A 72,089-nucleotide genomic window follows, 5' to 3' on the forward strand; every position below is an offset into this window, starting at 1 on the left:
AAATGCAGATAGTGTTGATAGTGTTTATGTTTTCTGCGTGTTGTACCTTTGCTGTGGTGCTCGAAACTCTATATTATTCCCAGTTGAGGCAGCAATATCTATGTATGATACTACTGGCCTTGCAAGTTACACATTTGATATGATATTGCAGTGCCTGTGTTATTCTGATTATGATGCAAAGTTCCTTTGGATATACATACATCTGCAAAGGAACAAGCACTGTGGCGACCACAGGAAATACGAAACATGTCAAATGAATTCACAATTGTGAGTAAGGACTGCCATCAGCTATAGATGGAAATGATGTCAATGAAAATTTGTGGCAGACCGGGACACGAACTCGGGTTTCCCACTAATCGCAAGCGGCTGCCGTATCATTTGGCTGTCTGTGCACGGCTGACACCCAGACCCAAACTTTCATATGTCGTCAACCATGCGTCTACGACCTGAACTCGTACATCCATTATGTATATTCCCGTACAGGTCAGACTTTGTACTTGAAGTCGGTTGCCCGGTATCAGCAGATAAATACGAAATTGCAACGATGAGAATGATGCAGTGACGGAGTAGAAATGAAACAATATACATTTAAATCAATTAATTCAATAAAACTAATAATTTTATCTCAATTAAGATTTAAAAATATAAATTTCTAATTGTTTCGTGAGCTTAGAACCCAAGACTTACAGCGATTGTTCCAGTGCTGTTATTAAAGCGCTGCACTAGTATACAACTACTTTGGACAACAGTATCAACATTACAGTACGGATGCGAAATGTAATTAAGTGTTACGTTGCCAGTGATTCCGCTATTGATAGGAACAGAAACGTTTGTGTCCAGAATTTTCTGACACCACAAAGCGAGAATCGAAAGCCGAGAACCGACATCGGATCTCGAGAACAGCAAGAACTCGTTAGAATCGATAACTTGCAGTTCTCATGTTGTGGTTTGTCCCTCAATAAACACAACAGTCAGCACATTTACAGTGGTCTATTGCATGTATAGAGATTTGGGTGTATATCTGTATAGGCAGGTTGCTTTCGTGTAGATGGGCGTTAAGTGCTGTTAACTAATTAAAAGCAATTTGTTGATATCGAAATGAACGTTTCGAGGGTACCCGAGCAAAGATCTGCAAAGCAAAGATCAGTAGTTAGTTGAAGCTTGTGTGGCATTTTCTAGGTCGCCATTTTGTTTTTAGCGGAGGTGCAGCATATGTATATATTTTAAAGGAAAATCGTGTTATAGTGATTCATCCCTAACTCTGGGTGTCAACAATAGAAAAAAAATGAGCTCTAATGGGACTAGTGAGACCCAAATAGTTCTGTATGGTTCGAGCGGTAGAAGTTCTTCCCATTCTAACCATTCACCCACTGGGAAGGACTCGAAAAAACGGGAGACTGAAGGTTAGTTTAATTAATGAAAATTTGGATTGTGAAGTCGAAGTATTGTTAGTTTTTTACTGCCGGTTTGGTGTAATATATGCTTGTAATGAGGTTTTGATGAATTTTATTGGCATCTGTGACGTTGGAAGATATCGACTCGTAAGTTGGTTTGAGAGAGAAATAGTCAGTCCTTCAAATTAGGTTATGTTTACAGTTTTAAACATTTCATTGCACGACTCGCACGTCTTCATGTCACGTAAAGGAACCCTTCAGGATTAAAGATGCATCTTAGATGAGGTAGTAAAGTAGAATGTGTACTCATTGACAGATTGCGTAAAGTCTTAGCTGTGATGCGTTGATCTACACTGAATTATTTTATTCATTACATTTATCTGTCAGTCTTGTACACAGTAAAGGTTTTCTAAACGTTCCGTAAACAGTGGTAACATTACGTTTTGCCCCTCTGGTTAGGGTATTTCCTGTTGTCAACGTTTTTTGTTGCATGTAAATATTCAGGTGTGCCTCTCTACTTTTAAGTACTTCACTAGTTATGTAGGTCTACAGATGAAATTGTTTCATAATTTTGTGGTACTAATGTTGATATATTATCGCATGGCGTATTTTCGCAAAGTAATGATGATGACCCACAGAATTCAAACAAAACACTGATACCCACACTTTCTTTTAAAATAAAAAAATAGAACACTCCTAACATTATAGTGAAGTATTATGTTCGTCATACCGAAGATGAAAGCCATAATCTTAATGTCTTTCCGCCCAAACCACCCAGCAAATGTGTTACATTTTCTTCTGTGCAGTGAATGTGGACACTCCATGTGTAACATCTGGCTGTAGTCAGCTATCAAGCTGCAAAATTATTGGTCCTGATAGTCTGTACCTATCCTCATTCCATTTGTTTAATTTTTCATGGAATCTTTCTCCCAGTTCCTCCCTCACAGACCTAGATTTTCTAGGGAGTCCAGAAAGTACAGCTTCATGCTCATTGAGACATTCGATACTTTGAAATTATCCAGCATGTTTCTTACTAATCATTGTGAGTTGCCGAGAAACTTCACAACTTGTTTAAAGGCTATCAAAGGTCTTTAAATTTGTTTCAGTCTGTCTTAATATATTTCACCTTTTGTTAGTTTTTAAATTTCGGAGCTGAACTTTCGCCTTGTGTAACAATGTAAGATTTTATGTGAAGTGGAGGCAGAGGTTGTTTGCGTCCACCTTTGGCTCGAATGGTATGATCTTCCAACAACTTTTGGTGCTCTAATTGGCTATATAGTTTTGATACCAGCACGTCTTTCGCATGACTGGCCTATATGCGTAGGTTGTAGGGGACCTTCCTTACATGTTTGATGTAAGACTCATGATGTGTCCTGATCCCCGACCTTGATGTGAAAGTACCCAAAATATACTTCTTTGACAAAGCTTTGCTGCCTTTTCAATATGTTGGCACAAATGTATCTGAATTGGTCAGGAGCATTAATATAACTTCCGGAAGGTAAGAAATTCACAAAAGTTGGCAGCAGTCAGTTTGGTACTTGTTTCTGAAGTTGTGTGAAAAACAATATTTAAAACATGTAGATCCAAATATTACGGTATCATCAGTGTATTGTGGGCTATATAGTTAAACATCTATTTGTTGCAGGTTGCATTGCAAACCTTCACAGACCAATGCTGGCATTATTATAAAGATTAAAAAGCTATAATTTGCATAGCTCACAGTCATTCTAAATTTGTCAGAATATGCACGTTCTAATTACTCTACACGAAATTAGCATCCAAAAATACTTTAGGAAACCCCTTTACCCTTAAGAAATCGATCTCACTTTTAGCCTATGTTATCTGATACACCAATCTAATTCTCAGCATTCTGCTCTCTCTTCTGTACTACACCCACGTTTCACTTCCATACAAGGCTGCTCTCCTGAAAAATACTTTCAGAATAGACATCTTAACATTTTTTAAATTTATATTTGATGCTAACAAAATTTCTCTTTCAGAAACACTTTTTCCTGCTAGTGCCAGTTTTGTGCATCTTATATAATGTCTGCTTTCACCATTGTCTATTGTTCTACCCGCCAAGTAGTCTTATTTAATGAGGCTACCATACTTCCATTGCACTTTTCATTTTTTGACAATCATCAAATAACTTTTGAAGACACTATATGTCCCATTCAACTGATATTTCATGTTCTGTCTCTGGCGTAAATACAGTATCTGCAAACATCAGAATTTATCTCCTTGAACTTTAGTTCCATTTCAAAATTGCTGGTTGGGATCCTTTTCTGCTTTCAGGTAGATAACATTGAGGATGTGCTACAGGCTTGTCTCAATTACTTCTCAACTTCTGCTTTCCTTTCAGATCATTTTGCTCTTATAACTGCCGTCTAGTTTGTGTGTAAATTATGGCTAAGAGTAACCCGTTGCTCTGTCTTTTAGCCTTTAGCTTCAAAGAGAGTATTCCAGTCAACATAGCAAAAAGCTTTCTATAAATATGCAAGTGCTATAAATGTAGATTTTTTCCTATCCTCATATCTCATCTAAGATGCATCATTAGACAATATTGCTGTGAGTGTTGCTAAATTTTATTGGGTTCCTAATACATCTTTTTCAGGATCACCTTCTATCAGTTTTTTTTCCATTATTGTGTAAATATTTCATGTCGTTATGACTTATGAAACTGATGGGTCTGTCACATTCATATCACCACACCTTGACTTCTTTTGAATTGGAATTGTTGCATTCTCCTTGAAGTGTAATAGCACTTAAAATTTTTCATATATGTTGCATAGCAGTTGTAGTAGTTTTGCCATGGAATAGTCTAGCAGAATCTCAATAATTCAAATGGAATTTAATCTGCTCCGTATGGCTTCTTCCCACTTTGGTCACAGGTGATTTGTACGTTTCATCAGTTTATGGTTCACACTTATGAAAATCATAATCTCCAGAATGCTCATGCTTTTTATCTGCTTGCTGCCATGCCTTATGCTTATACTGGATGGTAACCATCTTGCAGTTTCTGAAATGCATATCCCCCACTCTCTCACCTTCTCTGGATCACTGAAAGTAGTGTCAAGGCACCTGAAAGGCTTTTTTTTCCATTTGAAGTTACCTTGCAGCTGTTCATTTTCTGCTTGGTGAAACTTCTTTTTCAGCTTCTAGAGTGTTTCTTTCATGTTGTGAGGTCTGGCACTCCCATTGTGCTTCTTCATTCCTAGTCTCTGCTGTATCTCCAACAGTTTCATGTCCTTTCTTCACTGTCTGAGAGCTCTGAAAGCTCACTGTCATTGAGTTCTTATAGAATCTTCTCGGTTTCCTTGATGGAAAGTTTCACCATATTAGTCTGAAAAACAGAAGTATTTATTGAAATGAGCTATGTGATGCATGAAAATAATTGGAATATCCATCAAATAAATTAAGAATGATAAGATTCCAAAATAAATTCAACTGAACACAAAAAATGGTATCTACAAAAATGAGAATGTCCATGCAGCATGAACGCGCAACGCCACAGTGGTGTCAAGTGACAACCAGATTTGTAAAAATGTCACTAACAATGTAACAAAAAAGTTCACCAAAATAATACACACACAGTAACCATACCTTTAACAAACTTGTAACAACTTTGTCTTCTATAAATTTTTGACAGGCTCGAAACAGAAAGGAAATGGTGTCAAGTACATTCCACACACCACAGCACATGTAACAGCACAACAAACGTTCGACTGTTGACTTCCCTATTCAAAGCAGACGAAAGTGCTCCATGTGGCACACGCTTTACTAGATTGTTGTCATCCACCACCAGCATGACAAAATGCACACATTCTGTTTTTCCACTCTGGAAACATGATGGTGTCAATCGACAACATGATGCACGAAACAATTAGCAAGTAGCATACTGCCCCAACACAGTATATTAAAAAAATCTGCATTGTTTTGAGGTATAAATGTCAAAGGTTAAGGTCAATGACCTGAATGTAAAATTCTTAGAAACCTGCCATGTTGCATATCAGTGTAAAGCTTTACTTGTTAACTTTTCAGTGTCAAAATTTCCATTGCTATATTCAGATTAGAACCAAAATTATAGCCATTTATGTTGAGACACGCATGTAAATTTCACACAATTCCCAAACTTCGTAGACCTGTAACTTTCTTCACAGTTGTCATATACCTCTCCTCCAGATTGGTAGTTTTGTGTCTTATTTGGATCATTGGATACTCCAAATTTTAGAGAGATCAGAGTGGGTTGAGTGTTGCATCGAACTGACGTGGAGTTACCACCATATATGTGAGCAGTTTTGTTCAGGCTCTGTGCTAACCCCAGGTCTGCACGGATTTGTGGTCTACCGACAAAGATTTGTTTGCTCATATGCGATTTGTGCAAACAAATCTTAGTGTGTTGATTGATCTTACTGTTAACCTTAGTTTTGCTATATACTTTTTTTTTTTTTCTTCTTCATGTGTAGTTGCTTTTTACTGCAGATTTTATATTTATGTTAAAAAAATGTGTATAATCTGTTAGGCATTAGGCATTTTGAAATTGATGTTATCCATTTCACTCGTAATCATGAAGTGAAGTGATCTGCTGATAAAACATCAGATATACTTGGTGGTTAACACCAGCAACTAGTATTGGACATCTTTAACAAATGAGAAGAGAGAGATGCTTGGTTTCTAACATAAGTATTTAGTGAAAATAATGTATGAATAATAATTTCATATATTCTTAACAAGAGGAACATCAGTATAAAGAGTGAGTAATTGTGATTCCTTAAACATGGTGTATGTGATACGTGCACTTTGAGTACCTTTTGTTTTTTGCAAAAAGGATTTGTTCCAATTATGCATTTTGTAATTAGTTGATACCATTCAGCAAGTTTTGTAGCATGTGAAGTTTCAGAAGCTGATAGTGAAAACCATTACAAAACAGATATTTCTTTGTAGCTGAAAAGGAAGAGCGGCGAAAGAGGCGCAGGTCCAGATGGGGAGGTGATGAGAAAGAGAAGACGTTTATTCCGGGAATGCCAACTGTTCTTCCCACAAACCTGAGTAAGCAGCAGGAACAGGCATATTTAGGTGAGTTTTGTATAAAACATTATGGGTTAATTAATTGTTGTTCTGATACAGGTTTATATATTAACAATTTTGGCTACGTGTGATACCAGTGAAAAAATATGATAGGTGATTTGATTATGTATTTTTCTGTGTTACTGAATATTCATATATTCTTACAGGTAAATGGGTTCATACTATGGGTGATTGATCTTTGTAATTTTTTTTTCTTGATTCCATAGGTAACTAGAAAGGGATCAGGATTTGATGTCATAATTTTCTCCAATATCTTTGACCAAGTGAGGTTGGACGTATAATACTTTGCAGTGTTCATTGTAATACCAAATTCAGTATGTTCTAACAATAATGACAATTATTTTTTGCAGTTTTATTGAGCCTGTTCATAAACCAAATTGCTCACTGGTGAAGATTAAATTGCTGTATGACAATAAATTATTGCAAGCATCATCACTCTTATTTTCACACTGCACAGTTTATGTATATGTAGGGTCACATACCGACCCTGTAATTGGGAGGGGGGATGATTTTCTTGGAGTAATCACATTTTTAATTGGGTAGTGGCCCATTATTTATTCCTGTTGTTTCATCGATGAAAATATTTCATTTTTTGTATCTGAGAAACATCACTTTATATACTTCAAATGTAAAAATTGTTAATTATTTCTAGTTTAAGATAAAAGTTTATATGTTTTCTATTTGTTATGACTAATTTCTTTTATGCATTCCGTATGAAAGCTGTCTGTAGTTGACTTATCAGACTAGTCTTAGAAGGTGATATATACCAAATTTTTTCATTCTTATCAAGTATTTACTGTAACTTTCTAATTTTTGGGCTTTGTGCCCTTTTCTAACCCATTAAATTTCAGTTCAGCTCCAGATTGAAGAAATCAGCAGGAAACTGCGCACTGGCGATTTAGGGATACCAGTTAACCCAGAAGAAAGGTGTGCTTCATGAAAAATAACCACTTCTATTCAGCTTAGCATCATCTTGAAGAAGTCTTATCTGCCATCCTATCATTACTTCTATCATGGGCTTTGTATTGGTTTGGAAACTTAAATATTTTTTTTACAAGGATGGACATTTCAGGTTGGATGACTACGGTTTGAAACAGCTGATAACTAGCTTAAATTTTATTGAGAGTTTAATCAGTTATCAGGTCTTAGTTTGAATTGCAGGATACTAAGAAGTAAAAAAATTGAATGTAGATCATTGTTCTGAAATATTTATATTCATATTAATTTTGTTGTGTCCAGTTGAGGCATAAGTCACATCTGAAATTGTGACTTGAAAGTAGTCATATTAAACAAATTTCATGCAGACTTTGCAGTGGCTTCTGTTTATTTCTGAGTTTGCTATTTTTTACAACCAATGAATGCCAATAAGTGGAACACTTCATCAGCTTCCACTGCACTACACCTACAACGTGTTTGTAACTTGAACTTTTTTTGTTTTGGGATATGACATTCATTCCAAGTATTTGCTGTAAACACTACCATAGCAAGAAATGTAGGCATAGCACTTTACTCTTACTGATGTAACCTGTAATTTGCATGCTTTGGATGTTTGACTTACTATAGACAAATGATCCAATTGTTCAAATTTTCCTTTTTTTTTATTATTTCACTGTCATTTGATAGTCCATACAAGTCTCGTTTAAGTAACCTACCATTAGCCACTGCATTTCCTGCAGAAATTTTTAATACTTTTGTCCTGGGTGTGAACAGTGATGTGATAATTTGATAAAGTTATCCTTAAACACAACTTTCATTATAACAAGAATTAATCTGTCAGCCTACAAGCAGGGTTTACTGGAGGTAAATGCAAAAAATCATTTTAGGTATTTAGGCTTAACGTAAGTTTATTGAGAAACTTCCACAGCAGTATGTGTTTTCGCGCACAACCTCCCTTTGTCTAAGGTATCCAGTTCTTGCAAGAAGATTGTGTTGATACGGAGAATATTTTGATACTGTCTCCTTGCACTGGTATGTGCTCAATAGAACTTGAAATAAGACTTATCTGCAGTCACTGGAGATTTATGAAAAAACATTTTAGCTGAATGACATTAAGAGACATAATGTAAGTTTTGGTCCTGGAATCTCTTACAATTGTCAGGCAAATATATTCTCAATTTATAAATACAGGGTGATTCAAAAAGACTACCACAACTTTAAAAATGTGTATTTAATGAAAGAAACATAATGTAACCTTCTGTTATACATCATTACAAAGAGTATTTAAAAAGTTTTTTTTCACTCAAAAACAAGTTCAGAGATGTTCAATACACACGAGCAATATCAACCCGATACTCCAACTCATTCCACACTCTCTGTAGTATATCAGGCGTAACAGTTTGGATAGCTGCTGTTATTTCTCGTTTCAAATCATCAATGGTGGCTGGGAGAGGTGGCCGAAACACCATATCCTTAACATACCCCCATAAGAAAAAATCACAGGGGGTAAGATCAGGGCTTCTTGGAGGCCAGTGATGAAGTGCTCTGTCACGGGCTGCCTGGCGGCCGATCCATCGCCTCGGGTAGTTGACGTTCAGGTAGTTACGGACAGATAAGTGCCAATGTGGTGGCGCTCCATCCTGTTGAAATATGAATTGTTGTGCTGCTTGTTCGAGCTGAGGGAACAGCCAATTCTCTAACATCTCCAGATACTGTAGTCCAGTTACAGTAGCACCTTCGAAGAAAAAGGGACCAAAAACATTATTGGCTGAAATGGCACAGAAAACGTTCACCTTAGGCGAGTCACGTTCATACTGAGTTGTTTCCCGCGGATTCTCAGTGCCCCATATACAGACATTGTGACGGTTGACTTTCCCGTTAGTGTGGAAAGTTGCTTCATCACTAAACACAATCTTTGAAACGAAAGATTCATCTGTTTCCATTTGAGCAAGGATAAAATCACAGAAATCGATTCTTTTAATCTTATCAGCTGCAGACAGTGCTTGAACCAATTTCAGACGATAAGGTTTCACAACTAACCTTTTTCGTAGGACTCTCCATACAGTTGATTGTGGAATTTGCAGCTGTCTGCTAGCTCTGCGAGTCGATTTTCCTGGGCTGCGAACAAATGCTTGCTGGATGCTTGCTACATTTTCATCACTCGTTCTCGGCCGTCCAGAACTTTTCCCTTTGCACAAACACCCATTCTCTGTAAACTGTTTATACCAACGTTTAATACACCACCTATCAGGAGGTTTAACACCATACTTCGTTCGAAATGCACGCTGAACAACTGTCGTCGATTCACTTCTGCCGTACTCAATAACACAAAAAGCTTTCTGTTGAGCGGTCGCCATCTTAGCATCAACTGACGCTGACGCCTAGTCAACAGCGCCTCAAGCAAACAAATGTAAAACTAAATGAAACTTTATAGCTCCCTTAATTCGTCGACAGATAGTGCTTAGCTCTGCCTTTTGTCGTTGCAGAGTTTTAAATTTCTAAAGTTGTGGTATTCTTTTTGAATCACCCTGTATAATGCAAATGTGGCATCAACAAGAATGAAAATATTAAAGTTCTACCCCGAAGTAGTTACTGTTGATAATTTCTGCATTCTGGAATGAATCAACAGATGGTGAAGTTTAAATCAAAGTAGCTGCTCTATGGGCACCCATTGTTCATAATTTCCAGAGACACTGGCTACAGCCTTGAAAACTAGTACACCAGTGGAACAATAATAAACATAGTTAATTTAAATTTGGGTAGTGCAGTAGTGAACATAATTTTCAGTATTGCTTGGTTATAGTTCATTACAAAGAGTTCATCATTATATTAATCCTGCAATTCAGACACCAATGTTTTTGCTGTGTTGCATAAATGCAGTTACATGTATGTCATGCAGTTCTTTTAATTCTATTGTAGTTCAGTAATATGTTGCAATTTCTTAACTTTCAACAGCATAATTTTAAAGTTAACTGATTTGTACTGTCAAAGTATCTTGGAAGATTTCTCTGTTGCATCGCCTTGGTTGGTGTTCTGTTGATAAATGGTATACACAAGGGAAAGGAAAGGAATCTGATTGATTTAATAGACATTTCTTTACTAAATTTCGTATTTTGAAGTTGGATACGTTTGTAAAATTAATTCCTTGCTTAGTGCTTTTGAAGAACAACTACTGACAGTAGCTGCTACACGAAAATCCTGATTCATGTTTGTTTTTTTTTATTTGGTGAAAGGCATACATTTGGTTTTGAAGCAACTCTTTGTAGGTTGGAAAATAAAGAGAAAATTGAGTGACAACATTGCCCAACTTGGTTGCCATGCACTTTTTGTTCTAATAACTAAGTAGCAAGTTCTAGTATTTACATAATGCCATGCAAGAGAGATTGTTGCAGTTTTTAGGGCATAATGATAATACCCAAAATATTTGTTAAACTACTTTGTCCTAGTTTCTTTACACATATAGTGTGTGACATGTAGTATCAGACTTTTTGCCAGAATTTTTGTCTTTCACTGAAATGTAGCAAAACACATATGAAAGCATCTTCCTGTGAGAATTTTTCTTATTTGAATTTGTTGAAATTGTCACAAGGCATTTGAGAATGCTGAATGGATTTTAATTCAGCAGATTGAGGAATACTTGGCTGTTGCTTGCGTTACTCCTGTTTGATGTGGTTTTATATGCAGATTGCTCCAAGAACATTTTCAAAGAGACTTGACTAGTTACATTGCACTTAGGATTCTCTGAAATATTCTTTGTCACTACATTTGTCAGTTTGTATAGTTTTCTAATAAGAAATGTACTGGGGAAGAGTGGCATCCAAGATGTATGTCTCTTTTAAAGACACACACATGATAGGCCACCCACATGAAAAGATGATGATAAAGTGTGGAGTAGAACACAATCAGTGTGTTAGGGCTACCATTGTTGTTTTCTCCTCACAGTCAGGAAAGTATGGGTTACATAGTTTATTAATTTTGCCCTTGTAATTTGTGTGGGGCATCAGATTTGGAAAAATGTCTTACCATAGTAGTGTAGATATCTGAATACTGTTTTTATTTTTAGTGTATTCATGTTTTTTATTTTAAAAAACTTAAGAGCACAAACTGATAACTTTCTCTACATTCTTACAGATGATGGTTGCACAGGCCATTTTTGGCAAGGGCATTCTAGGCTTAATAACCACTATCTTAAAGTAAGATGGATGGGAGCTTCACATTTCATAACTGCTGACCTAAAGAATAGAAGGTTGCTTTAATCAGTTTTCATTTCAGACTGCAGAACCTGTGGTGCCAAAATTAGTCTTCAAACACATTAAAATACCTCACTTACTGATTTTCTGATATCAGTAGGCTCCATAGCATCCATTTGTATGGTTCATCTTTGTATGGTCCGGACATTGTAATTAACTAATAATGTGGTCACAAATTGTGCTTTATCAATGAAATTGAAAATGATTTTTACTTCTGCGATGCAGTAAGAAAGTATGACCGTTCTTACTGCATTTGCATTTGTGATTAAATTGGTGACTGAATAGCAAATCAGTAACTTCAGGCAAAAGTGAATTAATGAGGGAAAGTAAATTCTTCATAATATTTCCACTTTTCTTTTGCAGCTTTTTATTTAAGCAATAATATTTTAGTAAATCGATGATACTTTCTTTCAGGAAGTCACTCCCTTTTTATCAAGAGTGGTTTTGTTTTTAGATTTACGTTTCCATCTAGCTTTCAGATACCATGTGTTACAATTTTTTTTTTTTTTTTTTCATTTCTTTACAACCAGCTTGTTAATTTAGGCAGTAATTTTCCTGATTTGACAGGTTAAGGATGCTGGAAATGTCCTCAATAAACCAAAACTTCATTATTATCAGTAGGGGTTTTAAATGGATAGGGTGACTGGAAACCCAACTCAAATTTCATTTTCAAATTTGGTTTTCATACCATCACTCATATAAATAGTCAGGTATTCTCTTATTTTGTGTAAAATAATTTCTTGCTCCTTTTGTATCTTACAAAGTTATTTGATTAGCCATTTCCATATGTGGTTTTTGTAATTTATTTTTGCTTTTGCATCTTTCTTTAAATGTTCTTTTAAGTAATTTTGTCACATCTACCTGCTTTCTAGCATTTGCTTTCTGCCTGAAGAACAAATTCTGTGCATGATGACCCTGAATGGAGTTCATAGATGTGAAAATATAATTTTATTACTTTCTCCCTGTGAGTGTTCCTAGCTCAGAGCCAGAGAGGGGTGATGTTGGGAGGTGGACTGAAGTGCTTCACTAGCACTCATTTCACAGGGCCCTGCACTACAGTTTTCCAGTATTTGGTAAACTGGTAATGTGACTGTGCACATTGTACTGTCTGCAAGTATTGAGATGCAGTAAGCCAGAACTTTGGCTGAGCTGAAGCTACTACAGAATCATAAAATGTAAAGACATTAAAGCTATTTTCATTAATTTGAGTTCCATAGTAAGGGGGAAAGCATTAAATACAAGCACAAACTGGATTTTAATATGCAGTGTAGGATTGTGACGTGAAAGCACAAAGAATGAAATATAATGAAAGCAAAACATTTTTTCATTGTATATGATAAAATGCATATTCATTAATTTCAGTATTCAAGTCTCCCATTAGTGTGCTATTGAGTTCAGTGCCGTGAGTTTTCTTCCTAAATCTGTTTAATCATATTTGACATTTCAGCAACTATGAACAAGTGTTATTGCTGCTTCACTTGAGTTATTTTTTGTGATTTATTCCACTGCAGCCTGTTAAATACATTTAGGTTCTCTCTTTACTGCAAAGGATGCTTAAGGAGAATAGAGGATTAATTGAACCAACCAGAGTAAATCTCATTGTCCATTCCACAAATTCACACCATGCTACTACAATTAATTATAAGGTACCTTTCTTGACATTTCACTTTCTGGGGAACCATTATGAATGGGCTTCTTGCCAATGCACACTGCAGTGAGTGTAGTGAATCAATCTGCTACCCCTCTTGATTAAATGTTACAAATGACTCGAAGTGTGTCTAATTTCTAAATCATATCAACTATAGGACTATGCCACCTCATAATCAACGAGCAACTGGTTGTGTTGACCCTAGGCTCTGAAATTCAAAAGCATTTGGGAGTCTGGTCAGAGATTGCTGTGAGGATAACCATGCCAAGGCCGGAGACTGTTAATGTGCTCTCCCAGAATTGTCTGTATCTGAAAGTCTGGTTTAATGTACAGAGGGTAGAGAGGCACAACTGATGCTTGTGAGTTTGTGAGGCTTTCTTATTCTGACCTGCATGAAAGAATATTGGGAGTAAGGAACTCTAGTAATGACTTCAGACCATATGGTACACCCACCTCTCCCTGTACCTTGCTGCACAAGGTTTTACAAAATAGATGACATCAACCACAGAATTATAAATGCTTCTACTACTATACAAGGTACGTTCAAAAAGTGAGGTGGTTTTATGTTTTCATGAAAAAATATTTATTGATTATTCTTGTTGTCTCCTTCAAAGTAATTCCCCTCAGATACAATACATTTGTGCCAACACTTCTTCCAATCCTCGAAGCACTTCTCGTAAGCACTTCTTGGTACATCCTTCAGTACATCCAGTGATGCAGTTTTTATTTCCTCAGTCATTGAAAATCTCTGTCCTTTCATAGGTGTCTTCAGTTTTCGGAACAGGAAAAAGTAGCAGGGGGCCAAATCCTGTGAATATGGTGGCTGTGGAATGATTGTCATGTTGTTTTTTGGCCAAAAATCTCTCACAAGCAATGATGAATGAGCTGGTGCATTGTCATGATGTAAAAGCCGTGAATTATTTTTCCATGATTTCGGACTTTTTTTGCGTATTGCTTATTGCAAACGGTTCATAATGTCAAGGTAATACTCCTTATTGACCGTACAACATCAAGGCAAAAATTCATGATGTTCTACACCATCGTAATTGGAAAAAAAAACAGTGACCAAAACTTTGACATTTGATCGAACTTGGTATGCTTTCTTGAGTCTTGGCTCCCTAGCATGCTTCCATTGGGACAATTGGGCTTTGGTTTCGACGTCATAACCGTCAACCCATGTTTCGTAACCAGTTATGATCCTTTTGAGCAAATCAGGTTCATCATTGAGTCTTTCAAGAAGTCCTGAGCGACACTCACGTGACTGCTCTCCTGATCAAAATTGCAAAGTTTTGGAACCAACTTTTCCAAAATAATTTTCTTAACAGCAGCTTAGATGTTATCATCTGTTGTTGATGTGCTGGGGCACCCAGAGTGAGGTTCGTCATTGTCATCTTCTCGGCCACCTTGGAAGAGTTTGTACGACTTGTAAACATATTTTTTTTTTACTGAGAGCAGACTCACTGTATGCCACTGTCAACATTTCAAGTGTTTTAGACCACGTGATTCCATTTCTCACACACAATTTGAAAAAAATTCGTTGTTTTACTTTTTATAATAATCGAAAATTGCCGAGCACGCTAAAACATTCCGGAGGTGTTCTATAGGATTCAGGTCAGGACTCTGTGCAGGCCAGTCCATTACAGTGATGTTATTGTCCTGCATCCACTCCGCCGCAGGCCGTGCATTATGAACAGGTGCTTGATCATGTTGATGCAATCACCATACTCGAATTGCTCTTCTACAGTGGAAAACAAGAAGGCACTGTGTTTAATTCATTTTGGAAATCTAGAAATGAGGAATCTGTCTGTCTGCTAGCTCCTCGTCCCATCCCCCCCCCACCCCGGCTCGCCCATGTCTCGTCCCATCCCCCCCCCCCCCCACCTCGGCTCGCCCACGCCTCGTCCCATCCCCCCCACCTCGGCTCGCTCCCGCCCGCCCCATCCCCCCCCACCCCGGCTCGCTCCCGCCTCGCCCCATCCCCCCCCACCCCGGCTCGCTCCCGCCTCGCCCCATCCCCCCCCACCCCGGCTCGCTCCCGCCTCGCCCCATCCCCCCCCACCCCGGCTCGCTCCCGCCTCGGCCCATCCCCCCCTCCGCCCCATCCCCCCCCACCCCGGCTCTCCCACACCTCGCCCCCCCCACCCCACCCCGGCTCTCCCACACCTCGCCCCCCCCACCCCACCCCGGCTCTCCCACACCTCGCCCCCCCCACCCCACCCCGGCTCGCCCACACCTCGCCCCCCCCCCCCCCCCCCAACCCCGGCTCGCTCCCGCCTCGCCCCATCCCCCCCACCCCGGCTCGCTCCCGCCTCGCCGCTGTTGAGTCAGTGGTTAAAATACTTGCATGAATTCTGAGTAGAAGACATTTCCAGTCAGGCGCCATATGAAACAATCAGTGCACAAAACACAGTATTTGATAAATATTTTATTGGCATGACCAAACGATTCTTAAAACTTGACAACCAATACTTGCTAAATGATTTTGATGGCCAGTAAGACATTTTTGCGCAGTTCATCTTGGGGTATGTTTTTGTTAACTGATGTTTGATGTATTGTAATGGTGGTAGTATTGCTGCATACCTTACATAGTTGATGGCAGCATATAAACAGTAAAAACTTACCAAGGAATAGTGGTATGTTTTTAGAAAAAAATACTGTTGTGAAAGGATTATCATTCTTCAGTTTTGTAGTGTACGAAGTGACTCTCAAATATAAATCTAATCCATTTGATTAATAATGGTTTCTTTCTATGACCAAAAAAAATTTACACATTCACACACTTTTAGTTAATGTAGCTTCATAGAATACCCAAAATTGCTAGTATCTATCTACATTATGCTACAACCAATGGAATGTTTGTTCAACAATAGTCCATGGGCCATGAGGCCATTTGGGATCAGTGTGTAAAAGTTGTTCAGAATCCTACCACTTGATGGAATTAAGACCCAAAGCAAAGATTGGAATATAGCATCTCTATGCTTAGTAAAGTGGCCCAAATTAATTTTACAATTGAAGTGGGAAGGCCTTTATGCGCATTACATTATTTAAATTTTGTGAGTTCAAAATTGACACATGGAAACTTTTTTTACGGTTGACACTAATGTGTCCAAACATGACAACTTCTGTCAACTGCTCAGTCATGTTGCCTAAATGTGCTTTCTTGATAATACTCTCATGATAGTGCTTCCAGAGCAGTTTTCTTTCTAGTATACAAAATTATATTTGCTGTTCTGTCAGCACTGAACTGGATGGTCCAGGGCGGTCTTGTTCTTTTAAGTTTATCTTCCCAAACTTAAGAATAGGATCTGTGAGTAAATACTTCAGTGTGATGTGCCTAAAAATTCTAACATCATAATCCATTATCATGTTCTCTTTCAGAGGCAGAAGAAACTTATTGCTGGGTACCAGGACATGTGGAAATCTAAGGAAAAGAACTTGTTAATGTTACCTCCACTGTCTCTGACCTACTCCGTTTAGCCAGCTGGTACATGACATGGTGGGCCATTTGTTGGTGAGGGGCTCATTGGCAGGACATGAGGGGCAATAAGCCACAGATAGTGAAATCTACAGTGCGACCATGGCTTACCTCATGTTGCTCACAACAGTTTAGCCATTATATAAACGATTCAGGCATTTTAGCATGAACATATATTTCTCTTACAATGAGAGGATCCACACAGGTGTCGATGCCTCAAATTTTGAGTAAAATTTTTTTTGCTGACGTGAGGGGTGATCTCTCCCATACGACCCACCCAACCCCTGCTGTAAATAATAATGTGTAAAATGTAGTATAAGTTTTAAGGTTCTGCACATTTGGCCTTCATGACACTAAGCTTGTAACAGCATGGCTGGGTTATCCATTATTATTAGTCCACCAGCTATCATAACAGTGCAGACTGGGTAGCTAGGGTATCGTTCAACTGGTAGATGCTGGGTTTTTTTTCCCCAGTTTTTCTGGAGTTCATGTTGCAGGTTCTGCTGCACAGAACTTAAGTCAATTAATTGCATTGCATTTGAAAGAGCGGTCTTTTTCTACAAAGTACCCCAAAGAAACATGGCTTTTTAACATTGAAACAAATATGTTCTGTTTTCACAACAAGAAGAAATATTTTTTGCCTTTAATTTCCTAAATGGAGGTAGAATTAGAAGATATTGGTACTAAAAATAAAATTGTTTGAAATGTGGTTACTTACTGAAAATTAATTTCTTACATTTGCCTTCATATGAAACATTTTGAAGCAGGGGTACACATTGCTGGGTATCTTTTCTTGCCACTTTCCCAGACCTTGACTTGCTTCATCATGCACAAACCTTGCATTTTCTCCAATGCGATTTTGACACTTCTGGAGATGGAATCGATTTAGGGAAGTGTTCTTCACTGAGCCATTTTGAGTTGGTTGATACAACCAGGCTTTCTTATGTGGGCAGCAGATGAATTTAGTGTATAAAACTTTGCTGTTTACAGGAGTGTGAAAAGAATTCTTGCGGTCAGCCAGTAAGCGATGGAGAACATACTGACCATAATTGCCAGTCTGCAAGGCCATATTACACATTGGATTCACTGAGAGAAAATGTTCCTACTCGCTATTTTACTCGGCGGAATCAGGAACTAAAACTATAAATAGGTTTCGAACTGTAACTCATTAAACTGATTAATATATTTAGTAAAAATTCACACACACAAACATATCATTATTCATGATGATGTCCCTATCGGAAACAGCACTATTAGCAGTTCAGAGATGACCTCTAGAGTAAGTTCCACGTAAAATTTTCTGTTACCCCGACTTCTCATCGTCAATGTCAATTGCTCGCCTTAAAGGCGAAAAATGATCTCACCACTTGCCATGTGGTTTTGTTAATATTGTGGGGCAGTACACTCAGTTACTTCCATGAAAACTGGGCAGTCCAGGATGGTGTACGGTCTTCATTAGTTGACTTCCTATGTTTACCGAAAATGCTTTTGGTAGCTATCTAGCTGTCATGTCATCAGAGACACAGCATATGCAGGCATTTGACTGATGCTGACAGGTTCATATTTTGGTGTGAAGTCTCTCTTCTTACTGCCTCTGGCTGTATTTATATATGGGCACAGTGCACCACCAAACGAAACATATGCTACCAACAGCTCTAGGTACATGTAGCAGCAAATAAATGTTCCCTTTTTTTATATACATTAATATCTCTGGCATTTAATAGTTCAGTTTTCTTAATTTTTATATGAATGGAGTTAAACTTGGTTTAGTAAATTTTAGCTCGGCTGCATTTAGAACGGAACCAACAGTGGAAAGTGATGTGAACTGCCTCTTTTAGATTGCTTGTAATGACTTGCACTAAAATCTTGAAACTTGGTACAGCTTTATTATTTCATCAGTTTAATCAAGTGCTGTAATTAGAACTTTCTATAACAAGTACAAATGATACATAATATTTTATGAATAAGGTAGTCTTTGTGACTCTTCAAGCTTTCCTGGTGGATGTGTTGCAAATAGTCTTCACAGGTTTGCCGCCGGATCACATTGTGCAAATTCTGCAATATTTCCTCGGAGCAACTGTCAGACATCTTCAGTTGGTTCAAATTTGCTGATGGTTAGGTACAACTGACGGTATCCGCATGTCGATGCCCTGTTTCTAGAATACACGCGCAAAGAATGCACAGGCACGGAAATTGCGTATGCGCAGTGATTTGCAGATAGATAGTGCCGAAAATCGCAGAGCAGCTCTCCTGCGCATGTGCTGTATGCTGCGTTTGCCAACAGTGCAGCTAGACGTTACTCATCAATGGCTGTACTAGACCAATGTTATGAAGGGTGTGTTATTGAAGAATCTGGATTTTCGCATTTAATAGCAGCCAGTGCAGGGTTCCAGGCTGTGCTCAGGTGGAATCCCACATCCTTGTTGATGAGATTATTGACTGTGCGAATATGTATTGCTTGCTTAATGACACAATCCCAGAAAGATGATGCTGGGGATAAAACTTCTGTCTTTTCATAAATCATCCAATGTCCTGTATTCAGACAGTGTTCCGCAATTGCAGACTTTTCCGGTTGACTAAGGTGTGTATGACGCTGATGTTCATCGCAGCGTTCTTGTACTGTGCGACATGTCTGGCCTATATACGCTGCCCCACATTGACAAGGAATCTTTTACACACCACCCTTCTTCAGGCCAAGTTCATTCTTAACCGAACCCAGCAGGTCTCTCTGTTTTGCAAATGGTTGAAAAAGACACTTAATTCCATATCTTCAGACGACTCTTCCTATTCTTGACGACATGGCACCAAAATACGGCAAAAAGGCTAAAGTGGTGGGTGTCTTTGTATCTTCATTCTGCTCCATAGATTGAACTTGCCTGGGCCTGAATGCATTACGTATCTGTCTTTCAGAATAACCGTTTTGTCAGAACACTGTTTTCAAATGTTTAGCTCACTCGACAGGCTTTAACGATCGGATAGCACATATGCTCTATGAACTAACATATGTAATGCAGTACCGCATTGTGTAGGGTGATGGCAGTTTGTGGCCTGTAGATATAGATCCGTATGCGTTGGCTTGCTGTAGATGCTGTTTCCCAAGGTGCCATCTGCTTTCCTTTGTACCAAAACATCAAGAAAAGGTAAAGTACCATCTTTTTCCGCTTCCATTTTGAAGTTTATATTTGGATGCAGTGAATTCAGGTGCTGAAGAAACGTAGGTAGTGTATAAAGCCCATGTGGCCACACCACAAATGTATCTTTGCGTCATTAAGGAAGCAATCCATATTCGTACAGCTGATAATCTCATCAACAAGGATGCGGGATTTCAGCTGAGGACAACTTGGAACCCTGCATTGGCTGCTATTAAATCACGATGCAAAAATCCAGATTCTGTGATAACAGGCCCCTCATAACATTGGTCTAGTATGGCCATTGGTGAGTAATGTCTAGCCGCACTGTTGGCAAATGCAGCATACAGTGCACGCACAGGAGAGCCGCTCTGCGATTTTTGGCAGAGGGAGTTTGAATACGGCACCATCTATCTGCAAATCATTGCGCATGAGCGATTTCCGCTCCTGCGCATTCTTCGTGCACGTGTTCTAGAAATGGGGTGTTGACATGCAGATACCGTCAGTCGTACCTAGCCACCAGCAAGGTTGAACCACCTGAAGATGTCGGACAGTTGCTCTGAGGAAATATTGTGGAATTTGCACAACGTGATGTGGCAGCAAACCTGTGAAGACTATTTATAAGGTACTCCATGTTTCAAATTTAGTTCTTAATAAATAACTTGAAAACTAATGAGGTAGCTGAGTGTCACATGTAAGGATTTTTGCTTGACTGGGGTTACATATGAATTTTCTTCTGAGTTAATATTCAAAGCCTTCAAATTTTCAAAAAAATGCCAGTTTTGCCCAAAACATTGCTTTAATCAAGTTGAGACTTACAACTTTTGATTACAATTTAGATTTGCACATTCTGAACAATTTTTATTTTTCTGGCTTCTTTATTTAGCACGACTTCTTTTTTCTTAAAATAATTCATTTACCAGAACGTACTCATCTGATCTTCTGAGATTTAACAGTTTTAACATTAATATACTGAAGCAAACACTGACAAAGTTTGGAAAAGTTACTTTAATTTTTAATTTCACTTTTAGATTATGGTGCAATACTTAGTATGCTATGCAGAGGCACTTTATGGTGATGTGGCACTAACAGTAGTGAACTGGTTTAAGTCCCAGCACACTCGCTCACCTCTGTACCTCGCACAGTGATACAGTGCTTGTTTCGCCACACTTTGTTCACCAATCTCTTCCAATTCAATAATGAATTAAACATAATGTTGGCCCATACCTTTTTGTATAAAATTATGAATTTACAGTCATCATGAAAATATAAAAAAAACTTTCTACCACCACTTCGCTTTCTCCAAAAACGGATATTGCCCAGTACTGGTTGCTGGTGTCCGTAATGGCCCTTTTTTATTAGAATTGAACATAATTATGTCTAATCTCTATCATTCCCTAGTTTGTTCTGACAATTACATTTGTACGATAGACAGTATGTACATTTACAGCAAAAAGTAATGAAACAAATAGCTTTTATCACTGCTTTCAAAATTAGAAATTTGTTTATCAAGCACTGAACCACTAGTCCTTAACAAAAACTGTCTGCTCAACACACAAGGCCATCTTGAAAATACGTTGCCTATAAAGCATGTAGCAGACAACAATAGAGATTGTTTGCACAGCATGTGATCTTACCTTTCTCACCAATATGAGCAACAGATGCTGCCATCTGTGGTATTTTGTGATAGGGCAAGCATCATAGAGTACCTTGATACAAACAATACATGTAAGACAAACATCAGAATAAATTTACAAAGCTGAGAAATGGCAGACATAGGTACTGTATTTTTCAATTCAATAAACTTACCAACAACCGTACACTTTAAGATATTTTATTTTGTTTTGAAGGCAACCAGTTTCAGCAGTTCATTTTGCCATCTTCAGGCCCCATATGCTTTTTTTCAAATCAACGAACTTATCATATAGTGCCATAAAACTGGATATCGTGAATTCCAACTTTAGTATGAATCAGCTGCACAACGATTGGAATTCAAGATATCCAGTTTTACGGCACTTTATGGTAAGTTTGTTGATTTGAATAAAAGGGTATGGGACCTGAAGATGGCAAAATAAATTGCCGAAACTGGTTGCTTTCAGAATAAAATAAAATATCTTATAAAGTGTACGGCTTTTGGTGAAGTTATTGAATTGAAAAGTACCACCAGCCAATGCCCTCTGGCCGTAATGGACCAACAGGGATTAGGTACCGTATTGTACGTTTTTTATTATATTCTGTGCAATGTAGGAAGTTAACTGTTTTTGTCCTGCTATTTTGTAATGGATGTTATTGACAGTTACACTGCGGCATTGATGACTCATTAGTTTATGGTTTGAAAACAGTGATCATAATAATCGTTACATCACGGTTGTCAGTATAGTATGGAGGTTTTTGCTAACCATTTTTTCTAATCCTGAATAAAAAGTTTTTCCTTATCTATCTTCGATGTGATGAAGGTTAGACTGAATTGTCACATGAATTGATATTTTTTCTTTCTATGGAAACTTTTCATTTACTTTCATGAAGCTTGTTCTGCAATGGTGTGGTAGTCATTAAAGGAGTTTCTTCTTCTTCTTCTTCTTCTTCTTCTTCTGATAACAACCAGACTGCTAGCTGAAAAGGAATGCAGTATTCCAGGAGTGGTGCTGTAAAATTCAAACATAAATTGTGAATCAGTAACCTACTAGTCATTGTACAGCTGCAGGGCAAGCCTTTGATGTGGTTGTAGCAAGTTGTTCTCTATTCAAAACGTGTCTTCTTAGGGTACTGACACTTTTTTTTTTTGCTATCATACCAATAAAATATCTTCTGTAATGGAGGATGACTGTCAAGTTTTGCAGTATTATACGGAGCTTTTTGTAACTTTCATCAAGATATTTTTTAAATATTTTTGTGGTCTCACTGAATGAAGTGCCTCTGTCCCTTCTTCACTTTAAAGATAAATAGTTGTCTTGTGCTAAGAATAGCACAGGAATTTCATTGTTTTCAATTAATTTTGTTTCTCTTTCACTTCCTCACATTGCAAAAAATCATTGTTGTACCATTTCAAAGACACCTTTCATAAAAAAGTGCAGCTCATCTACAAACATCGCAATATGACTGAGTCGTCGTGTTTCAACATCTATTGTCTTTAACAACATTACTTCAAAATTGTCAGTTTAGTCTTGTTACAATTGTGATTAAAACATTTTGCAAATGTTAGAAGTTATGTACTGTATAATGTTAGTTAGGAAGAGATGAGAAATATGAAATATTAGTTCATGAAAAATGAGATGTGTGAACCATGTCTACAAAATATGGACAACAAGACTCTTCCACCCCAAACAGAAAGTTTTAATCACAATACTAAGTTTGCTCGACTTTCATTTTCTTAAATGTGATCGATGTTTTTGGCCTTCTCAATTACACCTCTTGTCATATTGCTATTCCGTTGTTTACTAAGAGTGTGCTTTGCGTATAGAAATATGGTGCTTAATCTTTTATACTTGGTGAGAATATTCTGTATTCAGAATGTCTGGTTGTTAAGTTAATGCATGCTTATGTTGATATTCACAGTGTTTTTATATTACTGAAGATTAGAACTAATTACATCAACTTGTTTGCAGATCTCCATCTCCAGAACCCATTTACAGCAGTGATGGCAAGAGACTCAATACAAGGGAGTATAGGACGAGGAAAAAATTGGAAGAAGAAAGGCATCATCTCATACAAAAAATGCTGACACTCAATCCAGATTTCAAACCGCCTGCTGATTACAAGTATGTGTATTTCTCATAGTAGTTACTTATCTCTATAATTGAATGTTTGTGATTAACAATGAAAATTTATTTTTTGTAGACCACCAATTATCCGTGTAAGTGACAAAGTAATGATTCCTCAGGATGACCATCCTGACATCAATTTTGTGGGTTTATTAATTGGCCCACGAGGTAACACCCTAAAATGTAAGTTTGTTTCATTAGGTATATTATTCTCCATATATTGTAGCTTTTTGCAGCAAAATGATGGATTATATTTCTTATAGCCATGGAACGTGATACGGGGGCAAAAATAATTATTCGTGGCAAAGGTTCTGTAAAAGAGGGAAAAGTTGGCCGGAAGGATGGCCAACCTCTCCCGGGAGAAGATGAACCATTACATGCGTATGTCACAGCTAACAATCCAGAAGCTGTCAAAAAAGCAGTTGACAAGGTAATATCATTGTGGCTATTTTTACTTTTGAAGTAGGCAGGAAACATTGTGTAATAAAGATCTATAACTACAGAAAAGATAATTAGTTATAGTTCACTGTAGACTATGTCAAGGAATAAGAAATTGCCAGTATTGACATCTGTACATTGTTCTATTGTTTCTGTGTATTACCCATGTGAAAAAATTGGCACAGGTTTGGTTCTCATGTTTTTATCACCCTTATTACTGATGATGCTACTTGTAATCTAACTTGTGCTCTTGCTTGCAGATAAAAGAAATAATAAGACAGGGAGTAGAAGTTCCTGAAGGACAGAATGATTTAAGGAGAATGCAACTCCGTGAGCTAGCGTTACTGAATGGTACCCTGAGAGAGAATGAAGGGCCAAGGTGTACCAACTGTGGTGCTTCTGACCACAAATCATGGATGGTACGCACTTTGATTTGTAAATTCAGTTTCTGTGATCTCTGCTTGTGATGTAATTTCCCAAAATAACTGCTTTATTCTATACTGCACTTAAAACGCCACCACATCAGATGAAATAATGACACATGAAAATTAGTGGGACACTGATGCAGAAAAATTTCAAAAACTGGAAATGGGAGAACAATCACTGATAACACTGTTAGAGACACAGTGCCGAGTAATATTTGAATATTTTGCTTCTTGTCTCATTCCATAGTTTACAGTGGAGCATGTCTAGTTCTAAATAGTTGATGTTTAGCATGTATTTCTGTGCAATGCAAATTCATTGCTGCCAAACCTATTATGTAGCACTTGGTCATTTTGAACAATGGAAAGTCTAGGATGTAATAAAAATAACATCAAGAAAATAATAGATTGTAGTGTACTGCAGTGTGTGTGCGCGTGCGTGCGGGTGGGGGGGGGGGCCATGGTGCAGTTAGATAATGTTTTGAGGGGTGGGGAGTGAAAGGAGGGCAGAAGAGGAGATAAGTAGAGAAGGGCAAAAGAGTAGTAGCTGAATAGAAGGCTGTGTGGTGCTGGAGTGAGGGCAGGGAAGGGGATATGTACATCGTGTTGGTCAGCATATACAGCAACTGGGTGGGTCTGCTATCTCTCAGCCACAGTTTGCCAGTTTCCATTTGTGTGGACAGACAGCATGTTGGTGGTCATGCCCAAGTAGGAAGCAGCTCAGTGGTTGCAACTTACTTGGTAGATCACATGACTGCTTTCTCAGGTAGCCCTGTCTTTGATGGGATAAAAGATGCTTGTGACCAGGTTGGAATAGATAGTGTAAGAGGATGTATAGGACAGGTCTTGCATCTAGGTCTATTACAGTGATAAGAGCCATGTTGCAAGGAGTTTGGAGCAGGGATGGAGTACGGTTGGACAAGAATACTGTAAATTTTCAGCAGGCAGTAGAATGGCATTCTGGGACAGGTGGGAAAGATAGTGGGTAGAATATTCCTCACTGCAGGTCACGATAAGGAATTATTTGAAACCCAGACATTGAATGCAGTACATTTTCTCAAGCTCAGGGTGATACTGAGTCGTGGTGGGTATGTGGGAGATGGTTGGGGACTGGAGAGACATGCTGGAGAGATAACTGTTTCTAGACGGTGGCCGGAGACCGATCGTGTGTATGTGTGCACATGCATGCTCTTGGCCAAAAGCTTGGCTGTGTAGCAGTCTTTCCGTTTTGCCTGTCTGCGACTCAGTGTCTCTGCTTAGTGGTGAGGAGCAGTCTACCCTTTCCATAATATACTTGGTCGTTTTGTGTGTTTATTACTCTTTACAGCTATTTGTAGCTTTCATTTGAGACTTAAACTGTATAAGCAGTTTTTAATGATATTTCTAGCTTTATACACAAAGAATAGTAATTGGAAGCAATAATTTAAAAATAAGTTGTTACGCTGAAGATGTTCATCAAATAATTTCGTCCCAAATTTGATTTCTCTACTCATTAATTGGTGTTAAAAACAGTAGTGTGATGACTGGATTGTGTGGTTTGTGGTGTATTTAATTTTAACACTTGTTTCCTTTTTATTTGTTTGAATACGTGGGTAACTTCGAAATTTACTGGCTTGCTTTAAGTGTGTGACCCAATTACGACAAAATTTTTTGTAATGTTTCATATGTCCTTCCACCACTGACAAGCTTTTGCACGAATGAGAAATATTATCTAGTGCTATTTGTTCAGTTACAAAGTTAAAAACCAGAAAGTCATGTTAGATCAATTTGTCAGCTGCGTAAATAATAGAGTCTGTATAATTGCAGTATGACTGTATGATAGCTTTTTGAGTTTCCTTGCAGAGGACACAAATGTCTGGTTTGAAGAAAATTTGGTTTTGCAGAAATGTTCAGATGGTGGAAGGTGGAGAATGTTACAAAATACCAGTTTTAAAAGCAAAAAGCACAGTTCTTCTTCTTCTTCTTCTTCTTCTTCTTCTTCTTATTATTATTATTATTATTATTATTATTTGGTGTGATTCACTGGTCTAGTGCAAGTCTTTCAATTGGACACCACTTCCATGATTTGCATGTCCTTAACCTATCCCAGTTATCCAACCAGGGAAAGGGGACCATCAGCTTAGCATGGAGTCTGAACCACATGTCATTTCTGGCATCTCCATGCATCGTTGAAAGGTGAAGGCTAGGGTAAATTGCAGATTGAAAAATCCAGTGTCTGACTGGGATATGATCCTGTGCCATCTTGGTTTTCCATCAAGTGATTTACGTCTTGACTGCCAGGCCTGATCCTTGGACATAAAGATTGGATAAAGGGATCATAAGAAAACCTTCCTCTTATTAAATTCTACAGTAATATCAACGTGTAGTAACATAATATTGATTGATGTCTATAAATTTAGTTGAGGAACTTGTTTTCCAAGATGAGGAAATTGTCAAGCAGTTGTGACCATGCTGTTGAAATGATTATTACATCAGGAATTCATTGTAAGCTTGAGTGAAGTTGACTGGATTGTGGAGTAAAATATATTTCCCTTTTACAGTGCCCAGACAAACCCAATGTAACAAACAACATTGTGTGCACAAGCTGTGGCGGAGCAGGTCATATAGCAAGAGATTGCAGGCAGAAAAGACCTGGTGCAACTGGAGCCACCACTGGAGATAAAAATAAGATTGATGAAGAGGTAAAATTGTTTTTCATTATAAGCAGCAGTGATGATTTTTTAAAATTTATTTGAATGCACTGTGAAGTATGTGAGAAGTTTATAAAATACTATCCATCAGCTCTCGTATTAATCAACAATGTTCTGTAGTTAAAATGCTTTGTAAATTTTACATTTGATTACACCTACTATCATTACTTCTCCTCCCTCTCTCTTTTTGGCCCTTTCTTAATGGCATCTCCTTCTACTCAAAAGAAGAATTTTTGGATATAGTAAGTGGGTAGTTTCCCCAACACCCACCAAAAATAAAATAAAAATATTGTCATGTAATATTTTGTGTAATGTAATATCTTGTATAGACACCTTTTATTAACTTGACACGTTCCACATCATTACAAAGTGTGGTATTCATGATCTATGGAACAAGTACTAATCTAATCTCCCTCTCCCTCATTGGGGGTATTTATGGGCTTAAAAGAAACTAGGTAGGTTGGTTCTTTGATATTATTATTATTATTATTATTATTATTTAAAAAATGCATGATAGCCGTAAAACAAAGAGAAGACACATAGGTACTGGAGGAGGATTCTAGGTTATAAAAATTATATGGCAGAAAGAGTGAAGAACCTGGAGAAACACCTTCGGAATCCTTTTTACAGGTAACATGATGTAGGCAGCAGAAAAAGTAAAAGCAACACAAAGAAAATGGTGCTCCAGGGAGAAGATAGTAGGGAAAAATGGGTTTAAATTAAGCAAAAATAAGATACATTAACTATGTTGTCTTTCAGATTTGGGGTATCTAAAGTAAAAATTAATTACTCAGAGCTGGTTTTTGATGTTTTATAAGCACAAGTGTTCTTACTACAACAAACAACTGCTGCTGTGTGCATATACGTTGAAAGATTTTCATAATAGTAATATCACAAACATAAAAGGTGCGTAGTGGTCATCGTATGGAAGGCTGGTGAAACTTGGGATACCATAAAACAACTTTGAACACACAAAACAACTTTGAACAATGAAAAAGTTGAAACTTCGTGGCAAGTAAAACTGTATGTTGAAATGGTGCTTTTGCCTGGGAGAGTGGATATTGGAAGATGTATAGCTGTTAGGACACGTGTGTGAGTCATGTTTGAATAGCTGTGTCAGTAGAGCTCTTGCTTGTGAAAGGTAAAGTCCCCCGTTCAAGTCCCGGTTCAACAGATGAAAAAGAGAGGTCTGTGCACATAATAGTAATATCACAAACATAAAAGGTCCATTGTGGTTATTGACACATTTCTCATGCTCTTGGAGAGTTGCTTTCCATTAGAACATTCTAAATGGGGTACTAGCAGTAATGGTCAGCCCAGGTAGCTGACTAGTGGGATAAGCATATCATGTAGAACAAAGCGGGAGTTATATCGAAATGTTAGAAGTAGTCACAATCAAGCTACAGTAGCCCATTACATGCAGTACTGTAAGGTGCTTAAAAATATTATCAGGAAGGCAAAGAGTATGTGGTATGCAAATAGAATAGCTAATTCACAGGATAAAATTAAAACCATATGGTCAGTTGTGAAGGAAGTGTCTGGTCAGCAGCACAACGTTGATGATATAAAGTCAGTTCGCAGTAAAAGTATTTCTGTTACTGATAAATCAGGTACATGTACAGTATTTAACAATAATTTTCTGAGAATTGCTGGTGAATTAAATACAAATTTAGTTTTTACAGGAAATCGTATAACTTTCTTGGCAAATGCCTTTCAGAGATAGATGTCTGAAATACTTCTCTGTGATACAGACAAGAGGGAAATTGAGTCAATAATTAAATCACTGAACACCAAGGACACTCATGGTTATGATGGAGTGTGTAGAAGAATATTAAAGTATTGTGCTGCACATGTTAGCCCTGTATTTGGCCATATTTGTAATTTTTCCTTTAGACATGATCAGTTTCCTGAGTGATTAAAGCACTCAGTACTTAAGCCACTTTATAAAAAGGGAGAAAGGGTTATGCAGATTATTTTAGACCTATTTCTATGCCATCAGTGTTTGCAAAAGTTATTGAAAAGTCTATGTATGTAAGGATAATTGATCATATTATATTACATGAATTGCTATCAAATGTACAGTTAGGCTTTAGAAGTCGTTTAACAACTGAAAATGCTGTATTTTCTTTTCCCTCTGAGGTACTGGATGGGTTAAATAAAAGGTTTTGAACACTTGGCATATTTTTTGGTTTTACTAAGGCATTTGATTGTGTTGATCACAAAATACTGCTCCAAAAGTTGGACCATTGCGGAATACGGGGAGTAGCTCACAATTGGTTCACCTCTTACTTCAACAACAGGCAGCAAAAGGTCATTATTCACAATGTTGATAACAGTTGTGATGTGGGGTCTGAGTGGGGTACTGTCAAGGGGGGGGGGGGGCAGGGATCAGCATTGGGGCCACTCCTGTTCCTTATTTTATATAAATGATATGCCCTCTAGTATTACGGGTAACTAAAATATTTCTGTTTGCTGATGATGACACTAGCTTGGTAGTAAAGGATGTTGTGTGCAACATTGGCTCGGTTTCAAATAGTGCAGTATATGACCTCAGTTCATAGTTTGTAGAAAATAAAATGATGCTAAATCACAGTAAGACTCAGTTTTTACAGTTCCTAACACACAATTCAACAAAACCTGACATTTTAATTTCACAGAACTGGCATATGATTAGTGAAACTGAACAGTTGAAATAGATAGTAAGCTGTTGTGGAAAGCCCACATTCAGGATCTTGTTCAGACTTAATACTGCCATTTTTACTATTCGAACAGTATCAGAAGTGAGTGATTGTTTGACATGAAAATTAGTCTACTTTGCTTATTTTCATTCGCTATTGTTGTATGGTATTATATTTTAGGTTAACTCATCTCATTCTAAAAGGATATTTTTGGCTCAGAAATGGGCGGTTCGGTCAATAAGTGGTGGTAGTTGTTCACGAACCTCTTGCCGACCTCTGTTCACGAGTCTGGGTATTTTGACATTGGCCTCTCAATATGTATATTCCTTATTGTTGTTCCTTGTTACCAGTATTAGTTTATTCCCAAGAATAAGCAGCTTTCACTCGGTTAATACTCGGCAGAAATCAAACCTGCATTTGAATCAGACTTTCTTAACTCTTGTGCAAAAAGATGTGCAGTATACTGCTGCATCCATTTTCAATAAGCTCCCACTCAAATTCAAAAATCTTAGCAGTAATCAACGTGATTTCAAATAGAAACTGAGGAGTCTCCTCATGGGTCGCTCCTATTCTGTTGAGGAGTTCCTTGAAAAATTTAGCTGATTTTTATTGTATTGCTGATAGCATTTACTTAAACTTATGGACTGACTTTTTTAAGATTGATGAACATTTATTCTTGTCTGTTATTATGTTTATGTTGTAATTTCATGTACTGACATATTCCATGACCTTGGAGATTTCCTCCTCAATTTGGTCCTACACAACTTGATGAGCTAAATAAAAAATAAAATAAAGTAACAGAAATGCTATATGCACCATGTACTTTAGTTCCTTATCTGCATCCACATCTGCAAGTGTTTTATCCACATATGCAGGTATTAAAATTTTGTAAACCACTTAAAGATCTGTTTGATATGCTGGAGCCCTGATCTCTGTTTTGTACTTAGCCTGAATTTTCATCTGGTGAAGTTGGATCTGGTAGTTTACATGTCATTGACTAAGAACATAGTTATATTTTGATACAACATAGTCTTTCATAATCATTATACATAAGTCACAAGTTACAATTTTCTTTGTAATTATTGAAATAAATTTTGCTGATTTTTCTGCATAACATCCATGACATTGAGAAGATGAATGAAGTCATTAAAAGTTGTCCCATATTGCAAACTGTCAAATCTTTGTAACTTGTTTGTTTACCAATTATGCATTAATTCTCTTAACATTGAATTGTGTGAACCTGCTGCCCTTCTCAGTTTAGTAAGTGTTGCTTATATATTGTAAATATATTTAAGAGAAATGCTGAACGATTCACAGGTGGTTATCGAATGTGCAACATGACAGGAATGTTCCAGCCAGTGGAAAGTCCTAAAATAGTCCACACTCCACTTGATGACAGCTTTCAGTAATTACATAAGTGAAGAGCATTAAAACAAACAGGGAATAACTCGAGCATAAGGTAGCTGTTGGAAGGACAGAAATAGGATGATGTACACTTAATTGCATGAACACAGGAAGAAGGGATGTCGCGGTCTTTGGCCTTTACATAGATCAGTACATTACCCTCCTCAGGACGCAGTGCGTTCGAGCAACATCGTTCTGAATGTGTGATAATATTTACTTAAATCATCAGTAATGGTTACAGTTGATTGTATGTGGTCCCAATTTACAAAGATCTTGATTTAGATTCTAGCCTTTAACTTTCAACCAACACCCGTGTAGTAGGATCTCATAAGCACATTGTACAGCCCCACCAAAAAAAGTTTTTGTTGATGCCCATCGTGAGTTATCCACTTTCCCTGTATGTTTTGTTGAGATGATCTGACAAGGGAACTGTAATGTGCTGAAACCACATTGACTGATGTTCAGTGGTACATCTTCCAAGAATTCCCTGCTTTTTTAGGTAAATTAGCTTCCCTTGATAGATTTGGAATGTGGATTAGTTGAATAAACGGCTCTATCGAACCACCATAAATAACACCTAACCATACATAAATGCCAAAAATGCGTTGAAATACAAAGGAGCGTATAGCATGAGGATTTATTTCATTTTAAATTTTGGACTAGACTTCCTCCAACCGGGAATAACACAGTTACTTCTTCATGTGCGAATCTGAATTTACTGTATCTGTGGCTTAATGATACATTGCTATGTATGGGCAGTGCTCAGTAATGCATGTTGAAATATAAGATGAAATTAGGTCTAAGCTTAAATTGTTTGGAAAAAAGTCTGGAATTCAAAAGAAAAGAATAGTGAATCAAGTTTCTTGAGGATTGTGTATAAGTGTCAAAGATTTGGGGGGGGGGGGGGGGGAGAGAAGAATGACAGGTATAAGTGTGATCACCCATTGTGTTCGCTGGATTTAACACTTACGATTTCTGTGTTCCCACATCCAAACAAATGTGTGATAAAACTTGATTCCAACAAAACTGTTGTGGTAGACATTGATGGTTCTTTCACAAAGTTTTTATCATGATACTTTTTGAATGGAATTTTATGCTTGGGCAGTCATTAGACTAAATGTGCTGCTTTAAAAAGAGATTGTAAAAAATTAATGGCACATTTTGCCTAAAATATTCACTGCATTTCAGAGCTTTTCACCCTGTTTTCATAATGAAAAGTGTAGAGATATATGCAAATTAACTTAAGCAATTCGCAGTAGGATACAACATGATCTGCTTAGGGAGGGCTTGGGAAGCCCATTTAAGTTTGGTCATGAGGCTACCAGTGTTGGTAGCCATTATATATGAAACGAGACCAAATTGAAGCTTTTTGCAGATGGTAAAATCATTGGTATTAAACCAAGCAAAGATGACACAAGAGATATTTTCCATGTTGGTTTTGTAGATATCAGAGTTTTTTACTTTAAACATCAGAAACGAATTGCAAAAATACATCTACAGCTATAGATGCAGTGCATTTCTGGAAATAAATTGTATTTTACACTGGACAGCTTTAAAGGTAGTAGCAGAGTGTCACAGCTAGAATTAAACTGCAACATTCCATGAAATAATACACAAGAATGGTCCTGTGAATATTTTAACCTCATTACAGGGTAACTTGAGCTTTGAGAGAGAGAGAGAGAGAGAGAGAGAGAGTGTGTGTGTGTGTGTGTGTGTGTGTGTGTGTGTGTGTGTGTGTAACACACTAGATGGAATACCTCCCTTTTGCACAGCTAATTTTCCGCAGTAGATGTGACAATTTTTAGGTTTTAAGCCATAAAAGATCACTTGTGGTGATAAGTATTATCAAACTAATCACTGTCTAGCAGAAAGGCAAAAATGACCAAAAACTATTTACTCAATCTACACAATAGTAGCAGCATGAACTTGTCCTGAATTTTGTCTCAACAAAATATTGGGTGGTAAATGTCATAAAAGCATAGTACTGTGCATATTGAATGATATACTTTGGCACATGGGCATTTATTTTGCCTAATTATCACCAGAGACTTACTTATTTCCTGTTGGATCATAGGGCAGCAGTAAAGACCTTCCATCTGGTTCTGTTAGCAGCCAAAAATTTCACGTCACTCCATGTTTTACCAGCTTTCAGAGCTGCTGCTTCCACCGTTCTGTTCCACGTCTTTTTCAGCTGGCCACGTCTGTGTTCCTTGTGGGTTCCAATCGAGTGCTGCCTTTTCAGCAGCTCCTTGTTTGTGTATTGTGTGACCAACCCACCTCTATTTTCTTTCCTTTATTTGTTCACGGATTGGTTGCTGGTTGGTCATCTCCCACAATTTGTCATTTGATATAACATCTGGCCACCTCACATTTATAATTTGCCGAAGACACCGGTTTATGAAGACTTGCAGCTGGTTTGCAATAATGTTTGTTACCTTCCATGTTTTGCAACTATACAGGACTGACTGACTTTATGTTGCTATTGAACAAGTGCAGCTTGGTTCGCCTCAAGATGTTCTTATTATGCCAGAAAGGTTCAGTTGTACATAGGCTCCATTTGCCTTCCGTATCAGACTCTTTACATCCTCCTTGGCCCCTCCATCTTTACAGACGGTACTTCCTAGATATACAAAGGAGTCTACTTGTTCCAATTCCTTTCCATACACTGTTAGCTTCACTTGTTTTTCAAATCACATTCTCATTTCCTTAGTTTTCTGAACATTTAAGTCCTGGAATTTCTGTTTCCTCTCTGTCTTTCAAACTTTTCGTCCATGTCACCCAGTCTTTGTGAGAGCAGACAGATATCGTCAGCAAAGTCAAGGTTTTCAAGCCTGCCTTGAATTCCCCAATGAATACCTCTTCTCCTACCATCAACTACTCTTTTCATTAATCTGTCCAGTACCAACAAGAACAAGGTAGGTGACAGAATACATCCCTGCCCCACCCCAGCATTTGTTTGCATACATTCAGTAAATTTCCCCATTGTGTAGCACCCTACATTCATATCCATCATACATGACTTTAATAATATATATTATCTTTGACATTATTTGATATTCTTCCAAGGTGTGCCACATGACTCTCCTATTAAGAGTCAAATGCCTTTTCAAAATCAATAAATGTAAGGTAGTGGGTTTCTGCCATTCTGCACTCTGCTCTAGTATTATACGCAGTGTGTCGATGAGATTGACACAACTTTTGTGCTCTTTAAACCCAGCTTGCTCTTTTCTGTCGTGCCTCAACTGAGTCCTTTATACGATTTAGCATCTATCTACAGAGTACTTTACTTGGTACAGATAGAAGAGTGATGCCTCGCTAGTTATTACAGTTGGTAGTATCCCCTTTCTTTGGCAACTTAATAATCGGCCCTTCTTTCCAATCCTTTGGTATTTTCTCTACTGATCATATCTTCTCAAACAATGTATGCAGTAGATTTACAGTGGTGTCAGTGTCTGCTTTTAGCACTTCAAGTGCAGTATTATCCATTCCTGAAGCCTTCCTGTTCTTTATATGTTTAAGAGCTATTTTAATTTCAGTCTTAGTTGGTGTGTTTACTTTGATTCTGTCACTGGCATCTGGAAAATTCCATTTCCACTCCCTCTCTTCAGGTTTCTCTCTGTTTGGACTTCAGAAAAATGTTCTCTCCATCTTCTAAGTTGGTCTTCTGTCGTCAACAGTCGACCCTCCTTGCTTTTCATAGGTCTCTTCTTGTTGAAACCTTTTTTGGACTACATTCTAGTGATGCGGTACAGTTCTTTTGCATCACCCCTTGTTGCAGCTGTCTCTGTTCTCAGAGCTTGCTCATCCATCCACTTTCTCTCATCATTCCTCACACTCCTCTTTGAGTCAGTAGCTGCATACTCAGCTTGCATTAGTTTTCTGCTGTCTTGTTTTACTCATATTTAATTTTGCCTTAATCTCCTTCCTACAGCTGATCAAATTCCATGTACGCTCAGACATCCAATCTTTCTTCAAAATGTTTTTAAAGCCAAGGACCTGTTTGCTCACATTGCTATAGACATCCTTATCCTGAGTCCATGTATCAACAACACTATTTTCATCATTTTCTTGTGCTTCTTGGAGTGCCTCGTAGTTGTTCCTTAGCTAAATACAGAAAGCTTCTTGTTTTGCTGTTATTCTAAGTTTTCGCACATAATATTTTTTGTTCCATTGTTCAAACATTCTGTTTGTAGCCATGATTTTTAATCTAAAATTGGCAGCAATAAGGTGGTGATCACTGCAAACGTCAGCCCCACATTTGTTTCTCACTTTCACCAGCGACCTTCTATACGATCAGTTTGGTTTTCCGTTCTGTGATCAGGGGATACCCATGTAATGTCATGATAATTCTTGTGTGGGAATAATGTACCTCCAATCACCAAATCGTGACTGGCGTAGAAAGTTGAAAACATATGCCCATTTTCATTCGTTTCTCCGATACCATGGACTCCCCTTACGTGCTTTAGGCCTTCATTCTTCTTTCCAACTTTGGCATTTAGGTCTCCCATAATAATCAAGGTGTCTCTCTTACTGGTACTTTTAATGGTGTCACTTAAGGAGAGGTAAAACACATTTTTTCTGTTCACTATTGTGAGGTTTCTGTAGGAGCATAGCATTGGGCGACTGTGACATTTCGAATGTTTGTCTTAAAATGTGCTGTCAATAGTCTTTCTGAAACCGGTTTCCATTCCATAAGGCTCTTTTTCGCTCCTTTGGTTAACAAAAGTCCAACTCCATTTCTGTGCTCTGCATCCTCTCCAGTGGGTCCAGAGTATAAGAAAGTGTATTCATTCTTATGTTTGGATTTCTCCAAAATCTAGCCATCTCACCTCACTAAGTCTGAGAATGTCCAACCTGTAACTCGTCATCTCCTTCGTAACCTGTTTCAATCTGCTGGCTTCTCTGTGTTCTAATATTCTAGAAACCTATTTTCGTTGTCCTTTTCATGCCAAAGGTTGTCATATTTGAGTCTGTCTGGCTGTTCTTTTCTGCTGTTTCTTTAATCATTTGTTTTTGGGAGTGCCAGTGATTGGCCCACAGCTCCCTAGTCTGGTGGTGGGGCTGCCCCCTAAGAGCCTCCAGACTTGCCCGATTTTCTTTTAAGGGTTTACTCCCCTAGGGCAGCTGGCTTCCCCTCGCTAAGAGTCTCCCCTACCCTTTATTACGATTTGAGATGGCAGGAAAAGGACAGGCTTGGGGTAGGTGAAAAGGACCAGTGGGCCGTTGTTTGACACACTTCATCCTTCCCTGGGCCAATCCGGCATGGGTGACCCTGCTGGTATCAGGCATAGCCCTCAGGATCTATAGCTTGGAAACCACCTCACCCGTACAGGCAATGCTACTGTAAGGCGGTGTCCCCTGAGGAGGAATTATCACCATAGGGGAAACCTTAATTATGTTCATTAAAATGTGTCTATGCATAAATAGTGAATGCTAAGAGGCAGCCTGAATGCAGATTGTATTTCTCTTCTATGTGTTGTTATATTTTCTTGTTTTTATTGCACAGAGTAAAGTTAAACATAAATTTTATTAAATGCTTTTAATTATACATGTGAAAAATAAGATTTAAATGTGGGGAAAACAACATAAGATCAAATCAAACAGGTTGCATAGTAGATATTTGGGGAGCGTGCTGACTGATAATTTGACAAGGAAAAAAAAGATAAATTGCTCAAGAAAATCAATTGGTGTTGGAATAAAGAAAATCCTTCATGTGGACTTTCTCTTTATGGCTGTGAAAACTGGACATTGAAGGAGTCACAGACAGAATTGAAGCATTCTGACGTGTGTCTTCGAAGGCATGCCTTGTATGTTTACCTCTCTGAGGGGAACGTTATTGTGGAGTAATTAATCACATTAGATGTTACCCCCACATGTGATGGCAGCAATCTGCTGCATTGATTATTTTATGTGGAAACAGTTCGTTCACTGACAGTACACGATTAAAGCTCCATCATCTTGCTTAGAGTCCAGTCACTTTATATATGAACCACGCCTCATTGTCAACAGGTTATTCATTACCACATCACTGGTCTTGTGAAGGAAGGGAATTTGTGGCATCAGAGGCAGGGGCACAGTGTGGTGTTCCTGAGTGCACTGTACAGTGATGTATAGATAAGGTGTGAGAACTAGACATTGGTGTGTAACACCACTAGTCCCGGATAATGAACTTGTAAACACACAATGACAAAATCCTTTTTTGAGCATGGTGCAATTGTAACCTACTACTGCATATTTGCACATTTCAAAACTGATATGCTAGAATAAAATATTCTACTAACTTTATAAGAAAGGTAATAATAACCTTGGCTATTATATGTTAATCAGTGTTAGCCATAGTTGACTCAGCAGAACCAATACCTTAACACCCTCCTTTAAATTGGACAATACTTTAGAATATCGTTTCATCAATTAATCCTTTGACAGTGATAAAGTAACACTTAGCTGAATAAAGACAACCCACAGTACAACTGGCAAGATCCCACATAGTACTAAACCACCATAAATATTTCTCAGTTGAGCCATGATTCAGTAGAGCTTGTCAGCTTAGTGAATCAACACTTAAGAAATCTTCCATACTTGCTCTGGTCTTGGTCTTGCTGATGTAGTCTATTGAAGTATTTCTTGTAGCACATTGGATTTGTTCAGAGATGGAAACAAGCTGTCTATGTAACTATAAATGGAAGTGCGAGTAGCTAATCTAATTTAAATAAATGTTCGGATGCTGTTATGGTTAAGTAATTGACAAATACAGCAAAACCATTAACAATGTCACAGACACAAATAACAACAACATTGCAGAAAACTGAGAACGTGGTTTGCACAGATTGTGTATGTGAATTGCACCCTGATGCTGGCTGAAGAGTGTGACAGAAATCTTTAGCACACATCATATAACTACTGAACTATTTATATGTCATTGTCAGAATAATAATTGTACTTTGTTCCCTCATATAATTATAGTAAAAAAACCCGTTTATGCTCTTGAATGCACTGACCTAAAGAAGTGGAAAATGCAGGAAAGTGTAAAATACAGGCAAGCATAGGAAACACAAAAAATTAAAATGAATGAATTACTGACCATTCTCTTTATATTGTTCAAAATATAAAACAAATTTAAATTTTGCCTGTTTAAAAAATGTGAAATAATTGTTTTTCTTTCTGACAGCAATTAGTGGTACTTCTCTCTTTATAGTATACAAAGCATGAATCACAAAGGCAGTGGCTGAGTGCTGACACACAAGGTTGTTAATGTGGGTTTCGCTCTTTGTTCCATTCATGTTCAGTGGAAGCAAAAGTCTTTCATGAAACTATATTAAAAAATATGTGTGTTCTAAGTGAGACGTTTTAATGATAATCATTATAAAATTACGATAAATCAAACTTATATTACAATATTGGTTAAAACACTAAAGTTGGCAGCCTTTGTAAAAAGACAACAATGGGCACGAAATCTACTGTTTGTTGACAACAAGGTCAGCACTTGGTTCAGGAATGTCATGGGTGAGAAAGAGGGTGGAAATTGTTGTTACTGTATGTTATGGAGCATCTTGAGGAGGAATATTTACGTCTGACATCAGGTTGTCTACTGAGATTGCACACCTACTATGAATTAGTATGTTTTATGCAGAAGTAATTGAAAGCCCATTATAGAAATGGCTGTCTTCAAAAGCAGTGTTTATTTCTATAAATGACTGAGAAATTAAATTAGTGTTGGAATAAGACACAGTGAGCAAAGAAAGGTGGCTACAAGTCACTATTGTGAGTGTGACTATCATTAAGGCAGTGAATCAGCATACTTTCCCATTCTTCCAGACACTGCAAACCTGTAATAGAGGCAGCTGTGACCCAACAAGCCAACAATGAAAATCTTGCTTACCATACTAATACTACATTAAATGATCAATAACTTTGCGTATAGTCTGTTTTTTCTGCTTTGTTCTAAGACTGACTTTGAACTGGAATGGAATGTACTTTTTGCATAAATCATTAGGAAAATCAGTGTTTAAGCTCATGATAACATCAAAGAAAACTTAAATTGCAGGAGATGTTGTAAAATGGCATTGTTAATGATGGGAGGCATTATATTGAGAGGATAGGACTTCTGTTGGGACCGATAAAAATGAACAGTAAATGCGGGAATGTAAAAATAGGGTTTTACTGCGTAGTTCACTGCATACCATTACTATAGTAGCAAAGTGTTACTGATACTTAGTCTCCCCCTGACGATTAATATGCCAAAACTGGACTCGTAAAATTAATATTTGATAAAGAAAAATCTTACTTTCTTGCCTAAACGTTGGTGTGTCTGTTGTTCAGAATTTCCGTGTAGGATTCATTCTGATGACTTACTCATAGTTCCTCACACCACTGACGTTCTTAAGTACCTTATGGTGTGGTCATTCTCACTACACATCTTTATAACATTCTACATTTGTGCTCAAGAAAGCAAGTTATTACCATTAACTGGAGCATCCCAGAACAGTGTTAAAATCAGCAAATAAAATGATCTTCCAAATAAGATAATTATCACAAACTGTTATTTCAGACTGAGCAATTCATTGACACACTTTAGAACAGTTATTAAACAACCTAGGCACTTTAATTGCTTACTACCATTTCTCTTTTGTTGCCAAGTCTAATAGCCAGGCACCTGTCTCACAACTGCTGCTTATATCTCAATTCGGCAGTTCGCCTTTCTTGTTCTTGCATTCAAACAGGGTACAGGACCGTTCCAACGATTCTTGAGAAGCTACCATGATATTTACTGCTTTGGGTTCCACACAGAGCAAAGGTGAGCATTCGTCTTGTGTTTCCTGGCCATGCTATAGCTACAGTATCCAGTCTCTGCCCATGCTGCCAATAGGGAAAGACCTTCACCAACTTTGTAGTGCCAAACTCTGAAAATAGTGTCACAGTCAGAATAAGATTAAAGAAATTGACACACTAAAACAAAACAATAGTTTCCAAAATTGGGGATCCGAATTCTGCTGCCTTGCAGTTGCGTATCAGAATGTCAGCTCTACCATCAAGCTAAGAAGTCCCTATTCTGTGTTGCAATAATTATCTACACTGTTTTTTCTGCCCTTGATCACCACCTCACAACTCAGTGTTTTTTTTTTTTCCCCACCTCATAAGCTGTAGGAATAGCATGGAGCGCCGGCCGAAGTGGCCGTGCGGTTAAAGGCGCTGCAGCCTGGAACCGCAAGACCGCTACGGTCGCAGGTTCGAATCCTGCCTCGGGCATGGATGTTTGTGATGTCCTTAGGTTAGTTAGGTTTAACTAGTTCTAAGTTCTAGGGGACTAATGACCTCAGCAGTTGAGTCCCATAGTGCTCAGAGCCAATAGCATGGAGCAAATTTCCATGTGTTTTTAGATGATATGTGCTTTGTGCTGAATGCTAACAAGGAATAAATTCTATTACGCTCACTGTGGCGGTACACCACGTAACGTGAAAAAATAATATTGAAGAACTTCGCAAATATATTCAAAACTGACGTCGCAACCAAATGAATATTATTGCAGAAAAATCAAAAAGACTATGTGATCAACTAATATGGTCTGTGGTTGTTATTGGAATCCCTGTTCCCTTTGATAAAGGATCACACACACACACACAAACAAACACAAACACTCACTCACTCTTCCCTTTCGTTTCTTCGTAGTGTAAGAAGCCATTTTGTGATGAGGCATGAAAACATGTAAGTTTCATGTAATATTTAAACTGAATATAATCAAATATTACTTAAGTGTCGCTAATGTTTTACTGTAACACATCCTATATTCATGAAGTGAATGATGTAAAAATTTTATGCAAATTTTATTGGGGAACATTGGAGCAGAGGTGAACGCCATTGTTGGTTTTTGTTTGTTATGTAAAGTTGGAGTTAGTATTATTCTGCCTGCTTCACAACTGGAAAATTATTTATGCCATGGACTAAGTTACAGTACTTCTCGCAGTTTGTTTGCCCAACAAGCTGTTTTTATATCAAAAGTCACCACCAACACAATATTCCAGATATATGGCTGCAGTTTACTTTTGTTAGTTGTTGTTTTTACTTTTGTGAGGAGATTCTCGCAATATCCGTTAAGTGGGTATCAAAAAGCTAACTGAAATCACGCTACATCAATATTGTTCAATATTAGAAAAAACTAGTATTACTGTTTCAAAAGAAGAACTGCCAATCAAGAGAAATTTCCTACATTTACATTTATTTTTAATTTTTTGCCAAAATTAGCAAATATTAAAATATTTATTACGACTCTGGCCGTTATCATTCAGAACAATGGCGTTCATCTCTGCACCAATGTTCCTCTCTAAAATTTACCTAAATTATTTACGCCATTCACTTTGTGAATATAGGATGTGTTACAGTAAAACATTAGTGACACTTTTAAGTAATGTTTGATTATAATTAGTCTAAATGTCACATGAAAGTTACACGTTTTCATGCCTTGTCACAAAATGGCTTCTTGCACTACGAAGAAACAAAAGGGAAGTGTGTGTGATCCTTTATCAAAGGGAGAAGAGATTACAATAACAATCACAGATCGTATTAGATGATCACATAACCTTTTCGATTTTTCTGCGATAATATTCATTCGGTTACGACGTCAGTTTTGTTATGTTTGTGAAGTTCAGTATTATTTTTACAAGTTACGTGGCATACCACCACATCACTATTACAAGCCTACAATGCATGAAAAGATAGATTGCTACTTACTGTAAAGAAGACACATTAAGTTGCAAACAGGCGCAATTAAGACACAGGGTTTCTGGTCACAGCCTTAATCAGCAAAAGAGTAACAGAAACAGAGAAATACACACCATTCCCACACACAAGCAAGCACATCTCACACACATGACAGGCAGCTCAGGCCAGAATGCTAATTATAGTTCTACCATTTATGAGCAGTATTTTACACACTGTAATGTAACTGTTCCTGTGTAACATGACAGTAAATTCAAATTTAACCCAATGCCAGCTTTTGTACTGTTTATTATTTGTGCATAAATATATAGTGACAAAATTTGTAGGATTTGTGTGTGTGAAAACTTACTATTATTGTAAACATTTCCTTACTTTCAGTATATGTCGCTGATGGCTGAATTGGGAGAAGGTCCACCTCCCAATCGAGATGGAGACAACAATGCCAACAATCGTTTCAATAACAATCGCCGTGCCACAAACAATTTATTTGAGCGTCAGATGGCGCCACGGGCAATAATGGCACCACCACCACGAGCAGAGCAACCAGCAATGCCTACACCACCTCAATTGATTCCTAACACATTACCGCCGCCACCCTGGACACCAGGCATACCTCCAGCAACGAAACCAGAAGCAATGCCTCCTATGACACACATTCCTCCACCAGTCTCCACAGCAGTTCCCATTCCACCACCATGGCAAGCTGCTGCAGTACCGCCACCCAATATGCTTCAGGTACCTCCACCTCCACCACCAGCTGTCCAGCCTCCTCCTGTCACTTCTGCTATTGCCACTTTAGCTCCATGGACACAACCACCACCACCAGGAGCTCAGCCTCCGCCAGCAAATGTTCCACCTCCTGGTCTACCACCTTGGCAGCAACCACCACCACCTGTTGCTGCTGTGCCACCAGGGCCAGTACCACCTCCTGCACGTGCACCTCCACCTCCCCCACCTGCTGTTTTCCCCTGGCATCAGGGTTATATTGGTGTTCCTCCGCCACAACCTCAGCCCGTCCAACCACCTCCACCACCACAGCAGCAGCCACAGCCACAACCTCAAGCACAACCTCAGCCACAGCCACCACCGCAGCAGCAGCAACCGCAGCAACAGCAGCAGCAACAAGGCAGTGTCGATATCAATACAATTGCAGGGCTTCCCAATTTATTGGCAGCTCCTCCTCCACCACCTCCAAGTTAACATATTGATTTATTTATATGAAATGTCATACAATGAAGTCCACTGAGAAATTCTGATTTCGAAGAATTTGATTCATTATTTTCTTTGCAGTTTTCTGCTCTGGGGACAAGAATCTTGTTAGGAAGATGATATTGCTTTACACTTTGTGCTGTCTGTATTGCTGGGTGCTAGCTAATCATTTCAGCAATGTAGAGAGAATATTTCGGACAGCAGCCTTCCTTAAAATAATTTCCACTTACGTGTCTTGTAGTGACAATTGTCACTTTCTTGTACTTTGTGTATAGAGTAAACAAAATGTCATGGTCTTCGATTAGATATATCACTATTGTATCACAGGTTCGTGTATGTTCACACAGTTTACATAACTCTTTCTGTCTTTTCTGTAACTCGTATGATCTCTGTAGTGTAGTACATTTAGTGCAGTATGTTGGAGTCATGTGAAAAGCATGTAGAGGCAAAATGCTTCAGTGGACTGGCCAAAATTGCCATTCAGCACTAGATTTTGTAGATGGTTATTTAGGATGGCTACATGGGGTGCTAGAATCCCCATCCTGTGGAATAGTTTGCTTGAATCACCATTTTTTATCTTAATGATTATATAGAAACAAATGGGAACTTTTAATGAACCATGTAATTGGTATGACCATTAAAATACCAAACAGCACCTCACCTGCCATTAAGTTAATTTTTGCATTGAATATTTTTATTGTGAACTATGATACTTCAATAAGAATAGCCCACTGGTTTAGTGGAAAATCATGCTGCCTTGTAAATGTTTATATAATAGCATTCATAATGTTTTAGAGTGACATAATTCTAAATCATTTGGATAGTAAGTCTTAATATTTCACCTAACATTGAGGTGGTGTATATTCTTTATTACAAGTGATGTACAAAGAATGTGTATTTACTGTGGCCTGTATTATTTTTTGTTTTGTTTTTGGAAACTATTGGTTTAAATAGCCAATAAACTGTAAAAATCTATTCTGTATTATTGTTGTAGTGGGTCATTTAACTTTATATTGCACTTTTTATGTTGTGGATTATTTAGCTTTCTGTAAGTTTACGCTTAACTGCAAACACCATAATTGTCTTTGAAGGAGTTTCTTACTAATGACACTATGCACAGTGAGGCAATTGCTTAGTGATAATCTAAATGTGTGATGTTGTTCTAACAATAGAATGCTACTCACCATAAAGATGACATGTTGAGTTGTAGACAGGCACAACAAAAACACTGTTACAATTTAGCTTTCGCCCAAAGACCCCTTTTTTTTCCGGAAAATAAAATATGAATACATTCACACAAGCAAGCACATATCACACACAGGACCACCATTTCAAGCAGCTGGGACTGGACCTTTTGAAGAAGGCTTTGTCTGAAAGCTAAATGTCTAACAGTCGTTTTGTTATGCCTGTTTGCAAGTCAGTGTGCCATCTTTACAGTTAATGGCAATCTATCCTTTTCTGAATATTGGTGATTTTCCAACTTGGAGTTTCTATTGTTTAATGATATTTTAAATCAAACTGGTTGTGTTGAAAGGAATTGGGTAACTGCACCAGACCTTAATCCCATTCTTTTAAATCTTACATGTTTTATTGCAATGAATTAGGTGACTGATTAATAATACAAAATGAAATCATCACAGTAACATAATCGTCAATGTAGTCAGCATGATTTGAATTTGAAAGTATTCCTTCTTGTAATGAAACATGTACTCGGGTGTTAGAATGTGGAATGTCTTTATTCAAACAACGGAAAATCCATGATGGAGTGTAACAATACCAGAGAGGGAAGTTGCTATTCGCCCATACAGCGGAGATGCTGAGTCGCGACAGGCACAACAAAAAGATTCGCACAGTTATAGCTTTCGGCCATTTAAGGCCTTTGTCAGTAGTAGACACACACACACACACACACACACACACACACACACACACACACACACACACACACTAACTCATCTAGCACACATGTCTGCAGTCTCAGAGAGCTGAAACCACACTGCGAGCAGCAGCACCAGTGCATGATGGGAGTGGCGACTGGATGGGGGTAAAGAGGAGGCTGGGGCAGGGAGGGGGAGGGATAGTATGGTGGGAGTGGCAGACAGTGAAGTGTTGCAGTTTTGACAGAGGGCAGGAGAGAAGGTGGTGAGCAGCAGAAAGGAGAGAAATTAAAAGACTGGGTGTGGTGGTGAAATGACGGCTGTGTATTGCTGGAATGGGAACAGGGAGGGGGCTGGATGGGTGAGGACAGTGACTAATGAAGGTTGAGGTCAGGAGGGTTACGGGAATGTAGGATGTATTGCAGGGAAACTTCCCACCTGCGCAATTCAGAAAAGCTGGTGTTAGTGGGAAGGAGATGGCTACATCAGTACCTCTGTCCATATCAAACCTACTAACCACCAGCAATACCTCCACTTCGACAGCTGCCACCCATTCCGTACCGAGAAGTCTCTTCCGTACAGCCCAGCCGCCCATGGTCGTCGCATCTGCAGTGACGAGCAGTCCCTTTCAAAATAAACAGAGGGTCTCACTGAAGCTTTCACTGGCCGTAATTATCCTCCCATCCTTGTACAAAAACAAATCTCCCGTGCCTTATCTTTCCAGTCTCCCACCATCTCCCGAAGTCTCACAGTCCGGCCACAGAGGAGCATTCCCCTCGTAACTCAGTACCATCCGGAACTGGAGCAACTGAATTACATTCTCCGCCAGGGTTTCGATTACCTCTTGCCGTGCCCTGAAATGAGAAATATCCTGCCAACTATCCTTCCCACCCCTCCTACCATGGTATTCCGCTGTCCACCAAACCTACACAATATACTCGTCCATCCTTACAAAGCTCCCGCTCCCAATCCCTTACCTCATGGCTCATACCCCTGTAATAGACCTAGATGCATGACCTGTCCCATACATCCTCCTACCACCACCTACTCCAGTCTGCTCACTAACATCACCTATCCCATCAAAGGCAGGGCTACCTGTGAAACCAGTCGTGATTTACAAGCTAAGCTGCAACCACTGTGCTTCATTTTATGGGGGCATGACAACCAACAAGCTGTCTGTCCGCATGAACGGCTACCGACAAACTGTGGCCAAATAACAAGTGGACCACCCTGTTGCTGAACGCACTGCCAAACATGACATCCCTCATCTCAATGACTGCTTCACAGCCTGTGCCATACGATCCTTCCCACCAACACCAGCTTTTCTGAATTGCGCAGGTGAGAAGTTTCCCTGCAATACATCCTACATTCCCATAACCCTCCTGACCTCAACCTTCGTTAGTCACTGTCCTCACACATCCAGCCCCCTCCCTGTTCTCATTCCAGCACTACACAGCCATCATTTCACCGCCCCTACCCCCTCCGCACCTTCTCTCCTGCCCTCCGTCTAAACAGCAACACTTCACTTCCGCCACTCCCACCATACTATCCCTCCCCCCTCCCTGCCCCAGCCTCCTCCTTACCCCCACCCAATCGCCACTACTATCATGCTCTGGTGCTGCTGCTCGCAGTGTGGTTTCAGCTCTCTGTGTGGTTTCAGCTCTCTGAGACTGCAGATGTGTGTGTGTGTGTGTGTGTGTGTGTGTGTGTGTTTCTACTGCTGACAAAGGCCTTAATGGCTGAAAGCTATAATTGTGTGACACTCTTTGCTGTACCTATCGCGACTCAGCATCTCCGCTATATGGTGAATGTCTTTATACATTTTTGTGGGAAAATACATTTTAAAGTACAAAACTTTATTGATATTAGAAACTTAAGATGGATTGCCTCATAGCTCATTTTTAAAGTTTTGGTTGCAAATTTCAGATGAATGCAAAGTATATTTCACCGTCTAGAGTGAAGAAAGCCATGCAGCATTTTCGCGTTAAAATCTTTTAAGCAACTACTTGGGTAGTAATTTGTTCAGTTTAAAATGTTTGCTTAACTAAAACTCATTAGTTTTTTTAAGACAGAGGTTACAGTCAATGAGTGTCTTCTGCTATTATCACAACAGACTAAGCTAAAGTAGATTTTTAAATAAATCGTATAATTTATTTACTGTGGAACTTCGATTTTACATTTTCAGATTTTACGTTGTTGCAATTCTAAATCACAAATTTGTAGCTCCTGTGAAAAACCTATATCACTCAACATCCCACTTGACTTTCTTCTTTCTGACATTTGATATGACTGAATGAGTTATATATGGCACAAGACAGATTGTTTGCACCACGAGTGGTGGTGGAGTTATGGGAATATTTTACACCATTGTAGAGAGGGAGACGAGAGAGAGGAAATAAAGTAATCTACGATTGGTGTTGCCAACACAACTTGTTTTTACATAGCTACTGCTAGGTTGCAGCGGTAATGGAGAAAACAAGACAGTCGATGTGAAGTGTTCCGAACTGAACCAGTACATGACGAAGGGACCCAACCACACCCTTTTCTTGTGGCACTTCTCTGTCTCATCCAATGTACTGTATTCAGCAACAATACCAATCATTAACCTTTTAAATTCAAACACTGAGTCTCGTAGAATGTGCTCGGCTATAATCGAGGAAATGTCTCACGTTTCCAGCTAGTGAACTATTATTGGTTGGTGACTTGTTAAATCACCCAGTAGCCACCACACCACACTAACCCATGTAAAATGAGCTCGCCTCTTGGGTGTCTGGAGAGGAGGAGTGGCCCTTCAATGATGGAAGTGTAGGTAGGGGTGAAAGCATTTTGTGAAGTGCTGAAAATATGCTTTTCGTGCAGATGATATGCTATGACAGAGATGTCACATGGAAATAGAAAAATGGTTTTGTGATAGCACATTGATTGTAAAGATAGGCAACACTGATAAAGGGCCTGAAACGGAAGTGTAGCACCTGAGCTTTACTTGAAATTTACGTTTTACACAGTGTACAGAAATTCACTGGGCTGACTTCCAATAAGCGTGTAAAGCCAATTGGGGAAGTAAACTCATTTTTTCGCATCTTTCTCTCATCAACCCTAAAATAACACTATAATGGTGGTGAGCACATGAAGTGCGGCTCGTAAGAAGAGCATTACACAATACCAGCAATGGTGACAGTTTGTCATTAAGCAGATATTCACATTTATGCTTTTGGTTTAAAAACTTAGCTGCTGTGATGTTTTTGATTTAATACATTCATCACACTGCCTGCACGCCTTACGGGGGCACGTTTCGGCCGTGGGGACGGCACCCGTATCCCGTATGGGTGCCGCTTTTGAGGTTGCTGAAAAGTGTTTTTTACCGCCCTTAATCACGGGCAGCTGTGAGAACTGCAGTGCAGCAGCAGTCCATGAGTTCTGTGTATCAGTTATAGGAGTAGAATATATCTGTATAGTGATCGGTTCTTTGACAACAATTTCACATTGTGCGCAACCGTAAATTTAAGATTGTGTACGAGCATTTTGAGCGAAAATGACAGCTAGAGGCCTCCGGGAAGTTGAAATTCTGGACATTTTATTCAAGGAAAATTACTCTGACACTGATGTCAGTGACTACGCCAGTAATTACGAGCGAGAAAGTGTTCCAAGTGACGAATCAGGTAATAGTTTTTATTTTTTCTCAATTTTGTTGCTAAGGATACAGAGAATTTGTAACTAATTTGAATTATGGTTTTCCATTAAATGAGGAGTTGCAACAATCAGCAAATGTGACTGTAGACCTTACTCAACACAGTGCTGACGACCGGTAGGACCACAGCCTCAGCTTCCAGTATTCTTTGAACTTTTTTAGTGGTGGTGTTATCCTAAACATAAAGACTGAGACAAAACAGATATGCAGCAATGAAACAGTGAAATGAAATAAAAAGGAACTCTATGTGGCACAGATGGATCCAGTAAAACTACATGAACTTTTTTGTATTTTTATGTTCATGCTGCATGCCAATGATAACGTTCATAAAAAATGAGAGGAAAACGACGATCCTCTTCATAAAATTGGATCTGTGTGGGACTTTTTTGTCAGCAAATGTAGATCCCGTTTCATGCCATACGAAAATTTGACTACAGGTGAAAAAATATTTGCCAGTTTCATGGACGTGTTGGCTTTAGGGTTTACATGAAGGAAAAAAAAAAGACAAATGTGGCATAAAGCTTTATGCGCTTTGTGATGATGCAACAGGCTACATCGTGAACAGCGATGTTCGCACAGGATCAGCAGGGAGGACGGACAACCGTATTCCAGTGTTAATAGACGGACGTCTCCATATTATGGTAAAGACCACTGTATTTACATGGACAGATATTACACTAGTGTTCCTCTACTGGAGATGGTGGAGAAAAATATATTAGCTGTTTAAACTGTAAAGAAAAACAGAGAAGTTTCAAAACAAAGAAACTGGAGCAGAATGAAATAGAACACCAGGCTACCACCAAAGACGTTCCAGTCCATTCAAAAGATGGTATTACAACAGTAATGAAACCAGACGTTGTGATTGACTATAATTTGAACAAGACTGATGTGGATCAGCTGTACAGTTACTATCTATTTGCATGAAAAACAATGAAGTGGGGGAAAAAACTTTTCTTTCATGTTTTTGCAATGTCTGTCATGAACAGTTTTATTTTGTACAGCGATGTCAGTAAATGGAAATCTCTTGTGGACTGCATAAAAAAATGTTAGCTTGAAATTTGTAGCAACAGGAGGAGACTTTCGATCTTCAGAACCAACACGAAGCACTAGCCTGGACAGAAATTTTGGTCGTCGCTTTCCAGAAAAAGTACCTCCCACTGTCAACGAAGTAAATACTATGCGTTATTGCAAAGTTTGCTCTGACAAAGGGACCCTCAAGTGGATAAGGAAAGAAAACAGATGGTGGTGCAAAGACTGCAATGTAGGGCTCTGCCTACCTCAGTGCTTCCAGGATTACCACTTGAAAGTGAATTATGTATAAAGTATATGTGATCATTTTATATCATAAAATATTAAGTAAAAATCATGTTAGGAAATGTAAATATTTTTTCTGGGTGAAGGTTTTTCATATTTTTGGGAATGCTGGTTCACCTCTACCGATGCAAACATATATATACCAAACCAGAAAGCGCTGGTATGTTGATATACACAATAAAATAAAACACACACATAAATATTCAAGCTTTTGCAACCCACGGTTGCTTCATCAGGAAAGAGATATTTTCCCCACGTGGAATGTTTCCCTATATATAAAGCTTACAATGGAGTTTCAAATGATGCTAGAAATGTGCCTTTGAGGCGCTTGGTTTGTGTACACTTATTCATTAAAGTTGCTTGAAAATCGCCAGTACACCTGCACAGTCGAGGTGCATACATAGTGGTGTGGAAAGTGTTAATTCAATGTGTTAATCAATTTTTGCTTTTTCTGGGTGAGCACAAAGGATGAAAACTCAAACGTTTGTTTTGAATGTATAATTTGTGGTCGTACAATGTCGGAAAATAGTATGATTGTCTAGCTAGCCACTTCCGTTTTGCCCTTATGGTTCCCTACCCTGATGCAGCCTCAACTATCAGAATGGCGGACTTTTATGTATTCCTATGCATCTCACGAGTAAGAAGACACTACTTTCAAACTTGAATCATTTTTAGCAATTGACACTGTTGTGAGTAAGTCAGAAATTCCTAAAAACGACGGCAGCCGAAATCTCTTTCCAGATTTTGGCTTCACTGTATGTCGGGGATTATTATAATTAAGCTTCTTTCCTCTCTGAAATTTATTCAGTAGTTAATTTGTGATTGCATTTTTTAAGTACTTCAAAATAAAATTGATAAGCAAATTATGAATACACCAGAGGGTTGTTTCATCAAAGGATCCTGAATATGCCACGTGATTTGTTACTTATTTTTCTATTCAACTCAACCTTTGTTTTTCGTCTTGTGTGGTCACGTGTCCCAGCACGTGGTCATCTTAGGAGTGTTCATAATGTGTTAAAACTGCACTTTCAAAATGTCTGAGACAGGTGCATTGACTATAGTTAAATTCATCTCTTCCACTATAAAAAAAGGTCATGCATAGACAAGGAATCAGAAATTAGTCCTTTTTATTTGGACTTGTGGGCAAGAGCATGGTGATGGTGGTGATAACGATCATTAGATACTGTTTCAAGGCTACCCCGGTGTAAAGACAGTAAACATTTTCTTCTACAATATACAATATTTCCAACAAGAATTTATTCAAAGTATTATTAAGAAAGAAAGAAAGAGAGGGAGAGAGAGAGAGAGAGAGAGAGAGAGAGAGAGAGAGAGAGAGAGAGAGAGAGTGAGTGAGTGTGTGTGTGTGTGTGTGTGTGTGTGTGTGTGGAGGGGGGGGGGAATGGAAAATACTTTCTGTGCTCGCTTAGATGGGGTACTGTGGCTTACATACGTGCCTGGCTCAGCACTATGCCGACAAATGGAAATAGGCATAGCGGGTGTCAATCGGGCTGTTCACGTCTTAGCACTCCCTGCTGTCTCATGGGAGCTTGCCAATCATGTAGGGTGGCAGTGGTGGCAGGTAGTCCCCCTTTCAGAGACTGAGATGGATTTGCTCTCCACTTGTAGGACTACCCTCTCCTTTTTGGCAGACAGGCAAAAAGCATTCTGTCCTAGAACTCTGCCTTGGATGAAGTGAGCCACCTCAGTTTGCTCAAAATCTGTTAGTGGCGAGCATTGTCATTCCTCTCAAGTCCGAAATGACCAATGTCTCTATTTAATCTATTGCGATGTAGCTCAAACCAACACAGGTAATGGTGGCTTGCTGGCTGATTTATGAACACTTCAAGAGCAGGATATTTTACTGTTCATAACCTAAATAAAATAACCACTCTTAGTTTCACACAATAATATACACTTGTGCCACTAGTAAATACTACAGTCTAGCTTCCAAGGAATTCTTGTCTATTGAATTTCTAGTCACATTAAGTGACTGATAAATATGATGTTTGGGACCATTTAGAAAATGTATTTAAACACATTGTAAGAGTAGGAATAAGCTCCAGTCTTATTGGAACTTGAGGTGGTCTACTGCTTCTTTGTTTCTTTCTTTCCTTCTTACTGCTTATTGTAACTTAGTCTTATGTCTCTAAAATTAACCAACATCCTCCAAGATGTTTGAGCAGGACACATTGCAGAACCTTAGCACTTAGAAATTACCAGAAGCAGACGTGAAGATTTTCACCTTTGTAGAACAGAAAGCGAAGTGATTTATATCTAATAGTGGTTCACTGATAAAATGGCATTTAAACCTTTCTGTGAGTAACAAGTATGACTGTAATACAAAGAAATTTTATACAAACTCATTTTCTCAGCTTTTAAAAATGTTTGATATTAAGCCAAGTGGCACTGGAGCTCGTCTGGGTTCTGTAAGTTACGAGGGCTATGCCGAAAGTTTTTAGCAGGATGTATGAAAAAAATTTATTTGCAAAAAAACATTTACAACTTTTCAAAATACTCTCCATTAGCATGTATACATTTTTCTGTTCTCTGAAACCATTTAGAAAATGTGTCAGTCCAAGGTTCTTTTGGGATGTCACTTAGTGCACTCTCGTACACTGCAATAGCCTCTTCATCTGATGAAAACTGCTGCCCTCAAATTTTTCCTTAGTCTTAGGGAACAGAAAGAAGTCACAGGGGGCCAGGTCAGGTGAATAGGGGGGATGGGGTAACACTCGCACTTTTTCCTTCTCCAGAAAGTCCATCGTTCTGGCAGCCCTGTGCGCAGACGCATTGTCGTGATGCAGCAGAAGGTGCCCACTCTTGGACTTTGGATGCTGTGACTTCCATGTGGCGATGACTTTTGGAAGACAATTGTTCACGTACCATTCAGCATTGACTGTAGGACGTGTGTCCAAGGTCACAGAGGTGAGATGCCTGATCTTTGTGAAAAAAGTTGCCACCATCTTTTCTCCAGAGCTCCGACTTCGTCAAACTTTTGTGGGTGGTTCCTCCTCTGGAAAGCACCACACAGAAGACTGTCTCTTCGTTTCAGAGTCATAATGGTAGACCCACGTTTCATCACCTGTGACAATATTGTAGGTGTCTTGGGACTTCCCTCCATTGAATTTTTCGAGCAAGAAACGACATCAGTCCACTCTCACGTCCTTTGGCGTCAGGGAATGTGGCACCCAATGGGCACATCTCTTAGTAAGGCCTAAGTGACTATGAACGATGGTCTGTGCTGCTGTTGATCCAATATTTAGGGTCCCTTCAATGTTGCAAAATGTAAAATGTGGATCTTCTTTGATCATTTTCCCACAGCATCAATGTTTTCAGGAGTCACAGCTGTTGCTGGCCGACCAGGACAAGGTTCATCTTCAATTGACTGTCGACCCCTCGAAAACTCGTGAAACCAATTTCCAAATGTGGCCCTAGAAGGGGAAGCTTCACCAAATACACGCAGCAGAGAAGAATGGCATTCTTCGGCACTTAAACCCTTTTTGTAATCGTAAAAAATCATGGCGCGAAAGTCGCGGCATGACAGCTCCATCCTGCACCATCTCTGACTCAGCACTGCCTGTGGTTTCTTACTGCACTGTGGGGGATCACCACTAGCCAAGGGCTGCGCGCGCACGTCCCAAGGTCGAAAAACATCGCTCTTTCGAATGAAAACAACCCCATTGGCCTCTGCCTTACGGTTTACGGGCTGCTAAAAACTTTCAGCATAGCCCTCATACTGGGGAGTGGCAGCAGTTGGATTCTTGTGGTTATGAAAGTTTGCTCTCTTGCCTGTAGATCCTATTATTTATTGCTGTATTCAAGTTTTGCACCTCACCACTTTCGAATGAGTAAATCCTCACTCGGTGATTGACATGGCTTTGGACCTTTCCATTCACAACTTCTCCTACAGAACCTATGATCGACTATAACTTTTCCTATGTTCCTTCAGTCTTATAGATTTCATAGTCATAATCTGTAATGTTTGCATAGAGATTTGAGCCTGAACTTAGCATATCCATCTATCCAACGTTTCAAGGGTACCTGTCTGCTCATCTACCCCGTCACTTGCCCATTAAAACTGTCAAACCTACTAATTGAATTTCTTAGGGTCTAGTAATTTTCCAGCAACATTTTGTCCAACATCTGGTCTTCAGCTTTTATGTTCGTATTTAACAAAAGGTTTTGCACGTCTAAGGCCTGACTGAGTGAGATAGCTACCTCGGCATTTTGTTACTCAAATTTGTGATTGAGAGTGCTAGGAAGCATCGGCTTCAATACATATAAGTTTGAATTTTCGTTAGCTGAGGCATCACCCATTACTGTCTGCAAAGGATTGAGCCTACTGCTAGTGACTGCAAAAAGCAACTTCTCGTGATCAATATAACGGAGGTAGTACAATCATTGTGCTTAGAGATCAGGCTAAAAGGAGGCGGAATTTACACATGTGGCTGATCAGTATTTTTGATCCACCAGTGAATATTTTGATTGCATCTGGCTGTATGGTGATTTAATATCTTGAATATGTGTAATGTTTCATATTTGCAGTGAAGACGGATGTTGCAGGAATGAAGTTGCTGAAGAAAGAAAACAGTTTTGAAGTGCTGGTTCACACGATGAAAGGGGCAATAAGGAAGTATTTCTGTTACATAGGGATTACTATTTAGCAACATGCCGTTTGTTTCAGTAGATAGATGTTAATTTGTTTGAAGCGGCTTGTGTAACCCTGGAAATTTGAGTGATTGTAGGCTCCAGATTTGGATTCTTGCATCATAAATTTGTCCAACCAGTACTGGCACTGGACATGCAGAGATATTTTAGCTTCTTCCAAGAGCAAAGCATTGATCAATGTTGAAGGCTTTACTCCACTGCAGACTGTAACTGTGCAGTACCATATTTTTACAATTTCATGTTCTGTGAACTAGATGCCAAAAGATAAGATTGTGATGTTCTCTAATTGGGGCTACACCAGGGACTGATAAAGGAAGCATTCTAGTGAATTGAACACCATTTTTGTTAAGAGTTCAAACAGTAGTTTCCGCAACACTGTAGTTCTGAATGAAGAGTAGGAAGATAATTTAAAAATTTGGTCAATATGCTGACACCTGTATTTTTGATACACAACAGAGAAGTACTTGCATGGGTTAGATACGGAACTGTAGGCATTGATATAAATCTTAAATTGGCTCAGATATTGTCTGTGTTCCGTATTGTTAGGAGACATGCCTGAAGTAGTTGTTTTTTGGGATACATATTGCAGTGAGATGCAAAGTAACATTGTTATGAAAAGTAGTTCCGTTGACTTAACAACATTGACTCTGATTATTTCCAGGTGTTCTGTACAGATTGCTCTTGTATATTATGCTGAGTTGCTATCTGTACATTTGATTTTAAGAAGTGAATGGGACGAGTTCCATTTTTAATTATGGCTTCTCACTAGACCTTAGCGAAGTTTACATAAAAATTTTCTATGCAAAATTGTCCATATGAAATTCTTAATTTATTTATGCTGTAGTCTCATGAGACTGGGAGTGAGATGTAGAATAGAAACTCCTGTACAAGCTCTGCAGTATCAGCACTGGATTGGTAATTTGTGTCTCGTCTGCATTGTTGTACAAAACCAGTGGAGTTTTTGACTGGAATAGTGAATGTAGATATGTATTACACAGACCTGATCTTTTTTCACTGCTTTCAAAGCCCACCCCACTATAACACATGTGTCTGGCCATCCTGATTTAGGTTTTCCATTATTTCCTTAAATTGCTTGAGGCAAATGCCGGGGTGGTTCCCTTGAAAGGGCATGGCCGCTTTCCTTCCCTAATCCTATGGGACCAATGACATTGCTGTTTGGTCCCCTCCCACAAATCAACCAACTAACCACTACAACACACATAATATTAAGAGTATGCAGTGTAGTTTCAGCTCTGAGTCTGCAGACGTGTGTGCAAGTTGCGTTTGCATGTGTGTGTGTGTGTGTGTGTGTGTGTGTGTGTGTGTGCGCGCGCGCGCGCGCATATGTGTGTCTAGTGCTGACAAAGGCTTAATGGCTGAAAGCTATGAGTGTGTGAATCTTTTTATTGTGCCTATCACAACTCAGCATCTCCGCTATATGGTGAGTAGCAACTTTCCTTCTCTGGTGTTGTTACATTCCATCCTGGATTTTTCCATTGTTTAAGAATATGCAACGTAACTTTTGACACTGTATCCACAGTTCTGATTTACTTTTTGGCAACATTGTACAAATGTGTTATATTGATTTGGGTACACAGCTCATTGTTGATAGCACAATTGTTTGCTGGTTGAAGTGATGCAATAACCTTACCTCCATACTCTGAATCTCTGATCAATCAAGATTGAGCCAACATAGTGTATAACTCAGTGTGGGTGGTTCCCTACCAGTGGGTAGATAGTGAACATTCTGCTGCAGAGGGGTTTTGATCAGTGCCGTTGTTCTTGAGGCTTTAGTCGTGTAATAGACCACAGAAAATTATTTTTTTATTGATTACTCATAAACAAGACTCCACCACAGTAAACGATTGCTTGATGTGATAATATCTGGGATCCTAACCTACACAGCTGCATACGCTTCAGTCGGCTTGTATGGGAAAGAGCGGCAGGAATTCATACAATCAGTAACGATGCTTCTACACACAGACAAAATTGCCGTTTTAGAGTACGGTAATTCAGAGAAAAGGGAAGACAGGCAGAGTTGGTAGCGATTTCTCAGGATTACCTTCCCACATTGACATAGCTTGTTCGTATGTGCATTACTGTTTGTCTCATCACTGAGAGAGAGAAACTCTCCTGCTTGCAGCATTGATTGACATTATTATTTTTCTGGTTCCAGCCCATGAAATACAATCAGGGTAACTTTTTACTGGTCAGGGTATCGTACCAATTAGTGTTTTTCTTTCAGATGGGTTGAGTTCCAAGTCCTGGCTTTATATTATTTGAAATGTAATAGAATAAAATAATGCCAGTACATGGAATACCAACCATTTGAAATAATAATAATACACAGTATAAGATACCCTGACTGGTAAAAAGTGACCTTGATTGACTGTACTACCACTTGAGGAAAATAAATGTGGTGCTGTGATGGGCCAGGAGCTGCCTTGTAATTCATTAGTGGATGTATTAATTTGCGACACAATGCAACATGGATACATATGCGAGGCAATAAGGGGCAAAGCGAGAACCACAAGTTCTTGATTCCAGTGAGTTCTCATTGTTCTTTAAAATTGACATCAGTTTTCAGTTTTCGCTTGGTAATGTCAGAACATTACTGACACAAACATTTATATCATTGTGGCAAGCACAGCTAATGAGACATGTACACTATGTGATCAAAAGTATCTGGACATGCCCTAAAACATACGTTTTTAATATTAGGTACATTGTGCTGCCAGGTACTCCATATCGGCAACCTCAGTAGTCATTAGACATCGTGAGAGAGCAGAATGGGGCGCTCCACAGAACTCATGGACTTCGAACATGGTCAGGTGATTGGGTGTCACTTGTGTCACACGTCTGTATGTGAGATTTCTACACTCCAAAACATCCCTAGGCCCACTATTTCCGATGTGATAGTGAATTGGAAACGTGAAGGGACACTTGCAGCACAAAGCGTACAGGCTGACCTTGTTTGTTGACTAACAGAGACCTTTGACATTGAAGAGGGTCATAATGTGTAACACGCATACATCTATCCAGACCATCACACAGGAATTCCAAACTGCATCAGGATCCACTGCAAGTACTATGACAGTTACGCGGGAGGTGAGAAAACTTGGATTTCATGGCTGAGCGGCTGCTCATAAGCCACGCATCCCTCTGGTAAATGCCGAATGACGCCTCGCTTGGAGTAAGGAGCGTAAACATTGGACGAATGAACAGTGGAAAAACGTTGCATGTAGTGATGCTATCCAATGTAACATTATAACATAATGCTTCAGAAACAATTTTAATATGCTGATGGTCCTAGATTGGAGTCTTGTGAAGTGCTTAAAAGTTTTAATTTTTAGATCTTAATCACAATATCTGATTATTATTTTCTTTCAATTAACTGGTTTCATTTTTTTCATTTCTAATCCTTCATTGTGTCATTTTAATCATCATGGCTTGTTATTTGCTCCTATTTGTAATGTGACGATCCGATGGCAGGGTGTGGGTATGGCAAATGTTTGGTGAACATTATCTGCCAGCGTGTGGTGCCAACGTTAAAATTTAGAGGCGGTGGTGTTACTGTGTGGGCCTGTTTCTCATGGATGGTGCTTGCACCCCTTGTTGGTTTGTGTGGCACTACCACAGCACAGGCCTACATTGCTTCCCATTATTGAAGAGCAATTCGGGGATGGTGATTGCATCTTTCAACATGATTGAGCACCTTCTCATAATGCAGTCTGTGGCAATGTGGTTACGCGACAATAACATCCCTGTAATGGACTGGCCTGTAGAGAGTCCTGACCTGAATCCTATAGAACACCTTTGGGATGTTTTGGAACACTGACTTATGCCAGGTCTCACCGACTGACCCCAGTGCAGCACTCTGTGAATAATGGGCTGCCTTTCCCCAAGAAACCTTCTAGCACTTGATTGAACATATGCCTGCGAGAGAGGAAGCTATCATTAAGGCTAAGGGTGGGCCAACACCATACTGAATTCTAGCATTACCAATGGACGATGCCATGAACTTTTAAGTCATTTTCAGCCAGGTGTCCAGATACTTTTCATTACATAGTGTATTTAAATTTTTGCTTTGGTATGCTAAAGTTGATGTTATCCAATGTAACATTATAACATGTGCTTCAGTAACAATTTTAATATGCTGATGGATCTAGATTAATTACAATACCTGATTATTATTTTCTTTCCATTAGCTGGTTTCATTTTTTCATTTCTAATCCTTCACTGTCATTTTAATTATCATGGCTTGTTATTTGCTCCTATTTTTCTTTGTATCATTCGTCTTTCATTTGAAATCTTTGTCCATGTGATTTTAAATATTTCCACATATTAACTGAGCTTTCATTTCTTCCGTTATATCATTTTATATTTTCGCCCGTTATTGCATTCATTTTTTCCATTCCTCATGTTGCTTCAATTTTGTATTATTTGTAATGCTTTCTTTCATTTGAACCCTCATGAGCGTTATTTTGTCCATAAGGCTACAAGATTTTAAATGATTTATGACGATTGCCATCCAATAATAATAATAACTAACTTGTTCAAGAAACGATGATAAATTTGTAGTACTCCAGCAGCAAGAGAAGAAGCACTTATATTTTCTTGTACACAAGTGTAACGCTGCTGTCTTTTCTTTCCACAAATAAGTCTATAACTCGGTCAACAAAGATCTGATCACTGGATAGCTCTCCAAGTAATGTCTTTTCTACTGCTAACGTGCTCAAACACAATAGCCGGGTGTTGGACATTGAATTCCTTAAATAATTATTCATTCATTTAAGAGTACTCATACTTTGTTCACTGCTTGCTGTAGTTGCGGGCAGGGTCAAAACCAAACGCAGGAACTTCGTTGTTTCTTCATAAACAGAGTCTAAATCATTGTTGACAATGCACTTTAAGAGGATTCTTGGAGATAAGTGTTCTTTTTCATCAGCGTATATGTTATGCAGTTCATTTTCAAGTTGTTCTTGTTTGAAAAAAGGGTTCTGTTCTAATAACTGATGCAGTATCAACTTTAGGAGTTCTTTTTGATAGTTTGAGAAACACTTTTTGTTCAAAAGTTCATCAAACTGAATTTGGGGAAAGTCTTGAAATCTTCTTTCCATCTGAACAATTTGCAAATCCAGTATCTTGTAAGTTAGTGCCCTGAGAGATGTCTTTTGACTGTCACAGAACGATAAGTTGCCATTCAAACACAAACTGCATTTAATGCATTCAACAACGAATGTTTCCGCTCTTAATCGTCGTAAGTTGCTCAAAACACTTCTTATTTCATTGTGGCAAGCAGTTATACTGACAGATTTTGACTGAAGAACATTAAAGAGATGATAAACATAAACAAAGCACCCTTGGTAGAAGCGAAGCATGTAGACAAACGTAGGATCATCCATCTGTCGTTTCATTTCCACAGTACAGCTCAAAGATTCTGGGTCCCACTGATTCTGTATCATCAATTATATAATTAAAGCACCATATAGCTCTGAGAAATGACTAGGTATTGTTGAAACTGCTCTGGAGCGAAAGTTCCAGCGAGTGTTGCTTCCATGTGGCAGTTTAAATCCTTTCTCAGTTAGCAATACAGTTCATTTTGATGATTTGCTGAAAAACGAATGGAATGCAGTAAGATCACTTACAAACATGCGTACTTGTCATATGATTTTGGAGGCATGTAACAGTACCAAATTCAGTTGGTGTGTGTAACAATGAATAAACCAGCGCATAGGGACAGAACTAATTCACCAATTGTTGTAGTCCTCTTTCTCTGCCCGCCATTACTGAAGGGCCACCATATGTTTGACTAACCACTTTTCCTTCCACATTCCATTCTTTCAACACTGCATGAATAATGTTTGACAAACCTTCAGCAGCTTTATCTTCAGAAACATCGTAAAATCCTACGAATCTTTCCTAAATTTTGTCTGCAACACAGTAGCTGAATGTTATACTCATTTGAGTCTTGCATGACACATCTAATGTTTCATCAGCCGGAATCGAAATTAAATTGCAGTTCCGAATTTCAGATTTTGTTTTCTCATTAACTGCCAGAGTTATCATTTCTGTTACATCATTCTGTATATCTGGAGAAGTTCCTTTAATGGTTGAAGAGCATGACTGATGGTCTCGAATTAACTGCTCTCCTTGAGCTAGTAAATCCAACAAGTCCAGATAGTTACCTTTGTTGCTGTAGGATTCTCTTCTCGATGGCCATGAAAGGCTAGTTCTTGTTTGCAAAGAAATACAATTGCCTGAATAAGACGAGCCAATACTCTCCTGTTGGATGCAACTTGTTCATTGTATCTTATTGCTGTCAGACGAGCGGCTTCATAAAGGGCGTGCTCAGTTCCACTTTTGCCCAATAACTGAAATGAATCTGTTCTGCAGGTGACGTTTTGATATCTGATGCTTTTGTTCTTTCCTGTCAAACTTCTTTATTGTACAAATGCCCCCATTGCACCATTCATTTTCACCACCAAACAGAAGACATATATAACAATATAATCTGTTATTAACTGCATTCGCAGTCAGCCAAGTACACTTTTTGTGCCAGGCAGTCTGAAAAGTTTGTCCTTCAATTCGCACTTTTTTTCGTGCGTTAATGTAGAAATAGGGGTTTTTAATAAAAATTCTATAAGGTGTTCAGTTGCTGGCTCACCCATGTTGGCGACACAATGAAAATATGCACTAAAATCACACAAAAATGACTATGAACACAAACCGCGCGACTGTTCACATCCTTGTTAAAAGCCAGCATAGAAGCGGCAGAGACTAGTCTTGATACCCGCTAGCAAGTGCAGCGCACCGGCCTTCGTGGAAGAGGGAAAGTGGAGGGGAGCCGAGAAAGCCACTAACGCGCAGGCCCACACAGCCAGGCAAGGGAGGCAGAGACTGAGAGCAGTCGAGTCTCAAGCAGGCAAATACACGAACACTCAAAGTGCGGCGTGGGCTACAAAACTGATGTCTTTCGCACATTTAGAGCTCTTAGTAGAAAGTTGTTTACATTTTTGTTGTGAATTACTATTGCATCTTTTTTTTTAGTACAAATACAGGGGAGACTAAGTCTCAAAGTCTCCCCTCACACTACGCCACTGGTTCTCATTGTGAATTATTTTCCTTTGACCAAAATGAGACTTAAGTTTTTGGTCTCAGACTTTTTTATCTGTGCTTGCTTCATTTTATTTCAGAAATTCGGGCAACATCATTGATTTCTTCATTGGTTAACAAATTAGAATGTTGAACTGAAATATGTCTTAAAACATATATTTGCAACATCAAAATCATAGAAGTATGGAAGGACATGTTCCATTAACTTTCAAAATTTTTTATTGAAATGCAAGTGGGTAAAATATTTTGCAAACAAGTTCTGCTGAAAAAAAATGAAGTTGTTCAAGGGCTAATAATATGGAAAACGACAGTAATCTCTATGGGCACCCCGCAAATATGATTAAAAGCAGCTGGTAAATGTCACACTTGTTGGGTCTCTGCATGTGCAGATGTCTGAAGTCGGCGCTGAGCAGCCGTTTCTGGTCTCAGGGTAATGTTAGTGGCTCTTCTAGCAAAGATCGCGGTACGAGTCCTGCAGGGGCATTGATTTTAATATGTGTTGTTGCTGAGCACATCCTTTGTATGGATCAGAAAGGTTGTGTCAAACATTAGTTTGTGTCGTTTGCCTTCTTTATTTCTTCATTGATAGTCCTCGGCATTGACGAACTGCATTGTTATACTGGCTGAAAAATGGGGGGTGGAAGTCAACACTGACTACTGTAAATGATGTAGCCGACAGTTTCACACTTGCGTTTCACAGTCCTTTACTTTCAGTTCACAACCCCCAATATTACACAGTTATATGGCCAGTTCACTATTGGTAAATTTTGATAAGTCTCATTAATAAGCTGCAGGCAAACATTAGCATACTGCTACAATAGTTTGCTGCCGAACATCTATGAGCAGTTAGTACCTAACCACACAGTTAACTGTTTCTCAAATAAATTGAACAGACAGTCTCATTGTTTTAGTGCACAGCCTATTGGTGTTACACTACTGGTAATTCCACTGCATTATTGTTATTCCAACTGATACAGACTTCCCATCTGAAAATCGGCCATGGACTCACTGTCTCGTGATAAAAAACCGGGCCTTTATATATCCTCACAATAATAGGCACTGAAACTATACATTGTTCGATGTTTAAGTTACAGAAATTACAATTTAAAAAATATCTCATTCAGTTAACTGAATACATTGGAAAATGCCTTCTTTCTAACAGTTTCTTCTACCACAAAGTTTAGGCTGAATTATTTGTGTAAATTTTTTATTTTTTTATTATTTATTTTATGGTCTTCATTGGACCACTCTAGTCAAAAATAAAAAGTTGTAAACTAGTTGTTACACAGGGATACAATTTGGCTCAACAATAACTTAATATGATATTTAGGTAATATAATTATTAGAGTCTATTCTTATATGAAAGGTGTTTTGCTCTTCTGTCTGCCCAATATTTCTTCAGGTTCTCTCTGTCTTGTTTTTTAGGTCATCTATTGTGATTTGGAGTTCTTTTATATCTTCCTTAATTTCTGTGATCCATTTAATGTCGCTCTTGCTATTCCACAATTTTTGTATTATTTTTTTACTAACTCTGTTTTCTTGAGTTCTCATCAGATGTCCAAAGAATGAGATGTGTTTCTTCCTGATTGTGCTCATGACTGGTTCTATTTTCTTATATACTGTTTCATTTGATGCTATTCTCCAATATCCATTTATTTTATACTGTTTATTTATACATGCCCTAATTATTCTTCTTTCTATTTTTAGTATTCTGTCAATTTCTGCTGCATTAGTTGCTTTGAAGATAGTTTCAGCTGCATACGTTATTTCTGGTTGTGTAACTGTTTTATAGTGTTTTAATTTTGCATCTATAGATAGGCTTTTTTTGTTGTATGTAGTTTTGGTAATGTAATTTGCGTAGTTCAGTTTTTTTATTCTATTCTGCCATGATGGCTTCTCATTTAGATTGTATGTTATTATTTTGCCTAAATATTTTAATTTATCAACAATTTTGATTTCCTGTTCTCCTATTGTAATTTTGTTTGCAAGTGGTGGATCAGTTAGCATAATCTCCGTTTTTTCAAATGATATTCTAAGGCCTACTTTCTCTGCTATTTCTTGTAGTGATTTCACTTGTTGCCTGGCTTCTTTAACGGTGTTGGCTAGGAGAGCAAGATCATCAGCGAATCCCAAGTAGTTTAAGCTAATATTATCTTTTGCTCTTCCAATTCTTATCATCTTTGGATTGTCCTTGTACCATTCTCTCATTATGTATTCCGGTGCACAGTTGAACAGTAATGGTGATAGGCAGTTACCTTGTCTTAAGCCTGTTTTTGTGAGGAATGGTTCCGAGATTTCTCCTCTAAACTTCACTTTTAATTTGGTGTTGGTTAGAGTGAGTTGTATTATTTTAATTAGTTTTGGATGGAATCCTAGATTTCTTAAAATTTTTAATACTGAAGGTCTGTGGAGACAGTCATATGCCTTCTTAAAATCTACAAATGTTATTGCCAGAGGTTTGTTCCGTTTCTTGTAGTATGCCATAATCAATTTTAAACTAATTATCTGCTCTGCACAGCATCTCCATGGTCTGAAACCTCCCTGATATTCCCCTAACTCCTGTTCTAATTGTTCCTTGGTTCTTTCATATAGGATCTTGGATAGAATTTTGTATGTGCAATCTAGGAGAGAGATTCCTCTGTAGTTGTCTGGGTTACTCTTATCTCCCTTTTTGTGTTGTGGGTGGATGATAGCTGTGGTCCAATGTTCGGGGAATCATTCTGTTACCCAAATTTTTGTTAGAGCCATGTGTAAGGAGGTATTGAATGTGTCACTTGCATATTTCCACATTTCAACAAAAATCTGATCTTCTCCGCATGCCTTATAATTTTTTTTTTTTGTTCTTTAAGAATTTTTTCTACTTCTTGGAAAGTTGGAGGGTCTAGTTTGTTAGGTTTGGTTTTTATTGGGGTATTTATGTTGATTTGTAAGGGTTCTTTGGATTCCTCGCAATTCAGAAGTTTGTTAAATGCTTTTGCCATGATTTCTGCATTTTCCTTGTTACTGTGTGTCATTCTTCCAGCTTCATCTTTCAGTATTAGTGTAGGGGCCTTATATTGTTGTAGTTGTTTCCCAAAGATTTTATAGTAGTTCTGTTGGTTTTATGATAATAACCTTCTATAAAGTTTACATTATCTTTATGGAACCTCTCTTGATTCTTCTGATATTTTGTGTGAGTTTTTTTCTTTCATTTTTTAGGTTGATGGCATTTTCTTCAGTTTTATGTGTTTGAAACTTTAACCATGCTTGGTGTCTATCTTCATGGAATTTGTCACATTCTGATGTCCACCATGCATGTTTCCTTTGTGGGTTCAAGGGAGCTAGATACTCTGCTTCTTTTTTAAGATTAGGCACTAGTTGTTCTAGATCATCTGTTAATTTGATGGTTTGTGTTATTTGTTGGTATTTATTATTTTTAATTAGCTGATGTGGGTCAAACCTCCTTTTTATTTTATTAGTTTTTCCGGTGCTCTTCTTTAACAGAGTGAATCTGATTTTAATTTTAACTATATAATGTTCTGAGCCTTTGTCTACTCCTCTCAGTACTTTAACATTGTGGATCTCCTTATGAAAATTTTTGTCCATACAGACATGGTCTAGTTGCCACACCCCCTTCCTCCAGTCTGGATGTTTCCATGTTTTAAGTTTACTTGGCTTTCTCTTAAAGTATGTTGATTTGGATATAAGGTTGTGTTCTCTGCAGAGTTCTACAAGTCTTTGACTGTTTTTGTTCGTAAATTTATGTTTACTCCATTTTCCAATTATATCTTCATATTTCCTTTGTTTTCCCAACTGAGCATTGAAATCTCCCAATAAGATTTTTACTTTCTTTTTATTTACCCTGTTCACAGTTTGTTCTAGAAGGTCCCAAAATTTATCTACATCTTCCTTTGTTTTTGTTAGACAATTTTTTTCATTTGTTGGGGCATGAGCATTTATTATTGTATAGGTTTTATTCATTGTTTTAAAGCTTAGAGTCGCAATTCTTGGTGATACTGCTTGGAAATCCGTTAATGAATCTATTATTTTTATGTTTACTGAAAACCCTGTTCCAAACTGGGGACATTGTTTCATTGCCCTCGGTCCTGGTTTCCCACTATAAATTCTGTATCCTTGTGATTCGGATGGGTCCTCTGTGGTGTTTCTCATTTCTTGGATCCCTGTTATTAAAATTTTTTGTTTATTTAGTTCATCTGTGAGCTCCTTGAGTTTTCCGGTCTGAAGTAGTGAGTTTATGTTGTGTGTTGCTATATAATTTATTTGCTCATGACAGATGTGAAAATTACCGAACTATCAGTTTAATAAGTCACAGCTGCAAAATACTAACACGAATTCTTTACAGATGAATGGAAAAACTGGTAGAAGCCGACCTCGGGGAAGATCAGTTTGGATTCCGTAGAAATATTGGAACACGTGAGACAATACTGACCTTACGACTTATCTTAGAAGAAAGATTAAGGAAAGGCAAATCTACCTTTCTAGCATTTGTAGACTTAGAGAAAGCTTTTGACAATGTTGACTGGAATACTCCCTTTCAAATTCTAAAGGTGGCAGAGGTAAAATACAGGGAGCGAAAGGTTATTTACAATTTGTGCAGAAACCAGATGGCAGTTATAAGAGTCGAAGGACATGAAAGGGAAGCAGTGGTTGGGAAGGGAGTGAGACAGGGTTGTAGCCTCTCCCCAATGCTATTCAATCTGTATATTGAGCAAGCAGTAAAGGAAACAAAAGAAAAATTCGGAGTAGGTATTAAAATCCATGGAGAAGAAATAAAAACTTTGAGGTTCGCCGATGACATTGTAATTCTATCAGAGACAGCAAAGGACTTGGAAGAGCAGTTGAATGGAATGGACAGTGTCTTGAAAGGAGGATATAAGATGAACATCAACAAAAGCAAAACGAGGATCATGGAATGTCGTCGAATTAAGTTGGGTGTTGCTGAGGGAATTAGATTAGGAAATGAGACACCTAAAGTAGTAAAGGACTTTTGCTATTTGGGGAGTAAAATGACTGATGATGGTTGAAGTAGAGAGGTATAAAATGTAGACTGGCAATGGCAAGGACAGCGTTTTTGAAGAAGAGAAATTTGTTAACATCGAGTATAGATTTAAGTGTCAGGAAGTCGTTTCTGAACGTATTTGTATGGAGTGCATGGAAGTGAAACGTGGACGATAAATAGTTTGGACAAGAAGAGAATAGAAGCTTTCGAAATGTGGTGCTACAGAAGAATGCTGAAGATTAGATGGGTAGATCACATTACTAATGATGAAGTATTGAATAGAACTGGGTAGAAGAGAAGTATGTGGCACAACTTGAAAAAAAGAAGGGACCGGTTAGTAGGACATGTTCTGAGGCATCAAGGGATCACAAATTTAGCATTGGAGGGCAGTGTGGAGGGTAAAAATCATAGAGGGAGACCAAGAGATGAATACACTAAGCAGATTTAGAAGGATGTGGGTTGCAGTTAGTACTGGGAGATGAAGAAGCTTGCACAGGATAGGGTAGCATGGAGAACTGCATCAAACCAGTCTCAGGATTGAAGACCACAACAACAACAGCAATCTTCTTTTTGTGTTTTTGTGTGCATTTTGATGGTTGCAAACACTCCGATTCGTTGCTATCTTCTAGTTGACTACCCACCGAATCCTATGTAGCCTTTTCCTGCCATTTTGAGCAGGACGGTGGAATTTTTTTCCTAAAAGACCTTTCCATTTTTGACTTTCGAAGGTTGTCAACCTTAGTTGGAGCAAGCTCCGATTTACAACTACTGTTGTTAACCACAGAGAGTGTGTTTGGTCTGCGAGAGCTATTTTATTTCACTCAAGTCCGCTGGTAAACCGGTGAGGACTTCCCTATCCGGCACATGGGACGCGCCACGTAGGAGTATCACCCCTCCTCCTACTATGACAGCATAGTGGGTTCGTGGTATTTGTGTAAATAATGAAATTAACAGATATAGTTATGCAAACAATGCTCTCGACAAAACTGGCAATTATTTTGGTATTAAATAGAGGCTGGTTTTGCTACTATGTTTTTGAATGGCGCCAAATAAATACTTAGAATCCTAGTAGCTCTTCTTCCAAATGTTTATAATTATTACAGAATTTATTTTTGTTTGTAAACCAACAATTGAATCTAAGTCAGGAAACAATTACGTATTTCACCCTATAACAAAAGTATTAGCTAGGAATGGTCAAAATAAATTAGGAAACTAATTACATACGCAAAACTAAACACTGCTTGTGTCTGTATATGTGTGGATGGATGTGTGTGTGTGTGTGTGTGTGCGCGAGTGTATACCCGTCCTTTTTTCCCCCTAAGGTAAGTCTTTCCGCTCCCGGGATTGGAATGACTCCTTACCCTCTCCCTTGAAACCCACATCCTTTCGTCTTTCCCCTCCTTCCCTCTTTCCTGATGAGGCAACAGTTTGTTGCGAAAGCTTGAATTTTGTGTGTATGTTTGTGTTCGTTTGTGTGTCTGTCGACCTGCCAGCACTTTCATTTGGTAAGTCACATCATCTTTGTTTTTAGATATAAACTAAACACAAAATTAGATCTGGTGGTATATTTCTTAAGAATGATGGCCAACCTTTCTCTCTTATGAAAATGCAGATTATATTCATGTATGTTAATGGTAATTAGTCAAAAGTGAATTTAAGGAGGCAGATCGCAAAACAAGAGAGGAAGTAAAAAGATCCCAGCTTGCTTCATCGCATTACCCCCTCATTGGATTCTTGGATTCGCCAGGTGATATTGCAAACAGCTAACTGGGCAAGTCAATGACCACAAGTGACCCCAGAAACAACAGTTTTTGCCCTCTACAGCTCCCTCTAGTACCATGGAAGCTGTGCTGTCTGCACAGAACCTCCTCATTCATTATCTTATCAGTCCACCTAATTTTCAACAACAATCTACACACAACAAAATATTACATAAGAAATCTTATCAAAAACTACAGTACATAGTTTTTCAGATTTCTACTTATATGAACTGGCCATATGAAAATCTGCATACAAAATATTTACATTTAATGTAGTGTACAATTGCACAAAATATCCACAAGTTATATTTTTAATAAAAGGTAGGCATCTTCAACATAACTGATGTACTTTTTGGAAAACAAAGATTAGGTTCTAAAATCCATATCACTTTATACAAGTCCTGTCTTGCTCCAAGTAATAAATGATCATGGGTTGCAAAAAGTTAAATTGCATTGTGTCTTTCAGTTCACTTACTCTTAATGAGCTTTAACACATTTTCTCACCAAGTCATCCACACCTTCAGCAGGTCCAAGTGGCAGCTATATTCCATACGGCGAGAGAAGAGATCTGACAGTTGACACGGTCTTGGCGCACATGCTTCACCCATCCACAACAGCCAATCAGATCATGAGCTTTTGTTTACATTACCATGGCAATGCCCCAGTGTTGCTGTAGTGCTGGTCGACCGCTGCTTTCAGTCAGTTGCGCCACGTGCTATGTTCCAGTTAGTGTGTATACTTGTGCATTCCATTACCAGTACTTCTGTGAGTTTCTTGCCGTGTGTGTAAGAGGAAAGGTGTTTGTAAGTGTGTATAAGTGGAAAATGGCTACCTGTAGTGCAGAGAAGAGGATTTTTTTTGGAAAGGAGCTATGCTGAAATCCCAAGCATGCGAGTTTATATAGAGATTGCGTGTTTACTGTGAAATGGAAAGACATACTGGTGGGCCTTTGATATCAGTGAGTAAAGTGGTTGACAGAGTGGCAGAAGCATTGAACATTTCTACAGCGACAGTGAAGGGAGTCACAAATGATAAAGAGGCTGCCAGTTCAGCTGCGAGCCCTGTTATTGTGATGCGTGGAAGGTCGAGGAAGAGATCTTGTCATGTGACTGAAACAGACAACTTTAACAAAAATGCTGTCAGGCAACACATATATGCATACTACAGCAGGAAGGAGTATCCAACACTTAAAAAAGTTAATGGCATCACTGTTGGACAGTGATTTGTTCACAGGCAGAACGACAATTCTCTCCATTATTTTGAAAAAAATTCCGTTGGAAAAATTTCTCAGAACAAAATGTATTAATGGAACGCGGAGACATTGTAGTATGGAGACGTCGTTTCCTGCACGAGTTGCTAGCTGTGAATCCAGAAAATGTAATATAGATTGACCAAACATGGGTCAACGTGTGTCATGCACATTCTGTTGCATGGACAGATGACAAACACCATGGAACTATGAGTGTGCCAACTGGTAAAGGGAGGGTGACCAATTATAGTTTATGCTGGCTCTATGAACAGTTTTGTGCCTGGTGCTACAATGATGTTTCAGTAAAAAAAAGTGTCTACTACCATGAGGAGATGAATGCAGATACGTTCAAAGACTGGTTCGTTACTCATTTGCTACCAGACTTCAGTTCTGTTTTTGTAATGGACAATCCGCTGTACCATTCTGTAAATTAAATAAGGCACCAACAGCTGCTGCAAGGAGAGACGAAATAGTCAGCTGGTTGAAAGATAATAAAATAGGCTTTGAACAGATTATGTGGAAAGCGGAACTTCTGGAATTAGTGAAACAATACAAGCCACAGAACACGCGATATGCGATTGATACATTAGCAGAGAACCACGATCACAAAGTTATATGTCTTCCACCATACCACTGCCATTACAACTCAATTGAACTCATCTGGGCTCAGATAAAAGCAGATGTTGCGGAGTGAAACAAAACCTTTACACTATAAGACACAGAGAGGCTGCTAAATGAGGCTGAATGACGCCAGAAAATTGGAAGAACATCGTAAACCACGTGTGGAAAGAGATTACAAGGTCAAGCATAGAAGAAGGTATAAGAGAAGAATCCATTCATAATATTGTAATTTCTTTATCAGACGATAAGGAGAGCAGCAGTGAAGATACCGAAGACTACGTGGTCATGATGAGAGATGACCAATCAGATGACGATGATCCTGGGGTTTCCGTTCTCCCAAACGAAAAATACAGGTAATGTCCTCATTTGATATTTTACATGCATCGTTTGTGCAATTTGCTTTACCTTGTTAATGTTGAAAATCTGATTCTGTGTAACTTTTTTTTTTTTAATGTTGTTACCACCGTATGATGGTAATAATTTTTATTTTATTGTTATACGATTCAGAGTTCAGCCATAGGCCATTTTCAAGTACAGTTACTTATTTATATATCAAAAGATATCAGACTGGTATGAAATACAGCAAAATCTGAACCGTATAATAATAAAATAAAAATTGTTGCAGTCAAATGGCTGCAACATTGAAGAAAATATTTATGTATGTGTTTGTGTAAGGTGACAAACACTGGTAGCGCATGTGAAAAAATATACCATCAAGGAACACAGCAGAATGCTGCAATGAATGACGTGGCATTGTTAGGTTCTGAAGGAGTCAAGTGTTGCTGTTGGCCGAAGGGTGGAATGGGAAGGTCTGTCACCCCGCTCCCCCCATTGCTGGCTCACTGCCCGTCGGTGTCGAATACTGGCAACTGCGCTGCCAGCTGTCAGAGCCCTTCTCTCGACATATGGAGTGTAGTAAGGAAATGCACTGCTGTCAGTTCCCTTGGAGGTGGTTGTCCTCTGCCTCAGTACATGAAAAAATTAGACAAAATACCCTACTTTAGTACACTCATTTTAACTTCTAAGTATAAGGAAAAAATGTTTCGCACTAATGGCAAACGATAGTCATTACTTCATAAATAAATACATTACACAGTTCTCATAACATCACAATAATTAGCGCTAAAATTGACTATACTACGACAAGTGTGGATTAGTAAAAATTTAAAATCAAGTGCACATTGTGCTACAAAACATTACACTATGACATAATTATGTCTCAAATTGGTTAAACTTGGAAGATTTGGGTTTTTTTTCCATTTACAAAATCACTAAAATGCAAGTTCTGGTATGAAATTCACATCATTTATGGACTCATCATCTTAATGTCCAAAATATGTACATTACCTCTAGCAAAACCTCAAGATGTGCAGTAGCATAGATATACTAATCATTACACTATGGAAAAAGAATAGTCACAATCAAATAACTTAATCACTACTCAAATCAAAATTAAGGGATGGAAGTTGTTTGAAATCATAGCCCTACTTGTCCACTCAACTCTGAGTACTACTCTCATGCAACCAGAAAATTAAATCCTCACAAAATGTTACCAAATAGCTG

General features: G+C 38.4%; 1 protein-coding gene across 1 annotated transcript; it reads left to right on the plus strand.

Moving 5' to 3' along the window:
• Positions 1-1,149: 1,149 nt before the first annotated feature.
• LOC126481855 (splicing factor 1-like) lies at positions 1,150-44,209 on the plus strand. The gene is made up of 9 exons (XM_050105817.1): positions 1,150-1,403; positions 6,339-6,470; positions 7,334-7,409; positions 23,525-23,677; positions 23,757-23,863; positions 23,944-24,110; positions 24,379-24,537; positions 27,081-27,221; positions 42,404-44,209. The coding sequence occupies exons 1-9, from the start codon at positions 1,286-1,288 to the stop codon at positions 43,223-43,225; spliced, it is 1,875 nt and encodes a 624-aa protein (XP_049961774.1). The 5' UTR covers positions 1,150-1,285; the 3' UTR covers positions 43,226-44,209.
• Positions 44,210-72,089: the final 27,880 nt, after the last annotated feature.

The sequence above is a fragment of the Schistocerca serialis genome, chromosome 1, assembly GCF_023864345.2.
Source record: "Schistocerca serialis cubense isolate TAMUIC-IGC-003099 chromosome 1, iqSchSeri2.2, whole genome shotgun sequence".
Lineage (NCBI taxonomy): Eukaryota > Metazoa > Arthropoda > Insecta > Orthoptera > Acrididae > Schistocerca > Schistocerca serialis.

Bases quoted from the DNA above. Each gene is read 5' to 3' on its own strand.
- LOC126481855 (XM_050105817.1), top strand. From the start codon at position 1,286: ATGAGCTCTAATGGGACTAGTGAGACCCAAATAGTTCTGTATGGTTCG. The intron at 1,404-6,338 runs GTTAGTTTAATT...ATTTCTTTGTAG, and splicing joins GAAAAAACGGGAGACTGAAG to CTGAAAAGGAAGAGCGGCGA. The intron at 24,538-27,080 runs GTACGCACTTTG...TCCCTTTTACAG, and splicing joins CTGACCACAAATCATGGATG to TGCCCAGACAAACCCAATGT.